This window comes from Rhinoderma darwinii, chromosome 2 (assembly GCF_050947455.1).
Source record: "Rhinoderma darwinii isolate aRhiDar2 chromosome 2, aRhiDar2.hap1, whole genome shotgun sequence".
NCBI classification, from domain to species: domain Eukaryota; kingdom Metazoa; phylum Chordata; class Amphibia; order Anura; family Rhinodermatidae; genus Rhinoderma; species Rhinoderma darwinii.
In genome coordinates, this window is record NC_134688.1 from 412,905,414 (window position 1) to 412,977,502 (window position 72,089).

General features: G+C 41.3%; 1 protein-coding gene and 4 long non-coding RNA genes across 8 annotated transcripts; 2 read left to right on the top strand and 3 right to left on the bottom strand.

The window, feature by feature from the left end:
• Positions 1-3,395: 3,395 nt before the first annotated feature.
• Positions 3,396-6,020, bottom strand: LOC142741441 (uncharacterized). The gene is made up of 4 exons (XR_012881134.1): positions 5,774-6,020; positions 5,278-5,447; positions 3,699-3,839; positions 3,396-3,578 (listed from the first exon to the last, which is right to left on the bottom strand). It is a non-coding gene; the product is annotated as an uncharacterized LOC142741441 (long non-coding RNA).
• Positions 6,021-8,438: 2,418 nt separating this feature from the next.
• Positions 8,439-10,966, bottom strand: LOC142741442 (uncharacterized). The gene is made up of 4 exons (XR_012881135.1): positions 10,817-10,966; positions 10,321-10,490; positions 8,742-8,882; positions 8,439-8,621 (listed from the first exon to the last, which is right to left on the bottom strand). It is a non-coding gene; the product is annotated as an uncharacterized LOC142741442 (long non-coding RNA).
• A 4,358-nt stretch (positions 10,967-15,324) lies between these two features.
• Positions 15,325-17,949, top strand: LOC142741443 (uncharacterized). The gene is made up of 4 exons (XR_012881136.1): positions 15,325-15,571; positions 15,898-16,067; positions 17,506-17,646; positions 17,767-17,949. It is a non-coding gene; the product is annotated as an uncharacterized LOC142741443 (long non-coding RNA).
• Positions 17,950-20,365: 2,416 nt separating this feature from the next.
• LOC142741444 (uncharacterized) lies at positions 20,366-22,916 on the top strand. The gene is made up of 4 exons (XR_012881138.1): positions 20,366-20,612; positions 20,940-21,109; positions 22,548-22,688; positions 22,809-22,916. It is a non-coding gene; the product is annotated as an uncharacterized LOC142741444 (long non-coding RNA).
• Positions 22,917-36,805: 13,889 nt separating this feature from the next.
• On the bottom strand, positions 36,806-48,631 carry LYRM9 (LYR motif containing 9). Of its 4 annotated transcripts, none has more exons than XM_075850820.1 (5): positions 48,548-48,631; positions 46,157-46,304; positions 41,304-41,396; positions 41,106-41,221; positions 36,806-37,144 (listed from the first exon to the last, which is right to left on the bottom strand). In XM_075850820.1, the coding sequence occupies exons 2-4, from the start codon at positions 46,280-46,282 to the stop codon at positions 41,180-41,182; spliced, it is 261 nt and encodes an 86-aa protein (XP_075706935.1). In that variant the 5' UTR covers positions 46,283-46,304; positions 48,548-48,631; the 3' UTR covers positions 36,806-37,144; positions 41,106-41,179. The 4 variants fall into 4 exon arrangements, with proteins under 4 accessions (XP_075706935.1, XP_075706936.1, XP_075706937.1 ...); XM_075850821.1 differs by lacking the exon at positions 48,548-48,631 and adding an exon at positions 48,357-48,444; XM_075850822.1 differs by lacking the exon at positions 48,548-48,631 and adding an exon at positions 48,211-48,346.
• Between the last annotated feature and the right edge of the window lie 23,458 nt (positions 48,632-72,089).

Sequence of the window (72,089 nt, forward strand, 5' to 3'; positions counted from 1 at the left end):
TATGGGAAATGTGAACTAGTAACTATTTGGGTGGTATAACCATCTGTTTTACCAGCAGATGCATTTAAATTCAGAAAATGTTGCAATTTTTCACTAATAAATACCGAATATATCGACCAAATTTTACCACTAACATAAAGCCCAGTGTCTCAGGAGAAAACAATCTCAGAATCACTTGGATAGGTTTAAAGGAACAGTGTCATCACCCAAAAAAAATTTCATATGTTCAAGATGTTAGTGCTTTATTAAAAACGTTTATATTTATTTGTGTGTTTGTGTTTTACTTTTTCTTATTTTTACACTTTTTCTTCCCTATGGGGGCTGCCATTTTTTGTTCCATTTCTGTCTGTGTCGATTAACGACACATACAGACATGGAATACGGCAGCCACAGTCCCATAGGGACTGCGAACGGCTCCCGTCCCATTGACTTCAGTGTACGGCGTCTGTGTGGGAACTGCGCATGCGCCGCTCCCACACAGTCCAATTCGAAATTGGCGCCGTCCGGCGCCATTTTCCTGTGGACCGGAAGTCGCGGCCGGACAGTAATATTACTACTTCCGGTCGCGGCTTCTGGATTTGTGCACTTGGACCAGCGGCAGCAAACGGAGCGGACGGGCCGGAGGGAGCCGCGGCGGCAGGAGCAGGTAAGAGATTTCAATGTATGTTCGTGTTTGTGTGTGTTTACTACTGTATGTAAACCTACTACACTGTGTGTTAGCTCAAAAAATGGCGACACACAGTGTAGGAGGTTACACCGTTCAAACCCCTCGTTTATCCCGGCACTAGCCAGGATAAAGGAGGGGGGGATGCTGAGAGCTCACTAGAGCGAGGGCTTTTAACCCAATGTTGCAATGCTGCAATTTTGGGAATAGCTCCATCTAGTGACCAAAAATGGGTAGTATTATAAATTAGAATTAATTTATAATATTTCCTGACTATTTCCTGACTCGTGAAAAAAATAAAAAAAATTTGAACAATGTTTAATCACCCACACACTAAATGTTTAATTTTTTTAAAAAAAACATGTTTTTCTGGCAACACATTCCCTTTAAGCCTTCCGACGTTATTATCACATAAAGTGAAATATGTCAGATTTGAAAAATGGGCTCTGAGCCTTAAAGGGAATGTGTCGCAAATGAAACCTTTTTTTTTAAGTGTCGTTACTTATTTCTATTATATTTTTTACGTTTTTTGCTGTATTTTTTTTTTTTTCCGTATGGTGGAAAGTATTAAAAATTAAATAATAATTTGACGTTTTCCAATGTTGGCCACCAGGGGGAGCACTTCCCAGAATTACAGCAAAGTGAATAAGGCAAAGCAACCTGACTCACAGCTGCTGTAAATGTGGGGGGAACCTCACCCCCCCTCTCACAAGCCAGGAAAAGGTGTCTTCAAATTGCTAAGCAGTGTCCGGCAGCCATATTGGGTGTGATTCTGCAGCTGTAAGAAGTTATAGGACACACCAAAAGGCTAAGTGTATGTTCACACGCTTACTAAACAAAGGGAAAACAGCTCCTGATTTTCAGCCATTTTTTAATCAAACTCGCGTTTTTTAACGGCCGTTTTTGGAGCTGTTTTTCTATAAAGTCAATGAAAAACGGCTCCAAAAACGTCCCAAGGAGTGATGTGCACTTCATTTTGGTCGGGTGTCTTTTTACGTGCCGTTTTTGGAAAACTACCACGTAAAAAAACGCCCTGTCGGAACTGAACGCCGTATTTCCCATTGAAACCAATGGGCAGATGTTTGTACACTAAATCCTATATACAGGGCATGCATGCTGCATCATCTGGCAAAATATATATATATCCTCCCTTATGACTTGCGACTGTACTCCCAAAATATATTAAACCGAGCAAAGAAAGGACCGAGGAGTCTCTAAGTCAAAAAAATATATATAATCTCTTTATTCAACACATTACACCATCAATACAATACGAGTTTCTAAAATGAATCACAAATAAAAGCATGGCCGCCACATGAGTCAAAATATTATTAATCAGAATATAATCATGTGAGTAGGTATGGCTACAAGTAATATATTTAAACTACTTTACAAGTGGGTGAAAGGGATGTAACTTCCAACCATGCAAAGTGCAATTGAGACAGGACTGATATACCAATCATATAGTGTCCACAAAAGGACTAATGCATGTATGAGTACTGAAATACCCGCATATAAGAACCCAGACAGCACCAGCAGCAATTGGTACAAAGACCGAAGTACTTAACAAAGTACTAACCCATGTAGCTGAGACTCCACAAATGGCGGCCGGCCCCAACGCGTTTCGGCTTCCGCCTTCGTCCGGGGGTGGCATCTACAAATATGACCCTCCTATTTAAACTAAGATGACGACCAATCAGAAAACGATTGGCCAGGTGAAAGTATTATACTATATACTTACCCCAATCAACTGTGGCGTCATGTCCGCGTTTGTCAATAGACAAACATCACATAGTGTGGGCATCATGTGATACGTGATGGGTGCGCCGCGTGATGATGTCACAGCGGCGCCCTTCATCCTGTGCACATTCAGATGCCGACTCACAGTGAGTTGCTAAGGACGCCAGCGCATGCGCACTAGATTGGGGTACGTTAATGATAATTCCACCGGATACAGTATATATATACGTGTAACGAAAGATTACACTCCATACAATGAAAACTAAGTATGCAATATTTCTAAATATGTCAATCCCCTAAGCGATCCATAAAAATATGTAATTTGTGATTTTTTATATATACTTTTAGATAGTTTTTTGAAACAACAAAAGAGTCCTTTTGATATACATCACACAATTTACAAGGGAATGCGCAAATAAATTTAAAAACATCACTTTGTATTACAACATATAAAAATTATTCAATAAACAGTAAATGTGGGGTAAACCATATTCACACAAGGTATACCGTATTTAGAAGGCACACATATAAATATTATATGCATACACATATTTTATGTTAAATGTGACATGATGAAATATTAAAACAAATATAAATAAGTGTAATCATAATACGAAATATAATAGATTTAATAACCTTTAAGTCATTCTAAAATAAGTATTATGCATGTTATGCATGTATAAACAAACGTGCACAAAAGATACATGATAATCTGTTATATACAAAAAGAATATAAAAATAAACATATATTATATGGTGGTAAACAATTATTATCATACTAATACATACATACGTACATAAGGCATATAGCCATATGATCAAGTGAAAAAATATATATATATATATACACATATATTTTTGTGAAATATATAAGGCAATTAATGCTAATATTATGAATACGTAGATATAGAAAAATATATACATATAAGTGACTAAAGTGCAGTAGTGCAGAAATTCATAGAATATAAAATTGTTTATTAAAAATTGCGCATTTCATTACTTTGTTTACACTGTCATATATAGACTATTATAGAAATTGAGAACATATAGATCACAAGTTGCTCGATATATATCTATAAATCATTGTGACACATCGCTTAAGCATGATTTGTTGTCTTTCACTGCAAAGATGATGAATATCGATGGTATTTCATGCACGTATATATCTGATAAACTAGGAAGGAAAGGAACATGTGTGTTAAAATCACAAAAATATTATTACATTACACAAAATAAAAGTTAAAAAATGATGCCACACAAACACATACACAGTGATCAGAGAAACGAAGCATACCCATGCGATTCGTTTAAGCCTCTCGGCTGCATGGTCTTCAAAGTCCAGATCCATTTGCTTTCCAATCTTAACAATTTCTTCATCAAATCTCCACCTCTTATGTTTAGTTCCACATGATCTATTCCTCGTACCTTCAATAACCTGGAATTACAGTTATGATGTTGTTTAAAATGACGTGGAATCGTTTTTAATTTTTCTATTTTATCAACATCATGGACCTCCTTTGCGGATTCAATATCTCGCACATGTTCACGGACTCTAATTCGGAATTCGCGTGTGGTCAATCCTATGTACACTTTGTTACATGGACACATTGCATAGTATACCACCCCGCGTGTAGCACATGTAATGTGCCATACAATTTTAAATGTTTTAATTCTTTCAGAGTCAGTGAACTCTTCTGCGCGTTCGATGTTGGGGCATGAAATGCACCCTCCACAAGGGGAACACCCCCATTTGGGGCCCTTAGTTCCAAAGAATTTCATTCCCTGCGGAACTGGGGTGTAAAAACTTCGGACTAAATGGTCTTTCAGATTTTTAGCACGACGGTAGGTTACAGATGGAAAAGTGGGCAATATTTTATTGAGTATAGGATCGGCTTTCAAGATTGGCCAAAATCTCTTTAAATGGTCTTTCATCTCTTCCCACCGGGAATGGTATGGCGTGATAAACCTCACCTCATTGATTTTATTTACTCGAGTCGATGGTTGTAGGAGTTTATTTCTCTCCATTTCTTGAGCTCTTTTTTTCGCTTTCCTAATGCATCGATTGCTATAGCCCCGATCCATAAACCTATATTCTAAGTCCTTAGCCTGTGTTCTAAAGTCTTCTTCCCTAGAGCACGTACGTTTTAATCTAAGAAATTGGCCTGTGGGGATAGCAGCAATAGTTTGTTTCGGGTGTGCAGAGGTAGCGTGCAGAAGAGAGTTCACAGATGTCTCTTTCCTGAATAGATCAGTTTGGACATCACCATTTTCATCACATTGGATTTTGATGTCCAAAAATTCTACTTGTTTTTTATTACATTTATATGTGAGTTTGATATTCTGATCGTTCAGGTTCAGTTCTGCCATAAATTGTTGCAATTGCTCAAAAGTTCCCTGCCAGATCAAGAAGATATCATCAATGAAGCGGGCCCAAAAAATGACCCGGTTCATTGACGTACCGTGATCTGACAGGAATAAATTTCTCTCCCACAGCCCCAGGAAAAGATTGGCATATGAGGGCGCACAAGATGCCCCCATTGCCGTTCCCTGGAGCTGTAGGTAGAAAGACTCGTTAAACGTAAACACATTGTGTGTCAAAGCAAAATCTAATAATGTACCAAGCAGTTTAATGAGCCCTTCCTCCAAATTACTCATGCTCAGAAAGAAATTGGTAGCTTTAATCCCATCGTGGTGTCTGATGCTGGTATACAGCGATTCAACGTCGCAGGTGACTAACCACATATCGACATCTAGATGGGTGCATTCCAATTTCTGTAGAAGATCTGATGAGTCCCTAATGTAAGAGGGTAAGCATTCCACTAATGGCTTCAGATGATAATCTATAAATCTGCAAATATTTTCTGTAAAGTTACCTTGGCCAGAGATGATCGGTCTTCCTGGTGGAATCTTTATATTTTTGTGGACTTTTGGCAACAGGTACAATGTTGCTACTACAGGTATTGGGACAAGCAGTGCATCATATAAGTTTTTAGTCATAACTCCATCATCCATCGCTTGTTTCAGAATTTTTGCCAATTGTTCACTATATAAGGAAATAGGATTAAATGTTAATTTTTTATAGCATTTTTTATCCCTTAACTGACGATTCGCTTCGTTTTCGTACATTGTCCTCGGCCATACAACAATATTTCCCCCCTTATCGGCGGGTTTATAAATGACATCTCTCAGATTTTTTAATTTACGAAGGCTTTCTCTTTCCTGTTTAGATAGATTATCGTCAACCACCGTTGTCGATATCTTTTCAAATTCTTTGGACACTGTTTTTACGAATGTGTCAATTGCTGGACATAGGAATAAAGGTGGAAATTTTACCGATTTTCTTTTTATACAGTCAGGAATGGCTCTTACCTGTATGTCATCTTGTTCGCCCATAAGTATTTCTAAATCTCTTAGTGTATTCCTTTCCTCAATAGTTTCAAAAATCTGATCCTCTTCCTTGTAGTGCCATCTCTTAAACATCAAGGTTCTGGCAAACAGGTTCAGATCTTTTATTGCTGTAAATGCATCAAATGATGCAGTTGGTGAGAAGGTCAAACCTCTACTTAACACATTTATATCTGTTACAGAAAGTATATGTTCCGACAAATTGATTACCTTAGGGTTCCGATCCAGAGGCTCACCAGGCCTTTTAGCTCTTCTCTTATTGTAGCCACTGTCTTTATAATCAAATTTACGTTTGGATCTAGTTGGCCTTTGGCTAAGTGTGAGAGACTGTTGTGCTTCATTCTCACTCTGAAGTGAAGTAGAGGATATGGATGATGATCTGCTCAAGTTTCCCTGACGTTCTTTTTGTCTCCAACGATATACTCTATGTTGAGATGCATCATTTTGATCTCTTAGAAGTTTTTTGGTTTTAATACCTTGAATCTCCTTTTCCCATATCTCAAACTGTTTATCCAAATCTTGGCTGAACAGTGAGAGATTATCTGGTGTAGTTGTATCTTTCAGTGCAACCTGAAGTGCCTCAATTTCACCATCTAATATTTCTAGTGTTCCTTTATTAAGGCCCATAAGTAGATTCATAAACTTTTTTGAGCATATATTACAGGCTTCTTCCCAATCAGAGATGAAGTTCTCATTATCTATAGGGAAGGAGGGAAATATCTGTATACGCAACCCCCTAGGTATTAACCCTTTCTGTATGTATTGTTCAAGAAAAGCTCTGTTCCACCAGGTTTTTGTTCGTCTGTGGAGTAAATTCTTAAGTTTCTTTTGTATGTCTAGACTGTTTCTCTGATCACTGGTGCTCGTATCTGCGGACTCATTATTAAAAACAGATTCAATTTTGGACTGCCAGGCACGTTCTCTGGCTTTGTAGTCCATCGGGATTGTGATGCCCAATTCTGTAATAAATACAGACGAAAATACAATAAATCCTATATACAGGGCATGCATGCTGCATCATCTGGCAAAATATATATATATCCTCCCTTATGACTTGCGACTGTACTCCCAAAATATATTAAACCGAGCAAAGAAAGGACCGAGGAGTCTCTAAGTCAAAAAAATATATATAATCTCTTTATTCAACACATTACACCATCAATACAATACGAGTTTCTAAAATGAATCACAAATAAAAGCATGGCCGCCACATGAGTCAAAATATTATTAATCAGAATATAATCATGTGAGTAGGTATGGCTACAAGTAATATATTTAAACTACTTTACAAGTGGGTGAAAGGGATGTAACTTCCAACCATGCAAAGTGCAATTGAGACAGGACTGATATACCAATCATATAGTGTCCACAAAAGGACTAATGCATGTATGAGTACTGAAATACCCGCATATAAGAACCCAGACAGCACCAGCAGCAATTGGTACAAAGACCGAAGTACTTAACAAAGTACTAACCCATGTAGCTGAGACTCCACAAATGGCGGCCGGCCCCAACGCGTTTCGGCTTCCGCCTTCGTCCGGGGGTGGCATCTACAAATATGACCCTCCTATTTAAACTAAGATGACGACCAATCAGAAAACGATTGGCCAGGTGAAAGTATTATACTATATACTTACCCCAATCAACTGTGGCGTCATGTCCGCGTTTGTCAATAGACAAACATCACATAGTGTGGGCATCATGTGATACGTGATGGGTGCGCCGCGTGATGATGTCACAGCGGCGCCCTTCATCCTGTGCACATTCAGATGCCGACTCACAGTGAGTTGCTAAGGACGCCAGCGCATGCGCACTAGATTGGGGTACGTTAATGATAATTCCACCGGATACAGTATATATATACGTGTAACGAAAGATTACACTCCATACAATGAAAACTAAGTATGCAATATTTCTAAATATGTCAATCCCCTAAGCGATCCATAAAAATATGTAATTTGTGATTTTTTATATATACTTTTAGATAGTTTTTTGAAACAACAAAAGAGTCCTTTTGATATACATCACACAATTTACAAGGGAATGCGCAAATAAATTTAAAAACATCACTTTGTATTACAACATATAAAAATTATTCAATAAACAGTAAATGTGGGGTAAACCATATTCACACAAGGTATACCGTATTTAGAAGGCACACATATAAATATTATATGCATACACATATTTTATGTTAAATGTGACATGATGAAATATTAAAACAAATATAAATAAGTGTAATCATAATACGAAATATAATAGATTTAATAACCTTTAAGTCATTCTAAAATAAGTATTATGCATGTTATGCATGTATAAACAAACGTGCACAAAAGATACATGATAATCTGTTATATACAAAAAGAATATAAAAATAAACATATATTATATGGTGGTAAACAATTATTATCATACTAATACATACATACGTACATAAGGCATATAGCCATATGATCAAGTGAAAAAATATATATATATATATATACACATATATTTTTGTGAAATATATAAGGCAATTAATGCTAATATTATGAATACGTAGATATAGAAAAATATATACATATAAGTGACTAAAGTGCAGTAGTGCAGAAATTCATAGAATATAAAATTGTTTATTAAAAATTGCGCATTTCATTACTTTGTTTACACTGTCATATATAGACTATTATAGAAATTGAGAACATATAGATCACAAGTTGCTCGATATATATCTATAAATCATTGTGACACATCGCTTAAGCATGATTTGTTGTCTTTCACTGCAAAGATGATGAATATCGATGGTATTTCATGCACGTATATATCTGATAAACTAGGAAGGAAAGGAACATGTGTGTTAAAATCACAAAAATATTATTACATTACACAAAATAAAAGTTAAAAAATGATGCCACACAAACACATACACAGTGATCAGAGAAACGAAGCATACCCATGCGATTCGTTTAAGCCTCTCGGCTGCATGGTCTTCAAAGTCCAGATCCATTTGCTTTCCAATCTTAACAATTTCTTCATCAAATCTCCACCTCTTATGTTTAGTTCCACATGATCTATTCCTCGTACCTTCAATAACCTGGAATTACAGTTATGATGTTGTTTAAAATGACGTGGAATCGTTTTTAATTTTTCTATTTTATCAACATCATGGACCTCCTTTGCGGATTCAATATCTCGCACATGTTCACGGACTCTAATTCGGAATTCGCGTGTGGTCAATCCTATGTACACTTTGTTACATGGACACATTGCATAGTATACCACCCCGCGTGTAGCACATGTAATGTGCCATACAATTTTAAATGTTTTAATTCTTTCAGAGTCAGTGAACTCTTCTGCGCGTTCGATGTTGGGGCATGAAATGCACCCTCCACAAGGGGAACACCCCCATTTGGGGCCCTTAGTTCCAAAGAATTTCATTCCCTGCGGAACTGGGGTGTAAAAACTTCGGACTAAATGGTCTTTCAGATTTTTAGCACGACGGTAGGTTACAGATGGAAAAGTGGGCAATATTTTATTGAGTATAGGATCGGCTTTCAAGATTGGCCAAAATCTCTTTAAATGGTCTTTCATCTCTTCCCACCGGGAATGGTATGGCGTGATAAACCTCACCTCATTGATTTTATTTACTCGAGTCGATGGTTGTAGGAGTTTATTTCTCTCCATTTCTTGAGCTCTTTTTTTCGCTTTCCTAATGCATCGATTGCTATAGCCCCGATCCATAAACCTATATTCTAAGTCCTTAGCCTGTGTTCTAAAGTCTTCTTCCCTAGAGCACGTACGTTTTAATCTAAGAAATTGGCCTGTGGGGATAGCAGCAATAGTTTGTTTCGGGTGTGCAGAGGTAGCGTGCAGAAGAGAGTTCACAGATGTCTCTTTCCTGAATAGATCAGTTTGGACATCACCATTTTCATCACATTGGATTTTGATGTCCAAAAATTCTACTTGTTTTTTATTACATTTATATGTGAGTTTGATATTCTGATCGTTCAGGTTCAGTTCTGCCATAAATTGTTGCAATTGCTCAAAAGTTCCCTGCCAGATCAAGAAGATATCATCAATGAAGCGGGCCCAAAAAATGACCCGGTTCATTGACGTACCGTGATCTGACAGGAATAAATTTCTCTCCCACAGCCCCAGGAAAAGATTGGCATATGAGGGCGCACAAGATGCCCCCATTGCCGTTCCCTGGAGCTGTAGGTAGAAAGACTCGTTAAACGTAAACACATTGTGTGTCAAAGCAAAATCTAATAATGTACCAAGCAGTTTAATGAGCCCTTCCTCCAAATTACTCATGCTCAGAAAGAAATTGGTAGCTTTAATCCCATCGTGGTGTCTGATGCTGGTATACAGCGATTCAACGTCGCAGGTGACTAACCACATATCGACATCTAGATGGGTGCATTCCAATTTCTGTAGAAGATCTGATGAGTCCCTAATGTAAGAGGGTAAGCATTCCACTAATGGCTTCAGATGATAATCTATAAATCTGCAAATATTTTCTGTAAAGTTACCTTGGCCAGAGATGATCGGTCTTCCTGGTGGAATCTTTATATTTTTGTGGACTTTTGGCAACAGGTACAATGTTGCTACTACAGGTATTGGGACAAGCAGTGCATCATATAAGTTTTTAGTCATAACTCCATCATCCATCGCTTGTTTCAGAATTTTTGCCAATTGTTCACTATATAAGGAAATAGGATTAAATGTTAATTTTTTATAGCATTTTTTATCCCTTAACTGACGATTCGCTTCGTTTTCGTACATTGTCCTCGGCCATACAACAATATTTCCCCCCTTATCGGCGGGTTTATAAATGACATCTCTCAGATTTTTTAATTTACGAAGGCTTTCTCTTTCCTGTTTAGATAGATTATCGTCAACCACCGTTGTCGATATCTTTTCAAATTCTTTGGACACTGTTTTTACGAATGTGTCAATTGCTGGACATAGGAATAAAGGTGGAAATTTTACCGATTTTCTTTTTATACAGTCAGGAATGGCTCTTACCTGTATGTCATCTTGTTCGCCCATAAGTATTTCTAAATCTCTTAGTGTATTCCTTTCCTCAATAGTTTCAAAAATCTGATCCTCTTCCTTGTAGTGCCATCTCTTAAACATCAAGGTTCTGGCAAACAGGTTCAGATCTTTTATTGCTGTAAATGCATCAAATGATGCAGTTGGTGAGAAGGTCAAACCTCTACTTAACACATTTATATCTGTTACAGAAAACTCCTACAACCATCGACTCGAGTAAATAAAATCAATGAGGTGAGGTTTATCACGCCATACCATTCCCGGTGGGAAGAGATGAAAGACCATTTAAAGAGATTTTGGCCAATCTTGAAAGCCGATCCTATACTCAATAAAATATTGCCCACTTTTCCATCTGTAACCTACCGTCGTGCTAAAAATCTGAAAGACCATTTAGTCCGAAGTTTTTACACCCCAGTTCCGCAGGGAATGAAATTCTTTGGAACTAAGGGCCCCAAATGGGGGTGTTCCCCTTGTGGAGGGTGCATTTCATGCCCCAACATCGAACGCGCAGAAGAGTTCACTGACTCTGAAAGAATTAAAACATTTAAAATTGTATGGCACATTACATGTGCTACACGCGGGGTGGTATACTATGCAATGTGTCCATGTAACAAAGTGTACATAGGATTGACCACACGCGAATTCCGAATTAGAGTCCGTGAACATGTGCGAGATATTGAATCCGCAAAGGAGGTCCATGATGTTGATAAAATAGAAAAATTAAAAACGATTCCACGTCATTTTAAACAACATCATAACTGTAATTCCAGGTTATTGAAGGTACGAGGAATAGATCATGTGGAACTAAACATAAGAGGTGGAGATTTGATGAAGAAATTGTTAAGATTGGAAAGCAAATGGATCTGGACTTTGAAGACCATGCAGCCGAGAGGCTTAAACGAATCGCATGGGTATGCTTCGTTTCTCTGATCACTGTGTATGTGTTTGTGTGGCATCATTTTTTAACTTTTATTTTGTGTAATGTAATAATATTTTTGTGATTTTAACACACATGTTCCTTTCCTTCCTAGTTTATCAGATATATACGTGCATGAAATACCATCGATATTCATCATCTTTGCAGTGAAAGACAACAAATCATGCTTAAAGGAACAGTGTCATCACAAATATTTTATTTATATGTTAAAGATGTTAGTGCCTTAATATAAACGTTTATTTTCATTTGTGTGTTTGTGTTTTACTGTTTCTTTTTTTCACACTTTTTCTTCCCTATGGGGGCTGCCATTTTTTGTTCCATTTCTGTGTGTGTCGATTAACGACACACACAGACATGGAATACGGCAGCCACAGTCCCATAGGGACTGCGAACGGCTCCCGTCCCATTGACTGCCGTGTACGGCGTCTGTGTGGGAACTGCGCATGCGCCGCTCCCACACAGCCCTATTCGAAATTGGCGCCGTCCGGCGCCATTTTCCTGTGGACCGGAAGTCGCGGCCGGACAGTAATATTACTACTTCCGGTCGCGGCTTCCAAGTGCACATGGAACAGCGGCAGCAAAGGGAGCGGACGGGCCGCGGCGGCAGGAGCAGGTAAGCGATTTCAATGTATGTTAGTGTTTGTGTGTGTTTACTACTGCATGTAAACCTACTACACTGTGGGTTACCTCAAAAAATGGCGACACACAGTGTAGGAGGTTAAACCTTTCAAACCCCTCGTTTATCCCGGCACTAGCCAGGATAAAGGAGGGGGGGGATGCTGAGCGCTCACTAGAGCGATAGCTTTTAACCCAATGTTGCAATGCTGCAATTTTGGGAACTAGCTCCAAACAGCTCCATCTAGTGACCAAAAATGGGTAGTATTATAAATTTGAAAAAATTTATAATATTTCCTGACTCGCGAAAAAAATAAAAAAAATTTGAACAATGTTTTATCACCCACACACTAAATGTTTAAATTTTAAAAAAAAAACATGTTTTTGGGGCGACACCATGCCTTTAAGCGATGTGTCACAATGATTTATAGATATATATCGAGCAACTTGTGATCTATATGTTCTCAATTTCTATAATAGTCTATATATGACAGTGTAAACAAAGTAATGAAATGCGCAATTTTTAATAAACAATTTTATATTCTATGAATTTCTGCACTACTGCACTTTAGTCACTTATATGTATATATTTTTCTATATCTACGTATTCATAATATTAGCATTAATTGCCTTATATATTTCACAAAAATATATGTGTATATATATATATATATTTTTTCACTTGATCATATGGCTATATGCCTTATGTACGTATGTATGTATTAGTATGATAATAATTGTTTACCACCATATAATATATGTTTATTTTTATATTCTTTTTGTATATAACAGATTATCATGTATCTTTTGTGCACGTTTGTTTATACATGCATAACATGCATAATACTTATTTTAGAATGACTTAAAGGTTATTAAATCTATTATATTTCGTATTATGATTACACTTATTTATATTTGTTTTAATATTTCATCATGTCACATTTAACATAAAATATGTGTATGCATATAATATTTATATGTGTGCCTTCTAAATACGGTATACCTTGTGTGAATATGGTTTACCCCACATTTACTGTTTATTGAATAATTTTTATATGTTGTAATACAAAGTGATGTTTTTAAATTTATTTGCGCATTCCCTTGTAAATTGTGTGATGTATATCAAAAGGACTCTTTTGTTGTTTCAAAAAACTATCTAAAAGTATATATAAAAAATCACAAATTACATATTTTTATGGATCGCTTAGGGGATTGACATATTTAGAAATATTGCATACTTAGTTTTCATTGTATGGAGTGTAATCTTTCGTTACACGTATATATATACTGTATCCGGTGGAATTATCATTAACGTACCCCAATCTAGTGCGCATGCGCTGGCGTCCTTAGCAACTCACTGTGAGTCGGCATCTGAATGTGCACAGGATGAAGGGCGCCGCTGTGACATCATCACGCGGCGCACCCATCACGTATCACATGATGCCCACACTATGTGATGTTTGTCTATTGACAAACGCGGACATGACGCCACAGTTGATTGGGGTAAGTATATAGTATAATACTTTCACCTGGCCAATCGTTTTCTGATTGGTCGTCATCTTAGTTTAAATAGGAGGGTCATATTTGTAGATGCCACCCCCGGACGAAGGCGGAAGCCGAAACGCGTTGGGGCCGGCCGCCATTTGTGGAGTCTCAGCTACATGGGTTAGTACTTTGTTAAGTACTTCGGTCTTTGTACCAATTGCTGCTGGTGCTGTCTGGGTTCTTATATGCGGGTATTTCAGTACTCATACATGCATTAGTCCTTTTGTGGACACTATATGATTGGTATATCAGTCCTGTCTCAATTGCACTTTGCATGGTTGGAAGTTACATCCCTTTCACCCACTTGTAAAGTAGTTTAAATATATTACTTGTAGCCATACCTACTCACATGATTATATTCTGATTAATAATATTTTGACTCATGTGGCGGCCATGCTTTTATTTGTGATTCATTTTAGAAACTCGTATTGTATTGATGGTGTAATGTGTTGAATAAAGAGATTATATATATTTTTTTGACTTAGAGACTCCTCGGTCCTTTCTTTGCTCGGTTTAATATATTTTGGGAGTACAGTCGCAAGTCATAAGGGAGGATATATATATATTTTGCCAGATGATGCAGCATGCATGCCCTGTATATAGGATTTATTGTATTTTCGTCTGTATTTATTACAGAATTGGGCATCACAATCCCGATGGACTACAAAGCCAGAGAACGTGCCTGGCAGTCCAAAATTGAATCTGTTTTTAATAATGAGTCCGCAGATACGAGCACCAGTGATCAGAGAAACAGTCTAGACATACAAAAGAAACTTAAGAATTTACTCCACAGACGAACAAAAACCTGGTGGAACAGAGCTTTTCTTGAACAATACATACAGAAAGGGTTAATACCTAGGGGGTTGCGTATACAGATATTTCCCTCCTTCCCTATAGATAATGAGAACTTCATCTCTGATTGGGAAGAAGCCTGTAATATATGCTCAAAAAAGTTTATGAATCTACTTATGGGCCTTAATAAAGGAACACTAGAAATATTAGATGGTGAAATTGAGGCACTTCAGGTTGCACTGAAAGATACAACTACACCAGATAATCTCTCACTGTTCAGCCAAGATTTGGATAAACAGTTTGAGATATGGGAAAAGGAGATTCAAGGTATTAAAACCAAAAAACTTCTAAGAGATCAAAATGATGCATCTCAACATAGAGTATATCGTTGGAGACAAAAAGAACGTCAGGGAAACTTGAGCAGATCATCATCCATATCCTCTACTTCACTTCAGAGTGAGAATGAAGCACAACAGTCTCTCACACTTAGCCAAAGGCCAACTAGATCCAAACGTAAATTTGATTATAAAGACAGTGGCTACAATAAGAGAAGAGCTAAAAGGCCTGGTGAGCCTCTGGATCGGAACCCTAAGGTAATCAATTTGTCGGAACATATACTTTCTGTAACAGATATAAATGTGTTAAGTAGAGGTTTGACCTTCTCACCAACTGCATCATTTGATGCATTTACAGCAATAAAAGATCTGAACCTGTTTGCCAGAACCTTGATGTTTAAGAGATGGCACTACAAGGAAGAGGATCAGATTTTTGAAACTATTGAGGAAAGGAATACACTAAGAGATTTAGAAATACTTATGGGCGAACAAGATGACATACAGGTAAGAGCCATTCCTGACTGTATAAAAAGAAAATCGGTAAAATTTCCACCTTTATTCCTATGTCCAGCAATTGACACATTCGTAAAAACAGTGTCCAAAGAATTTGAAAAGATATCGACAACGGTGGTTGACGATAATCTATCTAAACAGGAAAGAGAAAGCCTTCGTAAATTAAAAAATCTGAGAGATGTCATTTATAAACCCGCCGATAAGGGGGGAAATATTGTTGTATGGCCGAGGACAATGTACGAAAACGAAGCGAATCGTCAGTTAAGGGATAAAAAATGCTATAAAAAATTAACATTTAATCCTATTTCCTTATATAGTGAACAATTGGCAAAAATTCTGAAACAAGCGATGGATGATGGAGTTATGACTAAAAACTTATATGATGCACTGCTTGTCCCAATACCTGTAGTAGCAACATTGTACCTGTTGCCAAAAGTCCACAAAAATATAAAGATTCCACCAGGAAGACCGATCATCTCTGGCCAAGGTAACTTTACAGAAAATATTTGCAGATTTATAGATTATCATCTGAAGCCATTAGTGGAATGCTTACCCTCTTACATTAGGGACTCATCAGATCTTCTACAGAAATTGGAATGCACCCATCTAGATGTCGATATGTGGTTAGTCACCTGCGACGTTGAATCGCTGTATACCAGCATCAGACACCACGATGGGATTAAAGCTACCAATTTCTTTCTGAGCATGAGTAATTTGGAGGAAGGGCTCATTAAACTGCTTGGTACATTATTAGATTTTGCTTTGACACACAATGTGTTTACGTTTAACGAGTCTTTCTACCTACAGCTCCAGGGAACGGCAATGGGGGCATCTTGTGCGCCCTCATATGCCAATCTTTTCCTGGGGCTGTGGGAGAGAAATTTATTCCTGTCAGATCACGGTACGTCAATGAACCGGGTCATTTTTTGGGCCCGCTTCATTGATGATATCTTCTTGATCTGGCAGGGAACTTTTGAGCAATTGCAACAATTTATGGCAGAACTGAACCTGAACGATCAGAATATCAAACTCACATATAAATGTAATAAAAAACAAGTAGAATTTTTGGACATCAAAATCCAATGTGATGAAAATGGTGATGTCCAAACTGATCTATTCAGGAAAGAGACATCTGTGAACTCTCTTCTGCACGCTACCTCTGCACACCCGAAACAAACTATTGCTGCTATCCCCACAGGCCAATTTCTTAGATTAAAACGTACGTGCTCTAGGGAAGAAGACTTTAGAACACAGGCTAAGGACTTAGAATATAGGTTTATGGATCGGGGCTATAGCAATCGATGCATTAGGAAAGCGAAAAAAAGAGCTCAAGAAATGGAGAGAAATAAACTCCTACAACCATCGACTCGAGTAAATAAAATCAATGAGGTGAGGTTTATCACGCCATACCATTCCCGGTGGGAAGAGATGAAAGACCATTTAAAGAGATTTTGGCCAATCTTGAAAGCCGATCCTATACTCAATAAAATATTGCCCACTTTTCCATCTGTAACCTACCGTCGTGCTAAAAATCTGAAAGACCATTTAGTCCGAAGTTTTTACACCCCAGTTCCGCAGGGAATGAAATTCTTTGGAACTAAGGGCCCCAAATGGGGGTGTTCCCCTTGTGGAGGGTGCATTTCATGCCCCAACATCGAACGCGCAGAAGAGTTCACTGACTCTGAAAGAATTAAAACATTTAAAATTGTATGGCACATTACATGTGCTACACGCGGGGTGGTATACTATGCAATGTGTCCATGTAACAAAGTGTACATAGGATTGACCACACGCGAATTCCGAATTAGAGTCCGTGAACATGTGCGAGATATTGAATCCGCAAAGGAGGTCCATGATGTTGATAAAATAGAAAAATTAAAAACGATTCCACGTCATTTTAAACAACATCATAACTGTAATTCCAGGTTATTGAAGGTACGAGGAATAGATCATGTGGAACTAAACATAAGAGGTGGAGATTTGATGAAGAAATTGTTAAGATTGGAAAGCAAATGGATCTGGACTTTGAAGACCATGCAGCCGAGAGGCTTAAACGAATCGCATGGGTATGCTTCGTTTCTCTGATCACTGTGTATGTGTTTGTGTGGCATCATTTTTTAACTTTTATTTTGTGTAATGTAATAATATTTTTGTGATTTTAACACACATGTTCCTTTCCTTCCTAGTTTATCAGATATATACGTGCATGAAATACCATCGATATTCATCATCTTTGCAGTGAAAGACAACAAATCATGCTTAAGCGATGTGTCACAATGATTTATAGATATATATCGAGCAACTTGTGATCTATATGTTCTCAATTTCTATAATAGTCTATATATGACAGTGTAAACAAAGTAATGAAATGCGCAATTTTTAATAAACAATTTTATATTCTATGAATTTCTGCACTACTGCACTTTAGTCACTTATATGTATATATTTTTCTATATCTACGTATTCATAATATTAGCATTAATTGCCTTATATATTTCACAAAAATATATGTGTATATATATATATATATTTTTTCACTTGATCATATGGCTATATGCCTTATGTACGTATGTATGTATTAGTATGATAATAATTGTTTACCACCATATAATATATGTTTATTTTTATATTCTTTTTGTATATAACAGATTATCATGTATCTTTTGTGCACGTTTGTTTATACATGCATAACATGCATAATACTTATTTTAGAATGACTTAAAGGTTATTAAATCTATTATATTTCGTATTATGATTACACTTATTTATATTTGTTTTAATATTTCATCATGTCACATTTAACATAAAATATGTGTATGCATATAATATTTATATGTGTGCCTTCTAAATACGGTATACCTTGTGTGAATATGGTTTACCCCACATTTACTGTTTATTGAATAATTTTTATATGTTGTAATACAAAGTGATGTTTTTAAATTTATTTGCGCATTCCCTTGTAAATTGTGTGATGTATATCAAAAGGACTCTTTTGTTGTTTCAAAAAACTATCTAAAAGTATATATAAAAAATCACAAATTACATATTTTTATGGATCGCTTAGGGGATTGACATATTTAGAAATATTGCATACTTAGTTTTCATTGTATGGAGTGTAATCTTTCGTTACACGTATATATATACTGTATCCGGTGGAATTATCATTAACGTACCCCAATCTAGTGCGCATGCGCTGGCGTCCTTAGCAACTCACTGTGAGTCGGCATCTGAATGTGCACAGGATGAAGGGCGCCGCTGTGACATCATCACGCGGCGCACCCATCACGTATCACATGATGCCCACACTATGTGATGTTTGTCTATTGACAAACGCGGACATGACGCCACAGTTGATTGGGGTAAGTATATAGTATAATACTTTCACCTGGCCAATCGTTTTCTGATTGGTCGTCATCTTAGTTTAAATAGGAGGGTCATATTTGTAGATGCCACCCCCGGACGAAGGCGGAAGCCGAAACGCGTTGGGGCCGGCCGCCATTTGTGGAGTCTCAGCTACATGGGTTAGTACTTTGTTAAGTACTTCGGTCTTTGTACCAATTGCTGCTGGTGCTGTCTGGGTTCTTATATGCGGGTATTTCAGTACTCATACATGCATTAGTCCTTTTGTGGACACTATATGATTGGTATATCAGTCCTGTCTCAATTGCACTTTGCATGGTTGGAAGTTACATCCCTTTCACCCACTTGTAAAGTAGTTTAAATATATTACTTGTAGCCATACCTACTCACATGATTATATTCTGATTAATAATATTTTGACTCATGTGGCGGCCATGCTTTTATTTGTGATTCATTTTAGAAACTCGTATTGTATTGATGGTGTAATGTGTTGAATAAAGAGATTATATATATTTTTTTGACTTAGAGACTCCTCGGTCCTTTCTTTGCTCGGTTTAATATATTTTGGGAGTACAGTCGCAAGTCATAAGGGAGGATATATATATATTTTGCCAGATGATGCAGCATGCATGCCCTGTATATAGGATTTATTGTATTTTCGTCTGTATTTATTACAGAATTGGGCATCACAATCCCGATGGACTACAAAGCCAGAGAACGTGCCTGGCAGTCCAAAATTGAATCTGTTTTTAATAATGAGTCCGCAGATACGAGCACCAGTGATCAGAGAAACAGTCTAGACATACAAAAGAAACTTAAGAATTTACTCCACAGACGAACAAAAACCTGGTGGAACAGAGCTTTTCTTGAACAATACATACAGAAAGGGTTAATACCTAGGGGGTTGCGTATACAGATATTTCCCTCCTTCCCTATAGATAATGAGAACTTCATCTCTGATTGGGAAGAAGCCTGTAATATATGCTCAAAAAAGTTTATGAATCTACTTATGGGCCTTAATAAAGGAACACTAGAAATATTAGATGGTGAAATTGAGGCACTTCAGGTTGCACTGAAAGATACAACTACACCAGATAATCTCTCACTGTTCAGCCAAGATTTGGATAAACAGTTTGAGATATGGGAAAAGGAGATTCAAGGTATTAAAACCAAAAAACTTCTAAGAGATCAAAATGATGCATCTCAACATAGAGTATATCGTTGGAGACAAAAAGAACGTCAGGGAAACTTGAGCAGATCATCATCCATATCCTCTACTTCACTTCAGAGTGAGAATGAAGCACAACAGTCTCTCACACTTAGCCAAAGGCCAACTAGATCCAAACGTAAATTTGATTATAAAGACAGTGGCTACAATAAGAGAAGAGCTAAAAGGCCTGGTGAGCCTCTGGATCGGAACCCTAAGGTAATCAATTTGTCGGAACATATACTTTCTGTAACAGATATAAATGTGTTAAGTAGAGGTTTGACCTTCTCACCAACTGCATCATTTGATGCATTTACAGCAATAAAAGATCTGAACCTGTTTGCCAGAACCTTGATGTTTAAGAGATGGCACTACAAGGAAGAGGATCAGATTTTTGAAACTATTGAGGAAAGGAATACACTAAGAGATTTAGAAATACTTATGGGCGAACAAGATGACATACAGGTAAGAGCCATTCCTGACTGTATAAAAAGAAAAATCGGTAAAATTTCCACCTTTATTCCTATGTCCAGCAATTGACACATTCGTAAAAACAGTGTCCAAAGAATTTGAAAAGATATCGACAACGGTGGTTGACGATAATCTATCTAAACAGGAAAGAGAAAGCCTTCGTAAATTAAAAAATCTGAGAGATGTCATTTATAAACCCGCCGATAAGGGGGGAAATATTGTTGTATGGCCGAGGACAATGTACGAAAACGAAGCGAATCGTCAGTTAAGGGATAAAAAATGCTATAAAAAATTAACATTTAATCCTATTTCCTTATATAGTGAACAATTGGCAAAAATTCTGAAACAAGCGATGGATGATGGAGTTATGACTAAAAACTTATATGATGCACTGCTTGTCCCAATACCTGTAGTAGCAACATTGTACCTGTTGCCAAAAGTCCACAAAAATATAAAGATTCCACCAGGAAGACCGATCATCTCTGGCCAAGGTAACTTTACAGAAAATATTTGCAGATTTATAGATTATCATCTGAAGCCATTAGTGGAATGCTTACCCTCTTACATTAGGGACTCATCAGATCTTCTACAGAAATTGGAATGCACCCATCTAGATGTCGATATGTGGTTAGTCACCTGCGACGTTGAATCGCTGTATACCAGCATCAGACACCACGATGGGATTAAAGCTACCAATTTCTTTCTGAGCATGAGTAATTTGGAGGAAGGGCTCATTAAACTGCTTGGTACATTATTAGATTTTGCTTTGACACACAATGTGTTTACGTTTAACGAGTCTTTCTACCTACAGCTCCAGGGAACGGCAATGGGGGCATCTTGTGCGCCCTCATATGCCAATCTTTTCCTGGGGCTGTGGGAGAGAAATTTATTCCTGTCAGATCACGGTACGTCAATGAACCGGGTCATTTTTTGGGCCCGCTTCATTGATGATATCTTCTTGATCTGGCAGGGAACTTTTGAGCAATTGCAACAATTTATGGCAGAACTGAACCTGAACGATCAGAATATCAAACTCACATATAAATGTAATAAAAAACAAGTAGAATTTTTGGACATCAAAATCCAATGTGATGAAAATGGTGATGTCCAAACTGATCTATTCAGGAAAGAGACATCTGTGAACTCTCTTCTGCACGCTACCTCTGCACACCCGAAACAAACTATTGCTGCTATCCCCACAGGCCAATTTCTTAGATTAAAACGTACGTGCTCTAGGGAAGAAGACTTTAGAACACAGGCTAAGGACTTAGAATATAGGTTTATGGATCGGGGCTATAGCAATCGATGCATTAGGAAAGCGAAAAAAAGAGCTCAAGAAATGGAGAGAAATAAACTCCTACAACCATCGACTCGAGTAAATAAAATCAATGAGGTGAGGTTTATCACGCCATACCATTCCCGGTGGGAAGAGATGAAAGACCATTTAAAGAGATTTTGGCCAATCTTGAAAGCCGATCCTATACTCAATAAAATATTGCCCACTTTTCCATCTGTAACCTACCGTCGTGCTAAAAATCTGAAAGACCATTTAGTCCGAAGTTTTTACACCCCAGTTCCGCAGGGAATGAAATTCTTTGGAACTAAGGGCCCCAAATGGGGGTGTTCCCCTTGTGGAGGGTGCATTTCATGCCCCAACATCGAACGCGCAGAAGAGTTCACTGACTCTGAAAGAATTAAAACATTTAAAATTGTATGGCACATTACATGTGCTACACGCGGGGTGGTATACTATGCAATGTGTCCATGTAACAAAGTGTACATAGGATTGACCACACGCGAATTCCGAATTAGAGTCCGTGAACATGTGCGAGATATTGAATCCGCAAAGGAGGTCCATGATGTTGATAAAATAGAAAAATTAAAAACGATTCCACGTCATTTTAAACAACATCATAACTGTAATTCCAGGTTATTGAAGGTACGAGGAATAGATCATGTGGAACTAAACATAAGAGGTGGAGATTTGATGAAGAAATTGTTAAGATTGGAAAGCAAATGGATCTGGACTTTGAAGACCATGCAGCCGAGAGGCTTAAACGAATCGCATGGGTATGCTTCGTTTCTCTGATCACTGTGTATGTGTTTGTGTGGCATCATTTTTTAACTTTTATTTTGTGTAATGTAATAATATTTTTGTGATTTTAACACACATGTTCCTTTCCTTCCTAGTTTATCAGATATATACGTGCATGAAATACCATCGATATTCATCATCTTTGCAGTGAAAGACAACAAATCATGCTTAAGCGATGTGTCACAATGATTTATAGATATATATCGAGCAACTTGTGATCTATATGTTCTCAATTTCTATAAAAGTCTATATATGACAGTGTAAACAAAGTAATGAAATGCGCAATTTTTAATAAACAATTTTATATTCTATGAATTTCTGCACTACTGCACTTTAGTCACTTATATGTATATATTTTTCTATATCTACGTATTCATAATATTAGCATTAATTGCCTTATATATTTCACAAAAATATATGTGTATATATATATATATATTTTTTCACTTGATCATATGGCTATATGCCTTATGTACGTATGTATGTATTAGTATGATAATAATTGTTTACCACCATATAATATATGTTTATTTTTATATTCTTTTTGTATATAACAGATTATCATGTATCTTTTGTGCACGTTTGTTTATACATGCATAACATGCATAATACTTATTTTAGAATGACTTAAAGGTTATTAAATCTATTATATTTCGTATTATGATTACACTTATTTATATTTGTTTTAATATTTCATCATGTCACATTTAACATAAAATATGTGTATGCATATAATATTTATATGTGTGCCTTCTAAATACGGTATACCTTGTGTGAATATGGTTTACCCCACATTTACTGTTTATTGAATAATTTTTATATGTTGTAATACAAAGTGATGTTTTTAAATTTATTTGCGCATTCCCTTGTAAATTGTGTGATGTATATCAAAAGGACTCTTTTGTTGTTTCAAAAAACTATCTAAAAGTATATATAAAAAATCACAAATTACATATTTTTATGGATCGCTTAGGGGATTGACATATTTAGAAATATTGCATACTTAGTTTTCATTGTATGGAGTGTAATCTTTCGTTACACGTATATATATACTGTATCCGGTGGAATTATCATTAACGTACCCCAATCTAGTGCGCATGCGCTGGCGTCCTTAGCAACTCACTGTGAGTCGGCATCTGAATGTGCACAGGATGAAGGGCGCCGCTGTGACATCATCACGCGGCGCACCCATCACGTATCACATGATGCCCACACTATGTGATGTTTGTCTATTGACAAACGCGGACATGACGCCACAGTTGATTGGGGTAAGTATATAGTATAATACTTTCACCTGGCCAATCGTTTTCTGATTGGTCGTCATCTTAGTTTAAATAGGAGGGTCATATTTGTAGATGCCACCCCCGGACGAAGGCGGAAGCCGAAACGCGTTGGGGCCGGCCGCCATTTGTGGAGTCTCAGCTACATGGGTTAGTACTTTGTTAAGTACTTCGGTCTTTGTACCAATTGCTGCTGGTGCTGTCTGGGTTCTTATATGCGGGTATTTCAGTACTCATACATGCATTAGTCCTTTTGTGGACACTATATGATTGGTATATCAGTCCTGTCTCAATTGCACTTTGCATGGTTGGAAGTTACATCCCTTTCACCCACTTGTAAAGTAGTTTAAATATATTACTTGTAGCCATACCTACTCACATGATTATATTCTGATTAATAATATTTTGACTCATGTGGCGGCCATGCTTTTATTTGTGATTCATTTTAGAAACTCGTATTGTATTGATGGTGTAATGTGTTGAATAAAGAGATTATATATATTTTTTTGACTTAGAGACTCCTCGGTCCTTTCTTTGCTCGGTTTAAGATGTTTGTACACGTTCTGCTTCCGATTTTTCAGCTGAAAACATTGTGTGTGAACATACCCTTAGGGTATGTGCACACGCTAACTGCATTTACGTCTGAAATGACGGAGCTGTTTTCAGGAGAAAACAGCTCCGTCATTTCAGACGTAATTGCTCGTACTCGTGTTTTGCGAGGCGTCAATTACGGCCGTAATTTGGAGCTGTTCTTTATTGAATTCAATGAAAAACGGCTCAAATTACGTCCCAAGAAGTGTCCTGCACTTCTTTGCCGAGGCTGTTATTTTACGCGCCGTCTTTTGACAGCGACGCGTAAAATTACAGGTCGTCGGCACAGAACATCGGCAAACCCATTCAAATGAATGGGCAGATGTTTACCGACGTATTGGAGCCGTCTTTTCAGGCGTAAATCGAGGCGTAAAACGCCTCGTTTACGCCTGAAAATAGGTCGTGTGAACCCAGCCTTAGAATGATGAAAGTGAAGTGAATGACTTTTCATTTGACCGATTCACATGCCGTGTATTTGACATGTTTTTTTTTTGTACATTTTACGTGCAAAAAAACACATAAAAAAACCACTTGATTACACTTGATTTTGCGTGTTTGGGGGATTTCTGTGTGTGGGGGGGGGTGGGGGTGCTCGCCGCTGATTCTTCAAAACAGCTGATAAGCGGCTATGAAGTATCAGCGGCGCCCGTGCACACTCCGCTCTGCCACACACACACACGGGAGAAGTCTTAAAGGGGTCGTCCAGGAAAACATGGCGCCGCACCTGTCCTCAGGTCGTGTGTGGTATTACAGCTCTGTCCTATTCACTTCAATGGAGGTGAACTGCAATACCAGACACAACCTGAGAGCAGGTGTGGCACTGTGTCTCCAATCCGGACACCCCTTCTGTCCTGAGATGACCCGACGGGGGAGGCGGGTGTCAGAGCCACCCACCGCCATCACTGCAGACAGAACCACACAACTACGGCATGAGGGCAGGGCTTGTCCTGAGTGCACTGTCTCTTGTTATGGACAGATTTATAGTCACATGAACCCCGTCTGATGAATCGGTCACCGAGGTCCGATCACATGACAGAGGTGGATCACCAAAAACCCTGTGCACCCTCAGCCCGTCCATCCAGCCCTTTCCTGGTTATATCTGCGTCTGGGAAAGCTGGGTGACCACCATTACCCCTCCTACTGGAGTGTGTTTGGGGATGTGACTAATGAACCTCTCACACTCCAGTAGGAGGGGTAATGGTGGTCACCCAGCTTTCCCAGACCCCTGAACGGTAAATCTCTCTAGTTGTGCTGAGACTGTTTGGGAATGTGACTAATGAACCTCTCAGTCTCAGCACAACTAGAGAGATTTATCGTTCAGGGGTCTGGGAAAGCTGGGTGACCACCATTACTCCTACTGGAGTGTGTTTGGGGAATGTAACTAATGGTGGGAGGGGCAATGGTGGTCACCCAGCTTTCCCAGACCCCTGAACGATAAATCTCTCTAATTGTGCTGAGACTGAGAGGTTCATTAGTCACATCCCCAAACAGTCTCAGCACAACTAGAGAGATTTACCGTTCAGGGCTTTCCCAGTACAGCTGCATCATGTGTCCTTCACACAAGGGGGGGGCCGTTAGGGGGGCGTCGGGGGTCACGAGAGCGGCGGTCTGTGAGATAGAGAGTGGGACATGCAGAGACACAGACCTTACCTGCAGTGCAGCTGGTCTTCAAGATGGCGCCTGCTCTCTCCCTGCAAACAGCTGCTCTGCTCTGTGTGACTCTGACCTGCGTCTGGGCAGTACAGAGCCAGAGAGAAAAGTCAATGGAACGGCTCCCGTTCATTGACTCCTATGCACTGTAGCTGCCGTATTCCATCTCTGTATGTGTCGTTAATCGACACATACAGAGATGAAAAACAAAATGGCAGCCCCCATAGGGAAGAAAAAGTGTAAAAATAAGAAAAAGTAAAACACAAACACACAAATAAATATAAACGTTTTTAATAAAGCACTAACATCTTTAACATATTTAAAAAAAAGTGTAACAAAATGGCAGCCCCCATAGTGAAGTAAAAGATAGAAAAAAGAAAAAAGTAAAACACAAACACACAAATAAATAAAATTTATTTTAATAACATACTAAAAGCAATATTATATAAAAAATAATTTTTTCGCGACACCCGTCCTTTAAGGCCCAAACTAGGCTGGGTCCTTAAGGGGTTAATATGTAGCTGCCAAAGGTAATTGGACAATTATCTCAAAAGCTATTTAATGGGCTATTCCCGCATTAATCAGGTAAAAGGTCTGGAGTTGATTCCAGGTGTGGCATTTGCATTTGGAAGCCGTTGCTGTGAACCCACAACATGAGGTCAAAGGAGCTCTCAATGCAAGGGAAACAGACCATTGTTAGGCTGAAAAAAATGAAGAAATCCATCAGAGAGATAGCACAAATGTTAGGAGTGGCCAAATAAACAGTTTGGTAAATTCTTGAAGAAAAAAAAAGAGTGCACTGGTGATCTCGTGAACTCCAAAAGGCCTGGACCTCCACGGAAGACAACAGTGGTGGATAATCGCAGAATCCTTTCCATGGTGAAGAAAAACCCCTTCACAACACTCTCCTGGAAGTAGGTATATCAGTATGTAAGTCTACCATAAAGAGAAGACTTCTTGAGAGCAAATACAAAGGTTTCACCACAAGGTGCAAACCATTAATCAGCCCCAAAAATAGAAAGGCCAGATTAGACTTTGCCAAACAACATCTAAAGAAGCCAGCCCCGTTCTGGAACAGCATTCTTTGGACAGATGAAACTAAGATCAACCTGTACCAAAGTGATGGGAAGAAGAAAGTATGGAGGCTTGGAACGGCTCATGATCCAAAGCACACCACATCCTCTGTAAAACATGGTGGAGGCAGTGTGATGGCATGGGCATGAATGGCTGCTAAAGGCACTGGGTCACTCGTGTTTATTGATTATTTGACTGAAGACGGAAGCAGCCGGATAAACTCTGAAGTGTTCAGGGATATACTTTCTGCTCAGATTCAACCAAACGCAGCAACGTTGATTGGACGTCGCTTCACAGTACAGACTGACAATGACCCAAAACATACTGCGAAAGCAACCCAGGAGTTTAGGGCAAAGAAGTGGAATATTCTGCAATGGCCAAGTCAATCTCCAGATCTCATCCCAATCGAGCATGCATTTCACTTGCTTAAGACAAAACTTAAGGCAGAAAGACCCACAAACAAGCAACAACTGAAGACGCTGCAGTAAAGGCCTGGCAAAGCACCACAAAGGAGGAAACCCAGCGTTTGGTGATGTCCATGGGTTTCAGACTTCAGGCAGTCATTGCCTGCAAAGGATTCTCTACAAAGTATTAACAAAAAAACATTTTATTTATGTTAATGTTAATTAGTCCAATTACTTTTGAGCCCCTGAAATGAGGAGGTTGTGTAGAAAAATGGTTGCAATTCCTGAACGTTTCACAGGATATTTTTGTTCAACCCCTTGAATTAAACCTGAAAGTCTACATTTCAACAGCATCTCAGTTGTTTCATTTCAAATCCAATGTGGTGGTAGCAGAGCCCAAATAATGAAGATTGTGTCACTGTCCAAATAATTCTGGACCTGATTGTACATCTTAAATTGTTATATGTCACCATTATATAAAACTATTGAAAATACATATGATAAAACATATTCTGTACCTGACATTTCATTATACGTTAATATAATCCTTTACAATAAAAGATTTCTGTACTAAATGTAGCATTGACAAATACAAATTTTATTTGAGTCATGCCTTCCCTTTTCCCATCCCTCTTCCCTTTTCCCATTCCTTGGTTGAACTTGATGGACAGGTGTCTTTTTCAACCGTATTAACTATGTAACTAAGTACCACGTCTGCTGTATGGTGGTTTTAAAAACCTACAGCACTCCTTTAAAATAGCTGTGCATATATTTCATTCACTCACAATAAGAACTAGACACTTTCAGACTAAGGGCCTCTTCACATCAGTGTTGGGCTTCTGTTCATCAGTTCCGTTCGACCATTCCATCGGAGGAACCAATGAACAGAAAGCCGAACGGAAACCATAGCTTCCATTTGCATTACCAATGATTTCAATGGTAATGCTTTCGTTGCAGTCGGTTTCCGTTTGTTTCTGTTCCGTAAAGTTTCTTTCGCAGAAACAATAGCATAGTCGACTAAGCTATTGTTTTTGCGGAAAAAAACGAAAACTTTACGGAAACATTTATAGGACATATTTTTCGTACATTATACATGAAACTAAGGAAATGCACCTCAACAACCCCAAAAACAAAGGAGCATAATTTGATTTTCACAACATCATTTTGGCATGAACAACTTCTATGCCTGCAAAGAATTGAAGCTGGTAGAATGATGTAACACTTTTAGAAGTGACCCCATTTTGAAAACTACACCCCCTTAGGTATTCATCTAGGGGTGTAGCGGGCAGTTTAAGTCAACATTTTGTTGCAGAAAATATTGCAAAGCCAGTGCAATAATTGAATTTAGATTTTTCCACAAACACATCAAATATAGTACATATTTTTCGAACATAGTACAGGAAACTGAGGAAATTTACCCGAACATTTATTATGCTGTTTCTTCTGCATTTAGAAATCCCCCTAACACAGTGGGGCCCAAATCGAAGAAAGAACCATTTTAGCCTGAATTACTCATAGGCCCCACTCCTTGCCTGAAAAGGATTTGAGCTGCTAGAACAATGTACAATACGGTTTTACGCCTTGAATTACGCCTGAAAAGACGGCTCCAATAAATCGGCAAACATCTGCCCATTGCTTGCAATGGGTCTTACGATGTTCTGTGCAGACGAGCTGTCATTTTACGCGTCGCTGTCAAAATACGGGGCGTAAAATGACGACTCGTCAAAAGAAGTGCAGGACACTTCTTGGGACGTTTTTGGAGCCGTTTTCTCATAGACTCTATTGAAAACGGCTCCAAAAACGGCCGTGAAAATCGCTGTGAAATACGCGAGTTGCTCAAAAAACATCTGAAAATCAGGGGTTGTTTTCCCTTGAAAACAGCTCTGTATTTTGAGACTTTTTTGACTCTGCGTGTGAACATACCCTTACCCCTTACACCCACAGAAGTGAACCCTTTTTTTTTTAGTGTGTAATATTCCTTAAGTCTTTACTTTAAATATGGATACAATAACAAGAACATTTCACTTTTTCAGCACAACAAAAAGTATATTGGGCTATATTCACATCTGCGTTGTGCCAGCGTAGTCGACTTTGCTAATGAGTCCGTCAAAACGACGGAACCCTTGCACAATGGAGACAAACGGAAACCACTGACACCGGATCCGTCACCATTGAAATCAACAGTGATGGAAACTGAAACCTATGGTTTCCGTGTGTCAGTCAGGGCTCCGTTCCAACAGAAAGCTCAGACGGAACTTCGGAACAGAGCCCTGACGCAGGTGTGAACGAAGCCTTACTGTAACGTGTTTGTACCCGAGGGCTCATATTCAATAGTGTGTACCTTATTTTCTTTCAGAAACTTCCCCCATTACCACAATAGGATCTGGACCCTCCAGGTATTACATTTTTTATGGCTGTTTACAGACTGGCTCACTCTACCATATCATTCACAGTAGCTTGTTTGACACTATGAATTATATTATACTGTGTATCCTGCCGCCTGTTATACTGATTTTCACTTGTTTATGTCACAGCTTGATAAAGGAACGGCTTGGTCCAAAATGTTGCCTACCCATGTTGATATCACTAGGACCTTCACCAATGACAAAACGTCATTAAAGGAGGCCAGCTGCACAAAAGCCAGCCAATGGGAGCAGGAACGCATTGAGACAGGAGTGCCAGGGGAGATTAGTATGGTCTTTTCTTTATTTCAAAGTGGAAAGTTTTTTTGTTGCGATTTTTGCTGCAGAAATGCGGCTTTTCTGCAGCACAAAATAGTAACATTTGGCATTTGTTGCAGATTTTTACTTACCCATTGAACTCAAGGGGGAAAATCTGCAACAAATGCGGAACCATTATGCAGCATAACTTGATATTCTGCGGTTTTGAAAATCAGCACCATAGGTAAATTCCTAATATGGCACACTGCGTAGAAGAGATTTGTTAAAATTGCCTGAACATATGCCGTGTGAACTTAACCTAAAACAAATGTGCAAAGGAGTTTAAAATGCAGACCAGTATAACAAGTATAACTAGTATAACAAAGCCCAATATATGATTTGAAAAATGAGAAGTAATCCTAATTAAATCTTGTAAAAACATCTTGTATAACATTAATATAGTATGAAATTTAGCACAACACCCAAGCAGGCACATGCATGTCGATTAACTAACAACATTCCACTATCAATAAAGTACCATTCAAAAATTATTTTAGGAAATGTAAATAATGCATGATGCCATCTGATCGTCAGTATATATATATAAAAAAAAACACTTCTGTAATCTTTTTAGGACTGGAGAATATTTGCACTATATGCTCCTGATTTAGCTCCAACATGAATAATTTTTTTATATTGCCTCTGCATTCTGGATCTCATAACTTTTTTTTATTTTTAGATCGCTGTAGTTGCATGGGGACCTTTGAGTTCCGTTGCAGTTTTGTTTTTTTACAGCATACACCCGTCATCATAAATAATGCTCTAAATTTATTGTGCAGGTTTTTGCAGTTGTGACTAAACCAAATGTGTGTATATTATTTTATGTTTTGGGAAATATTTTTAATAAAGTTTATTTATTGAGAAAATAGCATTTTGTGTGTTTTAATGTTTTTTTTTATTTAACAATTTTTTTTAAATTCGGTTCACTTTTTTAATCCAAAAGGGGGATTTTTTTTTTTTTTACTATGATGTACTGGCATATATCTTTATGCAAGTACATTAGCCTGTGTACTTTTAGTAAACAGGCAGTCGTTGGCATACCTAAATATGACCCAACAACAGGAGATATGATCAGATAGCCCTGTCCTCCTTCACCAGACCCTGGGCAGTCTGCCCATACGATGTATGGGCCTCGAACGTGTCACAGGGATTCCCTGTTATACGACAAAAGGGGGGACCGACACTCTTTCCCTTTGAATGCCACAATCAGCAATGTTCAAGGAATTTAAAGTATTAACGGCAGAGATCTGAGGTTTCTCTGATATCTGCCATTAGAGTGGGCCTCAGTTGTGTGTTGTAGCCGTTGCCCAGTCCCTTAACGCTCTGGGACACTTGCTGTGCCCACACGTTTATCAGAACGAGTGTGCTTGTTCTGTTGGTGCAACTTCCTGCCGCTCATGACGAGCATACTCATCATTAGTGCGCGAAAAAACGCAGAAATATAGGACCTGTCGTGAGTTTTACGCAGCGGACTCACGCGGCGCAAAAATCACTGACTGTCTGCACTGCCCCATAGACTTACCCCTGAGGAAGCCACTTTGTGGCGATACGCGTGGGGCTTTCTATCCCCTTTTCCCCTTCATAGCTTGATACACAGGACATGCTGATCTGATGCCTAATTGATGCAACATTTTTTACACACTTTCTCAAGATTATATGCATTGCATGCCTGCTCTGGGGGTCTAGGTGAGTGTAAGGAGGTAGCTATTTGCTAGCCACTTATCATGGTGGTATTCCCCCTTCAGTGATCCTTACATGGCATTTTTTATGCTATTTTAAATGTTTTTAACTTCCATGTAGTGTTTTGTATTCAATAAACATAGATTTTTTTCGTATACTTATATGGCTATTTCTTGATAGATACATCCTTTGCCTTATACATACCCATTGGTTTGGTTAAATTTATAGACTAGCATAGGTCCATGCGACCCGCGTGAAAAGCACGCGCGTTGCACGGACGTATTACACGTTCGTGTAAATCCGCCCTTAGTCTGAAAAATGTGTGCATAGTGCAGATAGACATACGCTGGAAATTCCCTCTGCAGCACTTCAAGTCTTTAAAGTGTAGCTAAACGTTTGACAAACTTCTGACATGTCGAAGTGACATGTCAGAAGTTTGGATTGATTGTGTTAGAAAATTAAACACAGTTAGCAATCCTCTCTTTCCAACTTTTCATTAACCCCTTAACGACCAGGCCTGTTTGGGGCTTAAATAACCAAACCATATATTCATCCTCACATTGCAAAAACCATAACTTTTTTTATTTTTACGTTGATGTAGCTGTGGGAGGGCTGTTCGTTTTTTATTTTTTATTTTTGTCAGACCAGTTGTATTTTTAATGGCCCATTTTGGGGTACATATAATTCATTCAATAAATTTCATTAATTTCTTTTTGAAAGCAAATGCAATAAAACCAGCAGTTCTTACTTTTGGGGGGGGGGGGGGTTGCCGTTTGCCATGCGGAAAAATAACATGTTAACTTCATTCTTCAGGTCAGTACGAAGGCAGCAATACCAAATATGCATTCTCTTTTTTTTTTTTACATTTTCGTACGGTTGCACAACAAAACAGGTTTTATAGAAAAAAAGTTATTTTTGTGTCACCACATTTTGAGATCCATTAAGTTTTTTGTCTGCAGCCGTATGAGGGCTTTTATTTTTATTTTTTGCTGCATGTGATTTAATTGGTTACATTTTGGGGTACATATAATTTGTTGATTAGCTTTTATTTCATGAGAGGAATGCAAAAAAAAACTAAAAACAACAAGTTTTTCAATGCCATGCATAGTGAGGTATAACTAATTTATGCTGGTTCTACAGGTTGATGCGACGGGACCTAATATGTGTTTTTGTTTTTTAAGGTAAACCATTTTTAACCCCTTAAGGATGCAGCCTAGTTTTGGCCTTAAAGAGGCTGTCACCAGATTCTCAAACCCCTATCTCCTATTGCATGCGATCGGCGCTGCAATGTAGATAACAGTAACGTTTTTGTTTTTTTTTTTAAAAACGTTCGGTTTTGGCCAAGTTATGAGCTATTTTATATATATGCAAATGAGCTTTGAAATGGACAACTGGGCGTTTTTTTTCGTTATGTCCAACTGGGCGTGTATTGTGTTTTTAACTGGGCGTGTTTATGTGTATGACGCTGACGAATCAGTGACCAGTCAGCGTCATACACTCCTCAACATCTGCACGCTCCTCTCCTGAAATATTCTGTGCTGCTGTGAACTCTGCTCTTACCATTACGTAGCTCTCAGTCTGTTACCTCTCCTCCACTCCTGTCCTCAATAACACCTTCACATGATTGGCAAGTCACCACCCCGCACAAGATCCTACTGCACGGCTGACAGCCGTCAGCTGTATAGCTAACAGCACGGTTGTGTTGGAAGCGCGCCCTGCTGTGTCTCACTTAGCAGCTGGGTGTGTTCCCCTCATCTAGCTGCTACGTTCTATCCTGACTGCCGGTGAATTCTCTGTGCGGTCTTCGCAGTGCTGCTACCCCGTTTACCTACGGGAGCAGAACGCGGCTCCTGAAATACTCTGTGCTGCCTTAAACTCTGTGGACAGGTCAGGATCCTGTTTTTTTTAAATGCTGCTGGGGAACCCGCTCGATCCACTATATAAGGCTGCGCCTCCATCCTCTTCTGCCCCAGTCACTTATTCCCAAGCACTGTAAACTTTCAGATTGGTTGCGCTGTGAATATTCGGAGAACGTGATTGGTTTATGTGCAGGGTAATGAACATACAGACAAGCAGTAGAAGACTGAATTCAATGAAATGCTCAGCCCTTAGTCAGTCTTCTACTGCTTGTCTGTATGTTCATTACCCTGCACATAAACCAATCACGTTCTCCGAATATTCACAGCGCAACCAATCTGAAAGTTTACAGTCATTTTTTGATCAATGTCCTTTTATAACACAAGGTTTTATCAGAGAAATGCAACTCAATATTTATTGCCCAGATTCTGCAGTTTTGAGAAATATCCCACATGTGGCCCTAGTGTGGTAATGGACTGAAGCAGCGGCCTCTGAAGCAAAGGAGCACCTAGTGCATTTTGCGGCCTCTTTTTTATTAGGCACCATGTCCGGTTTGAAGATGTCTTGTGGTGCCAAATCAGTGGAAACCCCCCAAAAGTGACCCAAATTTGGAAATTAGACCCCTTGAGGAATCCATTGTAGTTTTCTTGGGGTGCATGCGGCTTTTTGATCAGGTTTTTATTCTCTTTTTTAGGTGGCGTGGTGACTAAAAAACAGCAATTCTACTATTGTTTTTTATTCTATTTTTTTTACAGCGTCCACCGTGCGCTATAAATGACATATTCACTTTATTCTGCGGGGCGATACGATAATGGCGATACCATATGTTTATAGTTTTTTATGCCGTTTGCACAATAAAATACGTTTTGTAAAAAAGCATTCACTTTTTGTGTTACCTTATTCTAAGAGCCAGAACTTTTTTATTTTTCCATCAATAAAGCCGTGCGAGGACTTATTTTTTTGCGTAACGAACTGTAGTTTCGATCATTACCATTTTTAGGTGCATGCGACTTTTTGATCTCTTTTTATTCTATTTTTTGGGAGGTGAAGTGACCAAACAATTGTGATTCTGGGACGGTTTATTATTATTTTCTTTTACGGCGTTAATCGTACGGGATAAATAACAAAATAATTTTGTAGATCAGGCCGTTACGGACACGGCGATACCAATTATGTATAGTTTATTTGTTTTATATATTTTTATTAATAATAAAGGACTGATAAGGTAAAAAGGGGGATTTTTACTTTTAAAACTTTTATTTTCTTTTTACACTTTTTTATTTTATTTTTTACTTTATTACTTTGTCCCACCAGGGGACTTGAGGGCAAGAGGCCCTGATCGAAATTCTAATACACTGCACTACATGCGTAGTGCAGTGTATTAGAACTGTCAGCTACTCACTGACAGCAAGCACAGTGGGTCCTGACCCACTAGGCTTCCATCGATGGCATAGCTGGACGCCATTGTTTGGTGTCCAGTTGCCATAGTCACCATCGCCGGCCGCTATCGTGTAGCAGGCCGGCGATGGCAGCTTAACCCCTAAAAAGGCGCGATCTCTATTGAAAGCGGCTTTTAAGGGGTTAATCAGCGGGGACACAGCGATCGGTCCCCGCTGTAGGAGCTGTGACAGCTGCTGTACGAGACAGCAGCTGTCACAGCTCCTGTATGTGTCGGGAGGACGGCCGAAACGGCCGTTACTCCCGAGACGTACTATTAGGTCATGGAGTGCGAACGATACAGCTACCACGACCTAATAGTACGTCCAGGAGCGGGAAGGGGTTAAAAATTGAACACGTTTTTAATGAAAAATATTTATTTTATTTTGGGGGAGGTTCATCATTTTTTATTAAACTCAATTTAAAAAATGTTTTCATCCCCCTAGGGAACTAGAAGCAGCGAATCTTTGATCGCATCAACAGATGTAGCCGTCTTTATCTCGACTTTTAACGCATTAAATACACAGTGGCAGGATCCCTTATCTTGACTATTTCAATGACTTCTTCAATTGCTTTTGTTGTGTGATATCACGCTGCAGTAAGTTAACAGAGTCAAGATAAAGATCGCTACATCCGTATAATGCTTTGGAATACATAGTATTCCAAAACCGTATTGCCTGTCAGTGTTAGACCCAGTTCACACTGTGTTTTTTTGTGCTGATTTTGACGCAGAAACCGTGTCGGAATTAGCGGCAAAAAAATGGCTGAAATCGTCCCCCATTCATTTCAATGAGAGGCAGAGGCGTTTTTCCCGGATGGCTCTTTTCCGGGGGAAAAAAACCCGGACTGTCCTTTGGTGCCGCGGTTCTGCCTCTGACATTCCATTTAAATTATTGGGAGCCAAAAAAAACCTGCGCTGCTTATTTATGAGCTGCTTTTGAAGCGCTTTTTGCCTGCGGTCCACAAGGGCCACGGGCGAAAAATGCTGCGAAGACCGCGGCAAGAAAGCAAAGGCAGTTTGAAATCTTGAGGCACATTTTTCCCGCCTGCAAAAAACACTGTGTGAACTAGACCTTACAGTGTGAGTGCCCCAATAAACACCTGTGAACCTTTGTTAGGCCCTCTGCTGCCATGGTAACCCATTGGCACTCCGCCAAAGAGTCACAGGGACGCCAATAGGCTGACAGAGGGAGGCCCCTACCTCTGTCAAACCCCTTAGATGCTGTGGTTGCTAAGGATAGGTCATCGATATTAAAGTCCCAGAAAACTCTTTTAAATTATAGAACTTTCTGATTGACCTTACATTAGTAAAAAAAACATCCACAAAAAATGTAGATTACAGAAAGCTTTTTGGTTTACCTCTTGTGGAGTCCGATTTCCATTCATGAAATACTCTATGTACAAAAAGAGGACACATAGCCCATACTTTAATATTAACATATCTAACAATTACTATAACATGAAATGTAAAGCATTTCCTTTAGAATTTTCTGTGAACCATCAATTCAGATAAACCATAATGTTAATTTTCAAAATGACGGTAGGCACTGTAGACAAAAAAATATTCCTTGCACATAGTACAGTACATAACTGGGAACAGATTGCTCCTTAAAGAGTAGATGCCATAGAGATGGATTTAGGTTCTTTGGTTGCCATCAAATTATGTAATATATTGCCCATGAGTCACTCTTCAGATGACGTCTTACTTCTTTATATTCTGTTAGCCTTGTTTTTTATACTACATATAAAATAAAAATAAAAATTAATATAAAGTTTCTAAATATCAATTTAAAGACAGAGGTTTATATTTATGTTCATTCATGCTCATAATGCAGTACCCTATGATGGTTTCAAAAATAAAAAACATGTTAAAGTTTTTCCGGCTGAGAGCAGTGGCATAGTAACGAAGCAAAATCAATCAAACCCCCAATAATGTAAGTATTACTGTTACTTAATAACCTTTATACAATGTGTTTCACAATACTACAACCACTGGCAAAAATTCTGGCATCACCACAATTAGAGGATGTTATTTTTGTTTGTTTTTTGTTACTTCATAGCAAATGCACAAATCACAGAATCAACAAAAACAAAATCACAATTAGTACTTTGTTGCGCCTCCTCTGGGTTTTATGACGACCCGAATTCTTAAAGACATGGACTACACTTACGACAAACAATATCGTAGATCAAGATAATTTCAGCTGTCTTGAAGAGCGGATGACAGATCAGCTTTGCACTAAGGGCCAGTTCACACTGAGTTTTTTTTATACTTTTATTGACGTGGTAACCGCGTCGGAAAACGCGCCAAAACACGGCCGAAAATGCCTCTTATTGATTTCAATGGGAAGCAGAGGCGTTGTTTTTCCTACGAGCGGAAAAACTGTCTCGGGGGAAAAAGCAGCGACATGCCCTATCTTCGGGTGTTTACGTCTCTGACCTCCCATTGACATCAATGGGAGGCAGAGAAATCGTATTTCACAGCGTTTTTTGCCTGCTGCGCTCAATGGCTGTGGGTGAAAAACACAGCAAACAGCGTGCAGGCAGATCAAAATCTGCCTCAAAATTCCAAACGGAATGTTGAGGCAGAATTTTCTGCTTGCAAAAAACTCTGTGTGAACATACCCTAAGGATAGCTGTCATGTACCAATTTTTCCACAATAAATTTTCAATTAGAATGAGATCAGACTGTTTGTTGGTCATGTCATTAAATTAATATGCCTTTCCTGAAGAAAAGCTGTAACACTTTTTGCTCTGTGGCAAAATGCATTATCCTAAAAATTACTTGATCACCACCAAACCTTTCTTCTATTGATGGAATGAGAAAATTGTCCAAAATTAATCACTGACTATCACTTTTATCCAATCATCTACACTCCAAGATTCCTTCTTTTTATCCTTGTTTTCTTCTGTTTAGATGTTAGGCCCACATCAGATCACATTTCTGCTTTACATTTAGGGTATGTTCACACGGCCTATTTACGGACGTAAATCGGGCGTTTTTGCCCCGAATTACGCCCGAAAATAGCGCCTCAATAGCGCTGACAAACATCTGCCCATTGGAAGCAATGGGCAGACGTTTGTCTGTTCACACGAGGCGTATATTTACGCGCCGCTGTCAAATGACGGCGCGTAAATAGACGCCCGCATCAAAGAAGTGACCTGTCACTTCTTTGGCCGTAATTGGAGCCGTTATTCATTCACTCCAATGAATAGCAGCGCCAATTACGGCCGTAATTGACGCGGCGTTCAAGCGCCTGCACATGCCGGTACGGCTGAAATTACGGGGATGTTTTCAGGCTGAAACATCCCCGTAATTTCAGCCATAACGGACGCCCTCGTGTGAACATACCCTTATTGTATACATCAGGAAAGCTCCCGACGTAAACACTAAACGTTTCGTAGGCCTCCATTAGACCGAAAGAGGCCAAAAGCGTGTCCTTTTGGCCTCCATCAGACTGGTGTATGTCAAGTAGACTACGCTATTCCATCCTAAAAGATCCCACAAAAAACGTATACCGCTCAGTATGTTTTTTTTAACATGGGAGCCTATGGGTGATGGATGCCAATGTATGGCATTCATCATCAATATATAAGTTAAAAGTACACGTTGGGAAGCTCCAGTGATGTGACTGTCCTCAGGACTCCGGCCCTGGGGAAGCTCCTGACATCAGCTGACCATCTGATGAGTATGGCGGTATCCCAACTCTACCCCGACAGCAGACGTCAGAGAGAGAAGGGTCAGGCATGTTGAATTTCAACATACCTGATCCTTTTGTACGTTTGGAGGTAAACCACCTCCAGAGGTGTCTGGCAGCTTTCTCCTTGAGAACACGAGCAGAGAATGCATGTGTATGGAGAATTTGTTACTAATAGCTGTCGGATGATTGGTCGACCGACAGCTATCTAAAGTGTATGGCCAGCCTAACACATCCAGTCTGGTTACGATCAGCACTAATAAGTCTGCAGCCACGAACAGAAGGTACTCATATAAACCAGGAGCGGTGCAAAGGACTATGGCACCTAGTGAATGGGGAGGGGCTCGTTTTTATTGCAGCTGCTGGAATTTTGGGGAGGGGGATATTGTATCTCTTCCTCTTCTCCAAATCACCAACGTCTTTCCTCCTTGCCATTATTCATCTGTATATTGATCCTAACCGCCCCCACTATCCCATTTGTTTTTATTATAAGACTTGGATTCCGAGCTTCCCCTAGGTATTAATGTTCACTAGCACTGGTGACTGATATTTATTGTAATGTAACTTTGCATTATTAACCATCTCAGCCACCTCTTCTTGAGCCCTTCTTCACATCACGCTTTTTACCTTCCTCGGAGTTATACATCAGAGGGACTCCCGACTTAGGGCGGGTTCACACATGGCGGAATTGCACTTAAATTCCGCTGCGGACACTCCGCAGCGTTAATCCGCAGCGGAGCCGTTTCTACATTGACTTTCACTTTAATTTAGCAGTGTTCGTTTACACGATGCGTACAATTCCGCTGCGGAGCATAGGCTGCGGAGCGGAATTTGGTGTCCGCAGCATGCTCTGTCTGTTGCGGAGCAGTGGCGGACTCATGGCGGAATTTCTCCATTGACTTCAATGGAGATTCAAAGTTCCGCAATGAAGTCCGCAGCTGTCATGCACATGTCATGTGTGCTGCGGATGCGTCTTGCTTTTTTTACTTGACATTTCTTCATTCTGGCTGGACCTATGTATTTCTAGGTCTACAGCCAGACTGAGGAAGTCAATGGGGCTCCCGTAATGACGGGAGCGTTGCTAGGAGACGTCAGTAAATAGTCACTGTCCAGGGTGCTGAAAGAGTTAAGCGATCGGCAGTAACTGTTTCTGCACCCGGGACAGTGACTACCGATCCCAATATACATGTATCTGTAAAAAAAAATGAAGTTCGTACTTACCGAGAACTCCCTGTTTCTGTCTCCAGTCCGGCCTCCCAGGATGACGTTTCAGTGTAAGTGACGGCTGCAGCCAATCACAGGCCAAGCACAGGCTGCAGCGGTCACATGGACTGGCGCGTCATCCAGGGAGGTCGGGCTGGATGCCGAAGGAGGGACGCGTCATAAAGACAACGGGCGGTAAGTATGAATTTCTTTTACTTTCACTAGGGAAAGTGCTGTCCCTTCTCTCTATCCTGCACTGATAGGGAGAAGGGAAGCACTTTTCCCGCAGTCCGCAGCAGCTAGTCCGCATCAATTTTCTGCACATTTTGTGCAGATCCGCAGCCGTAATCCGCAACCCGGATTAGGTGCGGCATTCATGCGGACAGTTGCGGAGGAATTCCGCCATGTGTGGTCATGCCCTTATACCTCCAACGGTAGACTGCAACCTATCCCACTGTATAATCATACTGTGGTATATGTTGCCTTTAAAACCACCTACATCTCCACTCTCCCCCCGCACTAGTGTACTCATTGCATGCACTTTTCGGTTTATTCGTTTTTTTCTTTCAGGTTTAGGAAAGACTAACTGTAGCCTCCAAACTGCTGAATATGGTTATTCAATCTCAGCAATTCCACACCTATTAAATCCCCAGGTATAAGCAAGAGAACAAACCTGAAGAATGGAATACACATAAAAAGATTCATAATCATCTATTGGCTCTCGTCATTTTTAAAAATGTTTATAATTTTCAAAAATGTCAAAATTAATTCTAGATGTAGCCTGTATTTAAAGGTTACCTCCAATGATGATGCCTGCCGCTCTCCTACACAGAAGTTTAAAAGTGATGCCGGGATAGTGTACGTGACTGGCATCATTTAAGAGCTACACTTGAAATGTTCCTAATATTAAATATCTGTGGAATAAGATATTTGCGATGTGATTAATGCGTGACTGCTCAGAAGCTAAGCATGCACTTTGCGTTTTGTCATACTTGCCTTATTCATCACCCAGTCAGCATCTTCTATGGCCCTCTTAATAATCTGTTGTATCCTCTCTGGGTCATCCTCATCAGCATGAACACGAAAGCTCTTTTGGAAAACACATCGTAATAGATCAATATAACTCGACATTTAGTTCAAGGTTTTGTTCACATTGGCATCATGGCAAAAGTGACATACCATAAGAGGCAGACCATGCAGCTGTTAAAGGTGGCCTTGGAGAGAGGTGACCCAACCCTAGATGGTCCCATTCCCTTTGCAGAACCTGTGCAGGACAGCCATCTCAAGAAGAACTGCATTTTTAGCAAGCAATGGTGCAGAGAAATTGGCCCATGCGGGAGGAGGACGAAACAAACACAAGGCTTTTCTGTCCCAGGTAGCAAATCGCAGTACCATAATGGGGGGCACACTTTGATCTCTGCTATGGGTCTATCTCTCTTCTATGTAAGCCACTGTGTCATAGCTTGTGTTAAGGATCTGGTTTCAAAGTGTTCTGCCAAATCCTGATGGACTCCACTGACCTATAATATGCTTTTTATCGTGGTTCCGACATTTTTGATGCCAAGGGTGCAGACTGCACTATTATCACAATCAAAAACACCGGAACAGCAGTCAGAAACCTAACAATTCATATGTGAATAGAGTTTAAAATTAGTCAAATAAAAAGTAATGTTAAAAAATAGTAAATATGTAAAAAAAACAAAAACTCATAGTGCATTCATAAACTTGCACAGACAAAGACAAAAATGGCTAGCATATGTTTTATTATTTATTTACACCTTTCAGCCATAACATTAACCCCTAAAGGACAGAGCCTGTTTGGGCCTTAAGAGCCAAGCCAGATCTAAAAAATCTGGTATGTGTGAACATTTTGGAAGATAACTCCATAATGGTTTTGTGTATCCAAGTGATTCTCTTTTGTGACATATTGTACTATATTTCTGTGATAAAAGCAGGCCAATACGATTTGTTGTTTATTTTTGTTTTTTTTAAACCACAAGAAATAAAGACATTTTTGAAAAAATCATTTATTTCCTATTTTGAACTTTAATATCTCACATATTTATGTACATTCTATACTAATGTGTCATAAAATGTATATTTCCATATGTCTACTTTATTTTGACAGCAATGTATTTTTTACATTTTACATTTTTATATGTATTACAAAGCTTAAACTTCTAAAGGAAACTTTGAAGATTTTGAAGTAAAGTTGGTTTTCATGCACCAAGCAAGTTTGCAGGGGCTCAGAAGTGCTAGAACATAAGCAGCCCCCCATAATGACCCCATTTTAAAAAAAACTACACCCCTCAAGGTATTTAATGGGTGGTGTATTGAGTATTTTGTGCTCAATTTTTTTTATTTTTTTCAAGAATTAATATAAAAAGGTGTTAAAAATTTAAATGTAAAGTTTTTTCAGAAATGCGTCATTTATAGGACACATTTTTTGTACATAGGAGAAACTGGGCAATAAATGCTGAGGTGTGTTTCATGTACCGTGTTCAGAAATACCCCCACTTAGGTCGCAATGTGCTGCCTTGCCACACTGTGGGGCTTTTTAGGACATAATTTTAGCTTGAATGACTTATAGGCCCCACTCCATGCCTGCAAAGGTTTGAGCTCGTGGAACAATGTGGCACCCAAAAAAATTACCCCATTTTCAAAACTACACCCACTAAGTTATTCACCTAGGGACATTGTGAGTAGTTTGAGCCCACGTTATTGTTGGATATAACGCAAAGCCGTAAAAAATGAAATTATTTTTTTTTACAACAAATATAGGACATATTTTTCGTACATAGTACATGAAACTGATAAAACGCACCAACATTTATTGACCAGTTTCCCTTGTGTTCAGAAGTACACCCACTTAGGCCGTAATCTGCTAATCAATCACATGGTGGGGCCCGAATAGAAAGGAGAACCCTGTAGCTTTCAGGGCATAATATAGCTCAATTATAGGCCTTCTACGCCTGTAGAGGATTTGAGCAGGCAGAACGATGTAACAACTCTAGAGCTAACCCCATTTAGAAAACTACACTCAACAAGGTAATTATCTAGGGGTGTAGTAAGCATGTGGACACAAAAGTTTTCAGACTAGTCCCTAGCAATGCATTAGCCGGTACATACGACTATGTTGTGCTAACAGAGCAGCTGACCAACAAATGTGTCAGTACGTAGTCATTAAGAACAGCAACCCAAGGGCAATGTATTTGAAAAATGGAGGAAAAATGTCCAACTATGTTGCAAATTTGAGCATATTCACAGGATGAAAGGACAGCTGCAGGGCTATATAATGTCACTTCTTTTTCTTAGGGACAGGTTGTACAATGTCTCTTCAGCCTTGTCAATCCCTGTATAAAGGTACGAACGTGCCAAGTGACGCCGGCACACCATAAGAGGGACAGTAAAGAACCACTAGTCCCTAAAAAACAAGATTATAATAAAGCCCATAGTGTGTTGATAAGGAAGAGCTCATGTATTAGGTACCCTCCAAATAACAAAAAGAAAATAACAGACACATATCACCAAACAGTAATAGGAATTGATAGAACAGCTTTATATAGCAGGACATAGTCATAACAAACGGCAAACGTAACAGGGTTTAGAAGGGAAGATGCAGCACATTTTGTGGCCAAATTTGTACTCATCATTTTGAGGATCTGCTTTGTGTTTGCAAGGTTAGGGGTGTAATGAGAATTTCTAGTTTTGTTTAGGGGTTTTACTAAATTTGACAATTAAAATGCTAGAAATATGGTAATAGGTAAAAATGGGAATTAAATGATTGAATAAAGTAATTTTCTATTTTACCATGCTTGTAATAAAAAGAATTTCAGGAGGTATTTGAGAAAATGAGAGAAGGGAGGGCAGGTTAGTGAAAGTCAACTGAGGTGTGGTAAATTTGAAAACTGTTTTTTATGCAAAGACCAGGCTTTGAGGGGTAGGTCTCACAATGGTGTGTAGTGTCCCGCCTATTTCCATTCTTGGAGCATACCCGACACCTTTTTTGTGGACTCCTTCTTGCCTCTGTCGAGAGGAACTTCTCTTGGGAAATGCTGCCCTGGAATTATTTTGCCCTCGTTCCTGAGGCCCCGCTTCACTCTCCTTCCTGTTCTCCAAATATAAAGGCCTCTATTATTTTTTCCTGAAATTGTAGTAATCTCCCCGTTTCCTACATTTTTGTAGATCACAAAAGAATTATAAAGGGCTATTTGGGTAAGGTAAAGGGCTATTTGGGTAAGGTGAAGTGCCAGTTTTTTTTATACCTCACCCAAGTCTTGCGAAGGGTGCTGTATGTTTGCAGCACATGGTCTGACAGATCAACCCCCCCCCCCCCCACCCCATAAACTTATTATAGCGCTGGATACACACAGCTTTGGGGACCGGCTGTCTGTTTCCACGGACTGAGACGAGGCTGAATCTGTCAGAATGTATGGTGGTCAGTACAAGGACCTCACACCGCTTGCCCTTGTACTTGGCAAGCATCATGTTGTCAGTGCACACCGCCTTATTTTCCTCCGTTCTCATCCTTTGCTCTATCAAACTTTTAGGCAACTCTTTTTGGTTTTGTCTGATAGTTCCGCAGGCAACAGTACCTCTGGAAAACAGTCATTTCAGTAGCGGGACACTTATATAGGAGTTGTCTAGATACAAATTGTACCTTTGATCTAGAAGGGGGTGGAGCAGATCCCATACTATTTTTCCAGTTATTTTAAGGTTAGGGGGTGCAGTCTGGGGGCTCTATTTTGGAGTCCTTTCCCTTGTAGACTCTGAACTTATGTGTGTAGCCAGATGTGCGATCACATAATTTGTAAAGTTTTACGCCATACCTGGCCCGTTTATTGGCGAAAATGTAATCTGCCCTTGAAGTGCACTAGGGATTCATCTAGGTCTACATGTTTCTGCGATTTGTATGTCTGGGAAAATGTAAGACTATAGTGGTCTATAATGGGCCAAATTTGAAATAAGCGATCATATGCAGGGTAATTAGGGAGTGGGCAATGTGAATTTTTATTATAATGCAGAAATTTCAGCAACACTTGAAATCCAACCCTGGGCATGACGTTACGGTGGAGTGTGATCTAAAAGGTCAGTACTCCAATATGACCTTATTGAGGTCTTTTTTTATTATTCCCATATTGAGGAGTAGACCCCCAAATTTTTCCATCTCCACTGAGTTGGTGGGAGTCCACTGACAGGGCCTTGTATAATATGAGTTGGGGTTGGAAGCTAAATACTGCTAAATAATGCTGGGCATAAATATAAGTTTGCTACACTATCATTTCTATTAAACCTTCTGAAAAAAAAAAAAGGCAAAATAAATCCAGTTCCTTGAACCCTGCAGTTCCTTGAACCCTGACAGTCCGCAGCCGGCCGACCCGAAAATCAGGCAGCCGGCCGACCCGAAAAGTGTGCATGAGGCCTAATTAGCTGGAATGTGCTGTTCAAACTTTTGTAGGTCTAGTCCCAGTTCTGGGTGTATGAGCAGCGTTAGGGACCCACCTTATAGAGGGCGCCTTGTCGTGGCAGGTGGGCTCACACAATTTGATCAAAATGTGCGCCAAAAACCTCACTATTGTAAGTAGATTCAGCAGTAATGCATATTTATTTATATTTAGAGGCTTAGGGGGCATTAGTGTTCGGAGAGTGCTGGCGCCATTTTCTTGTGTGCTGTATAAATTTGCAGTCACAGGCGTTCTTGCATCTGTGCATACGTTCTGTCTCATTTTTCTGGAATATGCTGTTCAAACACATATATATATATATATATATATATGATTTTTATAATCCCACTTTACATAATTAGCAATTTTGGATTAGAAATGTAGATGGGGGGGGCGACATCTCACCTGTCGTACTGCGTGCTTATAATGATGTTGAAGATTCTCATTTGGAAGTCGCTTGCAACAAAGAAGAAGATACCGATACAGCTGTAAAGGCTTGTGTATGAATTCTGCACCAGGTAAAGGGACCATTATCTGATAAACGTACCGGGAGCTGTATAATGTAAAACATGTTTATAACAACCACATACATAAAAACAAAGTAGAATGCAATTTATAGTTTAACAGGACAAAGTCCACAAGAGCTAACATCCTATAAGGATTAAATACAATAAAATATGTGGATACATACAAGTATACAGAAATACAATTTGTGATATTGAGCTAGCAGAGGTACATCATGAATTTCAACATGCCTGATCCTTTTGTTCATTTGGAGTCTGGCAGCAGCTTTCTCCCTGAGAACACATTCAAGTTTGGCCGAGCCAAGAGTGAATGTGCATGGAGGAGTCGTTAGGAATAGCTGTCGGACAAACGATCACTCGTCCCAACAGGTATCTAAAGTGTATGGCCATCCTTACTCGGCTGTATGAAAACAATAAAAATCAGCCCTGACTAGGTTTTGCTCCCTGCACTTCATGCATTTGGCAGCTGGGTACATCCAACCAGTGGCGCATGTATAACGGCATACAGTTCCAGTCTTATTCACTAAAGCACATATCTGTAAATAAAACTTTGCTATTCACACGTGCAGATACTACTCGTTAGTATAGCGGCCGCCATGATATGTAAGGATCTGTTCACATATAAATATGGCTAATAGAAGTCTATAGACATAAACATCAGGAGAATGTAGTGCACAACCACAATGTGAACAGGGTCTTACACAACAGCTGTAAAGGGGAAGTCACATGTTTAGCGTTTTGTCATCCACAGAAGTAAAGGCCCTTTACACCAGCCAACAATAGGCCGGTGTAGGAAGCTCCGACCACCAAGACATCGTTGATCGGCGCTTGTTTGCTCCTGTCACGCGGAGCAACGGATGGAGACGAGCGGTCGTTACTCTGATCGCTCATCCACATACATTATTATCATGTCAGCAGCGCGTCTCCCTAGTTACACAGGGAAATGTGCTGCCGACACCGATAATCTTTTACTTTTTTAAAACAATATGACCAGCAGATGAACGAGTTTGCTTGTTCATCTGCTGATCGTTCCCCGGTTTACACAGGGAAATTATGTGAACGTTTGTCTGTCCGATAATCGTCCACTGCAAAACCCCCTTGAGACAGTAGGAGCAGTACTACATCACCATGGACATAAGCGCTGGCCATCAAGGAGTCCGTATTGTAATATATCTCAACATCTTCCCAGCAAATTTCTACATGTCCCTTTTAATGCTGGTTCCAAATGTGCTCAGTAAAATGAGTACCTGCCACAAAGTACCACATTAAAGTGTGTACACATTTATGGCAAATCCCGTGTCTAAGGGTCATTTTACACTGACCAATATTGGCTGTAAAAGAGCGCCGACCAACTAGACAGTTTGCTGATCGGCGCTTGTTTGCTCCTTTCACACGGAGCTTTGATCAGTAACGTACAGGGATGAGCGGTCGTTACTGCGATCACTCGTCCCATGCATTTCCATCATGTCGGTAGCACGTCTCCCTGTTTACACAAGATGTGCTGCCAACGATGATAATTTATTTTCTGCTGCATAAACGATACAAATCAACCAATGAACGAGTATTTGCTCGTTCATCGGCTGATCGTTGGCGTTTACACGTTGGCAATGATCGGGAAAAAGCGTTCATATGAACACTTGTTTGCCCGAACATTGACCTGTGTAAAAGGGCCTTTAGTTAGGGATACCCCTTTGAGCCCCTTTTACATAGAAGAACCAGTAGTTTGAAAAATTGTTTGAGAATCTGATAAACATTATTAGGGTTGGGCAATTAATCGAAAAAAAACTAAACAAAACCAAAATTCAACGCAGATAACCAACGTCATCTTGTGCATTTCAGTTTTTTCTTTTTCCGGTTTCAACTGATCTCCGTCCTCGAGATGCAAGGTGTGAAAATTCTTACAGCTCTAAATAGTTCCCAAAAACTGGACATTACCTTTTTTATGCAGCAAAAAATGTTTCATTTTATATTAATTTAAAAGTACTGAAAACTATAAAACACACTAATAAATAACCATTCCTCGGATAAACGTGAATTAACTGCCTTATATTAGACATATCAATCAGGCCCTACACACTGACCAGAGCCCGCCGCGCTCCGTGACGTCAGAGAGGCCGCAGACACGCGCACAAGACGGAGCAAGCTTGGTCACGTGATTACAGAGGTCGTAGACCGCACAGCGCTGAAGCAGTAGAGGAGGGCGCTAATTAGTAGTCATGCTATAATTACAAGACTATACCGTGCACTTCCTTATAATCACAGTCATACAGACCTCTTACAACGAATGGATGACTCGTTCCCGTGGGGAGGACGCCGATATTTCCTCCTTCCGCTTGTTTTGTTCGCTATTTGTGATTCCTTTGCGTAAATGTGAAGGAGACGCCACCTAGTGGTAGGCTGTGGTAATTACAACGGGTGGGGGAAACCTATTCCGCTAGTGTTGCACTCTGTTGACACTGTTTTTCTTCATTGTTTCACTTTATATCAGTTTTTGTCTTTTTAGGGTATGTGCCCAGATATATATAGAGAGGAAGCTAATGATTTTGTTGACTTCTAAGTTTTTGGACATAATACATTATTAGTCACACCTTTTTTAATTTTTTTTCAACACAAAAATATCATTTAGGCCTCATTTACACGAGCGTAATATAAGCGCGTGCGACGCATGTGCTTTTCACGCGTGTCGTACGCACCTATATTACTCTATGGGGCAGTGCAGACGATGCGTGAATTTTGCGCAGCGCGAGTGCGTTGCGTAAAACTCACGACATGTTCTATAATCGTGCGTTTTTCGCGCATCACGCACCCATTGAAGTCAATGGGTGCGTGAAAACCACGAAGGTCGCACGGAAGCACTTCCGTGCGAACTGCGTGATTCGCGCAAGAGCTGTCAAACTCTGAATGTAAACAGAAAAGCACCACGTGCTTTTCTGTTTACAAACATCCAAAAGGAGTGTCTTAGAGATGAGCGAACCGAACTTCACCGGGTTCGGCCGAACTCGTTTTGGCCGAACCCGGCAAAAAATGTTGCGGGACGCGACGTCAGGAGACAGTCACTGTCCAGGGTGCTGAAATAGTTAACCTGTTTCAGCACCCTGCACAGTGACTTCCGATCCCAATAAACGTGAACGTGTAAAAAAAAAAAAAAAGTTCTGACTTACCGATAAAACTCCCGGCTTCTTCCTCCAGTCTGACCTCCCGGGATGACAATTCAGTCCAAGTGACAGCTGCAGCCAATCACAAGCCAAGCACAGGCTGCAGCGGTCACATGGACTGCCGCGTCATCCAGGGAGGTGGGGCCAGATGTCAAGAGAGGCGCGTCACCAAGGACGCGTCACCAAGGCAACGGCCGGGAAGTTCTCGGTAAGTACGAACCTCTTTTTTTTTTAAACAGGTTACTCGATATTGTGATCGGAATTCACTGTCGAGGGTGCTGAAAGAGTTACTGCCGATCAGTTAACTCTTTCAGCACCATGGACAGTGACTGACGTCGGCTAGCCTCATCTCTATGATGGCGGCTGCGCGAAAATCACGCAGCCGCGCATCATACACGGATGACACACGGAACTGTCAAGTGCCTTTTGCGCACGCAAAACGCTGCGTTTTTTACGCGCGCAAAACGCACACGCTCGTGTAAATGAGGCCTTATGTTGCAAAAAGGGACGGCTGGCTTGATAAATATGCTGTTTGTGACTTTTTTTTTCTTCTAAAAATAGTCCATCACCAATCCCTTCCCCAGCAGCTTGTCCGGTATTGCGGAAAGCATTGCCCACATACTTTTTATTACATATCTTGGTTCTTGCAAAACGGTCAAAATCAACTCTGCCTCCATGCGCCGTATGTGCGTGGAGTCCTCCATACCCAGAAGTGTCCTCCGCTTTTTTTTCTAACACCTCCTTGTTCATCCCTGGCTGAAGCAGCGGATGACGCAACAGCTTGACAGAGACGTATAGAGAGTAGGAAACGGGGAGATGTTAGGGTAAGTTCATGCGCAGCGTAAATACTGCTGATTTTCCGCAATGAGTTTAGTTGCGGAAAATTCACAGCATTAGGCCCCATGCGCGCGACCGTAGATTTCGTCCGTAATTTCGGACTAATTACAGTCCGCAATTACGGATCCATTCACTTCTATTGTCCACGGACACCTTCCCATATATTTACGGGAAGGTGTCGGGACCATAGAAACCTGTCCTATTTTTTTTATTTTATGGACCGTGCTACCAAACTTTATAATGGAAGCACGGTCCGTGGACGACTGTACGTGGCTGGCCTTGCCCGTAATCACGGACCGTGATTACGGGCACAGTCGTGTGCATGGAGCCTAATACAGTAGAAGCAGAGTGGATGGGATTTGAACAAATATCCAAACGCTGCGTAAATGATGAGCGGAAAAAACTCTAAAATTGACCTGTGGTGCGTTTTTTTTAATCCGCAGCATGTCAATTGTATTTGCGTAATCGCTGCTTTTTGTTGAGAGTTATCCCCATTGAATTCAAGGTAAAATCCGCAACAAATAGCAAATGTGCTCTTTTGGTGGAAAAGCAGCGATTCCATCGCAAAACACGCAATTCAGAGAAAAAAAATCTTATACTTACCAAGAATTCTGTGTTACTGTGCGGTTTTTCGAACGGAATTCCCTGTGGCACACAGGGCGGATACGCTGTGTGCTTTTATGCAGCACATCCGCCTTGTGTGAACATAGCCTTAGAAAGAAAAGTGTAGGGCACTTCCTGGTATGAAGGACGGCAATAACGTTTACTCTTGCCTTTTTAGAGCCAAGAGATGCTTTTCACAATACCAGACCATACTTGCCAACTGTCCCAAATTGTCCGGGACTGTCCCTAATTTACAGAGACCATCCCGGCAAGTTACTGTCCCGGGACTTTTTCCGGAAACTGCTACATTCAATTGTATTTGTGTCCTCAGGAGACAGATACAATTGAATACTATGGCAGAGCAGGAAACTTTCAGCTTCCTGCTCTGCCATTCATTCCTCCTGGAGCGAAATCCCAGGCCAAAGCGTTGCCGACGCCCTGCCGGGGATTCCACTGCAGAAGGCGCCACTGACGTCACTGCCCTTATATGGACAGTGAAGTCAGGGCTCTCTCTATGAGTAGAATTCCCGGCAGGGCGTCAGCAACGCTTTGGCCAGGGATTCTGGGGCTCCAGGAATAGCCCATGATTTCACTGTCCACATAGGGGCAGTGACGTCAGGGGTGCCTCCTGCAGCGAAATCACCGGCCAGAGCATTACTGATGCCTGGCCGGGGATTCTGCTGCAGGATGGCACGTGTCACTGACGTCACTGCCCTTATGGACAGTGAAGTTAGGGCTCTATGAGCGGAATTCCCGGCCAGGGCGTCAGCAATACTTTGGCTGGGTATTCCGGCGCCCCAGGAGTAGCCCATGACTTCACTGTCCATATAAGGGCAGTGATGTCAGGGGCACCTCCTGCAGTGGAATCACCGGCCAGAGCATTGCCGACGCCTAGCCGAGGGATTCCGCTCATCGAGGGAGGCACTGACGACGCCACTGTCCATATATGGACAATGAAGTCAGAGGCTCTGCCTGGAGCACCGGAATTCCGTTCATAGAGTGAGCACATGACTTTACTATCCATATAAGGGCAGCGACGTCAGGGGCACCTCCTGCAGCAGAATCCACAGCCAGAGCATTGTCGACGTCTGGCTGGGGATTCCGCTCATAGAGGGAGCCACAATGGCTCTATCTGGGGGGAGAGTATGTGGCACTATCTACAGGGAGGTGTGTGGCACTATATACAGAGGGGCTGTGTGTGGCGTCATCTACAGGGGGTTGTGTGGCATCATCTACAGGAGGGCAGTGTGGCATCATCTACAGTGAGTGTGTGTGACATCATCTACAGGGGCTCTCTGTGGCATCTACAGGGGACTGCGTGGCACTATCTACAGAGGGCATTGCGGTATTTACAGGGGGCACTATGGCATCATCTACAGGGAGCAGTGTGTGGCACTTTCTACAGGGAGCATGCTTGAGAAAGGCTCACACTGAGCTGAAATGTCTCGTGTGGAATAAACAGGATAATTTTTTCACTTATTTGGCAGTGCTGACTCAAATTCCTTTTTCCCCTACAAGAGGCACTGAGTGTGGCACTATCTACGCTGGTTTTTAAGCTACCAGAAGTGGTCAGCACATATAGCCTAGCCCTAGTGCTAAAGTGAGACATCACCTGCCTGTAAAAAAAACAGATAACCAGAGACCTACTGGCCACCATAGTAGTTGTCAGCCAAACTAGTGCAGAAATTTTGTTATTTTGTTTGTATGCAGAAATTCTGGAAAGCCACGCCCCACTAGACGCACCCACCCACCAAAGACGCCACACCCTAAGGCCTCATGCACACGACCGTAGCCATGTGCACGGCCGTGATTTTTGGGTCGGTCGGCCACAGAGTGTCAGCCGCGAGCCGCCCGCAAATCGCGGGCCATGCCATTATTTTCAATGAGCCTGGACCGCAGAACACGGCCGTAATAAAGCTTGCCCGTTCTTTCTGCGGTCCAGGCTCCGGGCCATGCACGCACCGTGGAAACCACGGTCATGTGCATGGCCCCATAGGAATGAATGGGGCCGCAATTCTCCCATGGATTTTCGGGGGAATTGCGGCCGCAAAAGCACGTTCGTGTGCATGGGGCCTTAGTGTCCCTTTCCCTGGAAAAAAATTCAAATGTGCAAATATGCCAAACAAGCGGTGTAAGCGGCTTGGGCAGAGAGGGCTGGTAACAGACTCACTTTAAGGCCCAGCTCACACTGAGTTTTTTTGACGCGGGAACCACGTTGGAATCAGCGCCAAAAAACTTCTGAAACCACCCCCCATTGATTTCAATGGGAGGTGTTTCTTTTCCAGGATGTTTTTTGCCCACGCCCATCTCAATGGCCGCGGGCGAAAAACGTGGCAAGGAAGTGCAGGCAGGTCAAAAACTGCCTCAAAATTCCTGAAGTAATTTTGAGGCAGATTTTTTCTGTCTGCAAATTCCTCTGTGTGGACTAGGCCTAAGGCCTAATTCACACGGAAGTGTCGTTTTGCGCGCGCAACAGGTCCGTGTGGCATCAGTATATGGTGCGCGGCTGCGTGATTCATTTATTTTACTGCTGTTGCGCGAATCACGCGCGGCACCCGGAAGTGCTTCCGTGTGCCGTGCAGGATTTGCACGCACCCATTGACTTCAATGGGTGCGTGCAGCGCGAAACACGGGCAAATATAGGACATGTCATGAGTTTCACGCAGCACACATACGCTGCGTGAAATTCACTGACAGTCTGAACGGCCCCATTCATTAACATAGGTTCGGGCGACACGCGTGAAAATCATGCGCGTAGCACGGACATATAACACGTTCGTGTGAATAAGGCCTTACAGTTATTCCAGAAAACTGGATGTAATTTTCAATAGGCATTTTTGGGAAAATGTTTCTAAGGCCAGGATCACTCACAGTTTTTGGTGAAGTTCTTGGCTCCTTTTTTTTAAAAAACAAAGTCAGAAGTGTATCCAAAGAAAGGTATAAGGGTATGTTCACACGCAAACTCAAAAACGTCTGAAAATACGGAGCTGTTTTCAAGGGAAAACATTTCCTGATATTTAGACGTTTTTTGAGCAACTTGTGTTTTTCGCTGCGTTGGCCGTTTTTGGAGCTGTTTCCAATAGAGTCTATGAGAAAACGGCTCCAAAAACGTCCCAAGAAGTGTCCTGCACCTCTTTTGACGAGCCGTCATTTTACGCTCCGTATTTTGGCAGCGACGCGTAACATGACAGCTCGTCTGCACAGAACATCGTGAGATCCATTGCAAGCAATGGGCAGATGTTTGCCGACGTATTGGAGCCGTCTTTTCATGCGTAATTCGAGGCGTAAAACGCCTCCATTACGTCTGAAAAGAAGTCATGTGCACATACCCTAAAGAAAAAAACTAAAGTATTTCCTTTTTCTTGTGTCCACCCAAACTGCACCAAAACCTACATCAAAACTGCATGCGTGGTCCTGGCCTTAGGGTAGGGCCACACGCAGCGTCCCTGAGACGGTCGCAACGCGGCTAACAACCACGCCGGAACCATGTTCGGTGCGGCTGTCAAACAGCCTGTTAGTGGACGCATGTTAACGCGGGTAAACCGTCCCTTTATCTGCAAAATCGTACGGCCATGAATTAATACACCCTTTATGACCGCACGATTTTGCAAATTACAACAACTTACCCCCTATTCATTCTCTATGGCAGTGCCGGAAAAAGCCGAACACTGCACTCGGCTATCTCCGGTGCTCCCAGAATGAATGGGCAGTGTGCATGCGCATGTAACTGGTATACCACTTAACGAGGTATTTGACAGCCGCTCCTACATAGTGCCAGCGCGGTTGTTGGCCGAGTTGCGACAGTGTCAGGGCCACTCCGTGTGGCCGTACCCTTAGGTCTCCTTCACACATTGTTGTTTATTCCGTACATACCTAAAAATAGGCCATAGCAGTTTAATGTTCCGTTTTGGTTAAATTTGAGATACACAGGTGGACAACGCCTCTGAAAAACGCCACACCTGCTAAAGCGTACTCCTTTTAAGTTAAAACAAAATTTTAACAGCACCAAAATGTTTCCGCATCTGAATTAACCTGCAGTGCGTATTTTAAAATCTGCAGCTTGTCAATTTATCTTGCTTTTCCGTCTCAGAATTGTATCTGACAAGTTTATAAAAATAAAACACCAAACCCTGCAACATAAAATCCTGACCTAAAATGCATAAAAAAACACAATATTACGTGCAGATTTTACCTACGTTTATCTGCAGTTTTGATGCAGATTTTCCACATCAAATTCCGCAACTTGTGCATGTAGTCTTAGGCCTTATGCACACGACCGTAGCCATGTGCACGGCCGTGATTTTCGGGTCGGCCAGCAGCGGACTGTCAGCCTCGAGCCGCCCGCAAATCGCGGGCCATGCACATGGCTGCGGCCATTATTTTCTATGAGCCTGGACTGCAGAACACGGCTGTAATAAGACTTGCCCGTTCCTTCTGCTGTCCAGGCTCCATGTCCTGGGCCATGCACGGACCGTGAAAATCACTGTCGTGTGCATGGCCCCATAGGAATGAATGGGGCCGCAATTCTCCCGTGGATTTTCGGGGGAATTGCGGCTGCAAAAGCACGTTCGTGTGCATGAGGCCTTAGGGTATGTTCACACGCTTTACAAAAAAAACGTCTGAATATACCGAGCTGTTTTCAGAGAAAACAGCCTCTGATTTTCAGGCGTTTTTGAAGGGTTAAATGACTTTGGGCAATTCATTTCGCAGTGCCAACATACAAAGAAGAATGTCCCACATCAAAATCAGTTAAGATCAGCCTGGCCCGAACAGTTTCTGGGCATGATAGCTGGCATCAAAGTGGGTAGACAGACACTTTTTCCGGATTTGAATAAGTAACTGGTATTTTTAAAGGGTTAAAAAACTTTTCCCTTTTAGGGTATGTTTACTTTCTAAAGTAAAAACGGCTGTAAAATACAGAGCTGTTTTCAAGGGAAAACAGCCTTTGATTTTCAGATGTTTTTAAAGCATCAAATGTTTTTTCAGGCGTTTTTTCTTCTGTGTTTTTGGAGCTGTTTCTCGATTGACACAATGAAAAACGGCTCCAAAAACATCTCAAGAAGTGACATGCGCTTCTTTTTACGGGCCGTTTTTTACGCGCCGTTTTTTCAAACGGCCGCGTAAAAAACTCCCCATCTGAGCGAAACACAGTTTTTCCCAATGAAATCAATGGGCAGATGTTTGGAGACGTTCAGCTTTCGTTTTTTAAGGCATTTTTCGAGGCGTTTACCCCCCGAAAAATGTCTGAAAACACTGCGTGTGAACATACCCTAATATGTTCATAAAAAACAAAAATACTGAAAATGCAAATAAGAAACTGCTGAATAAGAAACCAACTTCATCCCTGAATAAGAAACTGGACAATTATGAAACTAACTTCAATATCGTCATCTAGCGGTAGTGGATGAGAGCATGTTAGAACAAGACACAGACAGATATGTAGGGTCAGTGCACATGGTTGTCTGTATCTTGCGTACCATCATTGTACTGCATTCTCATAATGCTGCAATATTTTTTCGCTGGATGTAAACCGGGCAAGTGTCCGGTTCACTCTATTTTTTATTACTCATGTCATCAGGGCTGCAGTTCAGTCTTCCATTCAAAGTGAGTGAGAAGCCACCACCTGCCCTCTTGTATTATTTATGAGAGTAGTATAATTGTTTATTTATTGATTAAAAGTTGTTACTCATTATTGATTTATGGTTATTTGAGCTTCCGTCTAACAAATTTGCTAGTGTTAGCATAGCAAGCAGGGGCGTAGCTAAAGGTTCATGGGTGTAAGAACTCAGCTTGGGCCCCCCTACCCCACTCCAACACCACCCGACCCCTGCGCGCACCTATCCCCAGCTGCCTTTCCCAACAGTCGCCATAGATGCTTCCACAGTATAATGCCCCCACACAGTGTAATGCCCCCCATAGCTACCCACCCACAGTATAATGCCCCTCATATATGCCCCCACACAGTATAATGCTCCCCTTAGATGCCCCCACACAGTAAAATGGCCCCCATAGCTGCCCCACACAGTATAATGCCCCCCATAGCAGACCACCACAGTATAATACCCCCCATAGCTGCACCCAAACAATATAATGCCCCCGATAGCTACCCCCACACAGTATAATGCCCCCCATTGCATCACAGGAATATTTTAAACGTATAGCTTTCCCAAGCCTGGAGTCCATAAGAAGACCATTGAGTAGCACTCAGCACAGGGATTCCGGCCCTGGAGAAGCTCCTGACGTCACTGTCTATATATGGAGCTTCCCTAGGGTCGGAGTCCCCAGCCAGAGGGCTTCCGATGCTCTGGCTGGGGTATACAGTGTTGTAAACCTCCTGACATCATTGCATATGCAGGTGCGCACCTGCCATGAAGCGAGGTGAGCCTACCGGCGCATGCGGCGCCACCTAGCTGAAAGGGGGAAGCAGCATTTTGGGCCATGAAGGGAGCCATTGCACGGGCATGCTGGGAAGTGGTCATGCGCCACGGCCATGATATACCTTTAAGAGTCTGACTTATTTTACCTAGCTGACGTGCGGCACAATAGGCACGTCTGTAGGAACACGCCACTCTAACACTGCACGCACCACCATAGAGGAGCAGCACAGAGGAAGATGGAGAGTTTCCCAAGTCTACACAGAAGAAGGGCAGTGAGGTGAGCTGTGAAGAGGGGTGGGTCTGAGCATCTAACTGACTGCTGAGTGCTCTATGGGGGGATTATTCCCCCCCTTCCTGACATCTGCCATATATATATACGGCGCAGGTCGGATGGGGGAGTATGGACTGGGTTCATGGGCTGAGCCCGCTCCATAGAATGAGTGTGTCGGCTGTGTGTAATAGCCGACACTTCAGTGTAACGAGCGGGAACCCGCTTGTTTAACCCCTTAGATGCTGCGGTCAAAAGCGACTGCAACATCTCAAGGGTTAGTAACGAGGGTGGTCCATTGTAACGTTGCAACGCCGCCCCCCACTAGGAGATCACCAATGGTTGGCATGGCAGCAGGAGAGCCTGATATCTTTGTACTGCTATGAAGCCCTGCTTCCGGCAGCGCTTTGAAGGAGACTGACAGTATTACGATATACTGAAATCAGGGCCGGACTGGGACGTAAAATAAGCACTGGGATTTTTAAGCACACAGGCCCACCGCAGGCCATACGCAGCTGACAGTGTTGGGCTGGAATACATGCGACCAGATTTCAGCTATACAAGACATGGGGAGATTTATTAAAAAAGGTAATAGATCCTGATAGCCCCAACGAATCCACTGCTCTTCCACGAGAATAATGAAGATGCTCATTATTCTAGAAGATTTTATTTTTGCTGTAACCAAATAGTATGATTTAAATTCTATATTCAGCCATAGACATACACCCTCACATGCTGGACACATGACACACAGATGCAACACACAAGCTGGACACATGCTGCATTCGTGACACTCACAACTAGGACACATACGCATGCACACGACTCACACCTATGACACATTGGCACAAACTCCACTCACACCTAGGACGCATACGCACGCCGGATACTACTCACACTTGTGACTCATGCGCATGCACACCAGTCACCAGTGGCGTAAATACCGCTATAGCAGCCGTAGCGGCTGCTACGGGTCCCGCGGCATGAGGGGGCCCGTGTCGCCCGCCGACACGGGCCCCCACCATGGCCGGAGGCTCCGCTAGCAGCCGCTATGGCTGCTACAGCGCGACGCCACTGAACACTACGGCAGAGCAGGGAGGTATCTCCCCGCTCTGCCATTAAAGGGGTTGTTCCTACATAAGACATGTATCCCCTATCCACAGAATATCCACAGGATAGGGGATACATGTGTCAGAGGCGTAGCTAGGTTCTCCAGCACCCGGGGCAAAGATTCAGTTTGGCGCCCCCCCCCCCCCCAACCTCTTTCCCGACATCTCCTTCCCCCTCGCCGTGTTTGTTTTCTCTACCAATCGACGTGTCATTTCTTTTTATGTAACGCGAGCATAAAATTATTTGTACATTTCACAAGCAATATGGTTCTATACACAACACCAGAACCAAGCTCGGTACATATATACAGCCCCAGAACAAATACAGCTCAATTTAGTGCAACCCCTGCCGTATAGGTTTGTACGGCGTAAAACTACAGCTCCCAGCATATCCCGAACAATGGTAAGGATATGCTGGGAGATGCCGTTTCACAAAAAATAAATCCTATCATAATCATACCACCCATCATTTCGCTGCAGATCATACAGTGACTACATTACTGATTAGAGGCAGAGTGAACATTTACATTAAGTGACTCACCGGTGACGTCTCAGATTCTAGTTCTTTTTCTCCATTTGGTCCAGACCTCTATGATGACTTCTCCCGGTCCAATTCTGCAGTTTGCCGCTCACATGTCTTCAGCTTCTCACTTTACCAACATTTCTGCACCTATAAATAAATATAAAGTTATCATTATACCACACACTACGCCCCTAAATATAATAGTGCCATACACTGCACCTCTAATTATAATAGCACCATACACCGTGTCCCACACACACACTGTGCCCCCTGTAGATAGTGCCTGCCATAGAGCCCCCTGTAGATAGTGCCTGCCATAGAGCCCCTGTAGATAGTGCCCCCATATAGACCACCCCTGTATATAGTGTCCCACAAATAACTCCCCCTATAGTGCTCTACAGATAGCCCACTCCTGTATATAGCCCCCTGTAGATATAGCCCACCCCTGTATATAGAGCTCTACAGATAGCCCAACCATGTATGAAGCCCCCCTGTAGATATAGCCCACCCCTGTATATAGTGCTCCACATATAGTCCACCCCTGTATATAGTGTTTCACAGATAGCCCACCCCTGTATATAGCCCCCCCCTTGTACATATAGTCCACCCCTGTATATAGTGCTCCACAGATAGCACACCCCTGTATATACTATATACAAGGGTGGGCTATCTGTGGAGCACTATATACAGGGGTGGACTATATGTACAAGGGGGCTATATACAGGGGTGGGCTTTCTGTGGAGCACTATAGGGGGGAGCTATTTGTGGGATACTATATACAGGGGTGGGCTATATCTACAGGGGGACTATATACAGGGGTGGGCTATATCTACAGGGGGAATATATCTACAGGGGGACTATATACAGGGGTGGGCTATCTACAGGGGGACCATATCTACAGGGGGACCATATCTACAGGGGGACCATATCTACAGGGGGACCATATCTACAGGGCTGGGCTATATCTACAGGGCTGGGATACACACAGGGGGGCTATATACACAGGGGGGCTATATCTACAGAGGGGGGCTATATCTACAGGGGTGGGCTATATACAGGGGTGGGCTATATACAGGGGGAATATATCTACAGGGGGCTATATCTACAGGGCTGGGCTATATACAGGGCGACTATATCTACAGGGGGGCTATATACTGGGATGGGCTATCTATGGAGCACCATATACAGGGGTGGGCTATATCTACAGGGGGCTATATACTATATAGCTCACCCCTGTATATGGTGCTCTATAGACAGCCCACTCCAGTATATAGCCCCCCTGTAGATATAGTCCCCCTGTATATAGCCCCCCTGTAGATATAGTCCCCCTGTATATAGCCCCCTATAGATATAGTCCCCCTGTAGATATAGTCCCCCTGTATATAGCCCAGCCCTGTAGATATAGTCCCCCTGTATATAGCCCCCCTGTAGATATAGTCCCCCTGTATATAGCCCAGCAGATATAGTCCCCCTGTATATAGCCCAGCCCTGTAGATATAGTCCCCCTGTATATAGCCCAGCCCTGTAGATATAGTCCCCCTGTAGATAGATACCCCCCGTAGATAAAGTCCCCCGTGTAGACAAAGTCCCCCCCGCAGATACAGCCACACTTCTATTACAATTTTTAAAAAAAATAAAATAATGTCAAACTCACCTTATTCCCGCTCCCACGCCGTCCGGCAGCCATGGAGACCTGCTCTCTTCTGCGCAGGTCTCCAGGGGGTTGAACACAGCGTCTATGAAAGGCGCTGATTGGCTGGGCAGGATGACTTTCCCTGTCAGTCAGTCAGCGCCTTTCATCGACGGAAGCGTCACTAGTACAAAAGGTACCAGTCGCTTCATTCGTGGAAAGGCGCTGAATGGCCGGGCACGGAACGTGCCCGGTCATTCATTGCTTCTAATTGTACCTGTGTCCTTGCAACACAGGTACAATTATAGTGCAGGAGGAGGGGGCGCTGGCGCCCCCCTCTGAACTGCGCCCGGGGCACATGCCCCGCTTGCCCCCCCCTAGCTATGCCCCTGCATGTGTGATCGCTGGCAGCGATAGGGAGAACGGGGGACTGAAAGTGTCCTTAGGTGTGCGTGGTGTAAACATGCACAAGTCATAATAGTGACTGGCAGGGGCGTAACTAGGAAAGACTGGGCCCCATAGCAAACTTTTGACTGGGGCCTCCCCTCCCCTGGGTGTCACACAACCCCTCCCTTGTAGATAGTGCCTTTTTTACAGCCCCCCCCCTGTAGATAACGCCATACAACCCCCCCTGTAGATAACGCCATACAACCCCCCCTGTAGATAACGCCATACAACCCCCCCTGTAGATAACGGCATACATTCCCCTCTGTAGATAACGCCATACAGCCCGCACTATAGGTAACGCCATACAGCCCCCCTGTAGGGAACGCCATACAGCCCCCCTGTAGATAACGCCATACAGCCCCCCTGTAGATAACGCAATACAGCCCCCTCTGTAGATAACGCTATACAGCCCCCCTGTAGATAACGCCATACAGTTCCCCTGTAGATAACGCCATACAGCCCCCCTGTAGATAACGCCATACAGCCCCCCTGTAGATAACGCCATACAGCCCCCCCCCCCTGTAGATAACGCCATACAGCCCCCTCTGTAGATAACGCCATACAGCTGTCTACAAAGGGGGCTGTATGACGTTATCTACAGGGGGATGTATGGCATTACCTACAGGGGGGCTGTATGGCGTTATCTACACGGGGGGCTGTATGGCGTTATCTACACGGGGGGCTGTATGGCGTTATCTACAGGGGGACTGTATGGCGTTATCTACAGGGGGGCTGTATGGCGTTATCTACAGTGGGGGCTGTATGGCGTTATCTAGAGGGGGGATGTATGGCGTTACCTACAGGGGGGCTGTATGGCGTTATCTACAGGGGGGCTGTATGGCGTTACCTACAGGGGGGCTGTATGGCGTTACCTACAGTGCGGGCTGTATGGCGTTACCTATAGTGCGGGCTGTATGGCGTTATCTACAGAGGGGGATGTATGCCGTTATCTACAGGGGGGGTTGTATGGCGTTATCTACAGGGGGGGTTGTATGGCGTTATCTACAGGGGGGGTTGTATGGCGTTATCTACAGGGGGGGTTGTATGGCGTTATCTACAGGGGGGGTTGTATGGCGTTATCTACAGGGGGGGCTGTAAAAAAGGCACTATCTACAAGGGAGGGGTTGTGTGACACCCAGGGGAGGGGAGGCCCCAGTCAAAAGTTTGCTATGGGGCCCAGTCTTTCCTAGGTAAGCCCCTGCCAGTCACACTTATGACTTGTGCATGTTTACACCACGCACACCTAAGGACACATGCGCACGCACACCACTTACACCTAGAACACATCCCGCACTCACACCTAGGACATATGCCGCACATGCACCTCTCACACCTAGTAAACATGTGCACGCACACCACTCATACCTAGAATAAATCCTTCATTCTCGCCACTCAAACTAGACACATGCCACTCACACACTAGACATGTACCACAACCTAGACACATACCGCACACACTACTTACACTAGACACATACCGCACACACCACACAAATGCTAAACACATACTTCACATAACACTTACACACTAGACCTATACCACACATACCACTCACACTCACATTGAAATCAACACGCACACAAATGCCACTAATACATTAGAAGACACAAAACTCACACAAATTGCATATTTCACTCATACAATTGTCATACACTCTTAACACTACATCAACCAGTCACACTACAAAAATCAATCCTACACTTCACTCACATTGCTATATTTACCTGCTTTCTTTTGTAGACTGCTGGTTATTGGGCACTGGCATGCAGCATGCTGGCAGTACATAGGCATCTATACCTGAGATGCCCCCTCCTCCACTAAGCCCCGCCCATGTGCTCATGAAGCCCCGCCCCTTTTACAAAGCTCCCCCATCTGTGGTTCAAATTAACCATTACCTGATGCTCACCCTTTTAACCCTATAGCTTCCCCTATCTACAGTATCTTGACCCCCTCCCCCTCCCACAAGCAGGTTGCTTGCTGATACTGGGTGCATCACCCATGTCGTTTACATTCACTTATGCCCCCCTACCACTCTCATTGTAGAAGGCTGCTTGCAGCTTACATGAAGCTGGAGCAGATAAAGAAATACACCTGCTGGCACTGCAGCCATCAGCAAAATACCTGGCAGGGGCTGGAGTCTCCTTCTCCTCGGTAGCTAGACTGAAGCTGTGCTCAGGGGGCAGTAGAAAGAGCAAACCCATCACTGATTGGCTGATGCTCAGCCAACCAGCGTTAGGTTTGATTTTTACATGCAGACCGGAAAGGTACTGATTCTCCTTTTCCTCTGCGGCGCCAGAGATGTGCGCTAATGAGCGCGGCATCAGTTCAGAAAACAGGTCTAGAGCTGAATTAGCTGTGGCTCGGCCAACAAGCACTATACTTTATTTCTGCAGTGCTCCTTCCCTTCATTTCAGAGTACTCAGCAATAAAGATGCGGTTTTAAACACCAGGAGGCAGCAGTTATTGTAATGTTGGTGCTTTTCTGCTGCCTGAGGAGAAAATTGAAATGGCGCCCCCCAGATTTTGATTGATATCCCCATGGCTTTTCTACATCACTAGAAGCCTCCTCCAACTCTTGACTCGTACTGGCATGCGCGGTGCAGCCGGGCAGATTACACCTCGCTGCATGGACGGTGTGTGCCCAAGTAGTACAAGGCAATGGCGCATCTGAGAAAGTTGGAGGAGACTGGTAGTGATGTATAACAGCCAGGGGGATGTCAATCAAGCATGGAAAGGTGGGTTTGGAGGCAGGAATATGTGACGCTTCAGGATCGCGGCACCGCCTATGACCCTTTAATGAGTAATTAGCATATAGTGTGCGCTATTTTAAAAGTTGATTTTAGAGATTTTTCTGAATCTGAAAACAACATATAGGGGAATGTTTGGAAATATTGTCAGGTCATGTATTACCGCATTAAACCAAAAAAGAAAAATCTTGATATAATATTGTTTTATCAAAATATTTTGTTTATTATAATCAGTAGTTTATTACACATAAATACAACAATGAAGATACAAAAAATAACCCCCCTCCCAAGTATATACTATAGACAATTAAAATATCATAAAATATATGCCAGGTGTGATCAATGAGTATTCAAAAAAGATGGTACATATGATAATATCAACAAGAGGTCCTCATACAGAAAAACATGTACCCTAAAAGTGAATAGGAAAACAATATATGTATATACATGCAATAGCAGCATCAGAACGCCAGGGGACTGATATGAATAACACTGCAATGACAGGTCACTCCAGTCACACAAAAGCAATGATGTGGATAAAGCATGGAGTATAGAGTCAGTAGAAGAAAATCAACTACAAGGATTATCAAATAAGACTATACCTGCAGAAGACATAGTGAAGACAAATGTACACCTGGACACCGAGCACTTCGACGCGCGTTTCGCAACCTTCGTCAGGAGGTGTGATAGACCATTAAAATATCATAAAATATATGCCAGGTGTGATCAATGAGTATTCAAAAAAGATGGTACATATGATAATATCAACAAGAGGTCCTCATACAGAAAAACATGTACCCTAAAAGTGAATAGGAAAACAATATATGTATATACATGCAATAGCAGCATCAGAACGCCAGGGGACTGATATGAATAACACTGCAATGACAGGTCACTCCAGTCACACAAAAGCAATGATGTGGATAAAGCATGGAGTATAGAGTCAGTAGAAGAAAATCAACTACAAGGATTATCAAATAAGACTATACCTGCAGAAGACATAGTGAAGACAAATGTACACCTGGACACCGAGCACCTCGACGCGCGTTTCGCAACCTTCGTCAGGAGGTGTATTACCGCATGATGGCAGTTCAAGGGGTTAAAACTACCAGACAGGTTCCCATTAAATATACAATGAATTGAACACGATTCCATCTGCCCTGTAATTTTGTTATTATTAATATATATTTTTTTGTGGGTATGTAGACCCACTAGGACGCACCGCCGTAGCGGGGAGGCAGCTGGCCAAACAACAGAGTACCCCAGCAATACAAAGTCCTGCACTAGGGTACTTGAATAGTCCAGACAGTGGCCGAGGCTTTGGCACGGATGGAAGTGGGTTCAGGAGGTTACACCAGACATGGCAGATGACAGCAGGTGCAGCACGTTGCGCCAGAAGTGGCGGATCACACTGGATGTGGAAGATGGCACTGGACGTGGCAGATGGCACAGGACGTGGCAGATGACACAGGACGTGGCAGATGACACAGGATGTGGCGAACGACAGCAGGTGCAGTAGACACGACTCCAACACTAGTAGGTATAGGAAGAAGAACACAGAACGGGAAACAGGAACCGGTAACAGGGCACGGGTAACAACTGGAACTCGAACCTTTGATGACAATTATTATATCCAACTTCAGGGCACGGCAATGGGGTCCAATATGGCCCCTACCTATGCCAATCTCTTTATGGATATGGTTGAGGAGATGTTCGTCTATGTGTCCCACCACTTCAGACATGTTTTGGGGTGGTGTAGATACATAGACGACATCTTCCTCATCTGGACAGATAATGAGGCTTCTCTTCAGTCCTTTCATCAATTCCTTAATCAGATTGATGACAATTTACAGTTCACAATGACTTATTCAGTTGAGAAAATACAATTTCTAGATGTTTGTGTAAAATTGGTTGATAATTTGCTAATTACTGGGCTATATACCAAGGATACGGATCGAAACACACTCTTAAGATTTGAGAGTAGCCATCCCAAAAATATGATAAGATCATTACCATATAGTCAGATGGTTAGACTTAAACGTATTATTGATGACCCTACTGAATTAGATTCATTCTTGGATCGTTTGGTATCTAATTTTGTAGAAAGAGGATATCCTAAACGGTTACTATATGCTCATAATTCATAAAACAAGAGTTGATGATATCCCTAGGGATAAATTAATAAAAACTACTAAAAAAGTGGATAAACATCGAATACCATTTATTTCCACCTACAATGATTTGAGCGGGGACATTTAAAAAATTCTGAATAAACATTGGCAAATTATTAGTAACAGCTATGAACATATTGGTGAGCTTAACAGCCCACCTCTTATGTAATTTAGGAGACCTCGAAGTCTACGTGACAAACTGGTTAAATCCAAGACAAGTAAGATATCCAGCAGTGGTAAACAGACCTTATTGAGATTGTTAAAACCAGGGAATGTTCCCTTCTACAAATGTATCAATTGTCCACTCATGTGTAGGGGCAATGTATTTGAGCACCCTCAAACACACAAAGTACAACATTAGACAGCACTTTACGTGCGATTCTGATTGGATAGTTTACGTGTTATGGTGCCCTTGCCAGTTATTATATGTTGGTGAAACCACCTGCGACTTTAAAACTAGGTTGAATAACCATCGGTATTCCATTAGGAAACATGAACGATATTTGCCTGTAGCGAAACCTTTTTGTGAACTAGGACATGCCGAAAGAGATTTGAGATTTACGATTTTGGAACATATTCCACTTCTCCAGAGTGGGGGTGATAGGAATGTATTACTACATAAATGTGAATTAAAGTGGATTTTCCTCTTGGAAACATTGAGATCGAAAGGTCTCAATGTTGAATTTAATGTCGCTAGGGTCACTCTCTGAGACTAATCTCCGACATCTGCATTCGTCCTCTAGCAATGTTCTTCTTTTGTTTATTTTTTTGGTTTTGTGTTCTCTTTATATGAGATGTATATATATATATATATATACCTTGATCTTTGACACTTTATCTTTCTATTTTAGATCATAAGGTGAATGTAGACCACTTCATGATACAAAATTGACCAGGAATAAATGGAAGATGGAAATTGGATATTCAAGTCTTGATGTCTTGTGACTAGTTATCATGTATTAATGTTTTGGAAAATATTTCTTTAAATGTATGTGAAAGGGGCGCAGCAATAACTTTAATATTAGTGTATAAACTGACTCTGGTCTAATAAACTACTGTGGAGTCCTCATGGGTTCGATACATGATTGCTGGTTATTGTGGTTCGACTTGGCACACGAGAGTGTGATACTGTCGCTCCGCTAACCTTGGTGTAGGTTTTCATGGAGCACATAACTATGACCCTGATCCCTGCCCTTTTGTTTGAATCCTTTATCCGCAGTTTAATATACCTTATAACTGGCATCGATTATATGGAATTTTTATTACATTTTTATGAATGGATTTATTTGCTACACTTCGCTTTTGTTGCTGCTTCCCTTTCATACATATACATTTGTATATATAGTTTTTTTTTACCTTTTCTTGATACTGATCCTGGACATCTTCGGACATATATATGTTCTGAATATTTATAAATTCTGTCATTCCGTGGTTCGATGTATTTTGTGTCTATATGCATTCGTGGAAAATTTTGCATGATAAGCTGTTTACAATAATATTGATTGTTACCTGTCACTTGGCAACGGGTTCCGGAACTCCTTTCCAGTTCTCGTTAGTTTAATGTGTGCATAATGGCTTCAGGAGTTTGTTGATTACCTGTAACCAGGCAACTTACTATAGACGTCACTTCCGGGTGCTGTCAGCCTGACGCATGCGTACTTGCTAATAACAAATGCCATATAGGGAGGACGTGAGTCAAACACATACGAGCACTTTGAATAAATTAAATATCAGTCTTTTGATTGGTCAGTGGTCTGACAGCCGTAATTTGATACACATCTTGTTGAATATTTGAATAAATCGTAATTAGGTGTATATTAGTTCGTTCTGATATATACAGTGAAGGAAATAAGTATTTGATCCCTTGCTGATTTTGTAAGTTTGCCCACTGTCAAAGACATGAACAGTCTAGAATTTTTAGGCTAGGTTAATTTTACCAGTGAGAGATAGATTATATTTAAAAAAAACAGAAAATCACATTGTCAAAATTATATATATTTATTTGCATTGTGCACAGAGAAATAAGTATTTGATCCCCTACCAACCATTAAGAGTTCAGCCTCCTCCAGACCAGTTACACGCTCCAAATCAACTTGGTGCCTGCATTAAAGACAGCTGTCTTAAATGGTCACCTGTATAAAAGACTCCTGTCCACAGACTCAATTAATCAGTCTGACTCTAACCTCTACAACATGGGCTACACCAAAGAGCTTTCTAAGGATGTCAGGGACAAGATCATAGAACTGCACAAGGCTGGAATGGGCTACAAAACCATAATTAAGACGCTGGGTGAGAAGGAGACAACTGTTGGTGCAATAGTAAGAAAATGGAAGACATACAAAATGACTGTCAATCGACATCGATCTGGGGCTCCATGCAAAATCTCACCTCGTGGGTTATCCTTGATCCTGAGGAAGGTGAGAGCTCAGCCGAAAACTACACGGGGGGAACTTGTTAATGATCTCAAGGCAGCTGGGACCACAGTCACCAAGAAAACCATTGGTAACACATTACGCCGTAATGGATTAAAATCCTGCAGTGCCCGCAAGGTCCCCCTGCTCAAGAAGGCACATGTACAGGCCCGTCTGAAGTTTGCAAATGAACATCTGGATGATTCTGAGAGTGATTGGGAGAAGGTGCTGTGGTCAGATGAGACTAAAATTGAGTTCTTTGGCATTAACTCAACTCGCCGTGTTTGGAGGAAGAGAAATGCTGCCTATGACCCACAGAACACCGTCCCCACTGTCAAGCATGGAGGTGGAAACATTATGTTTTGGGGGTGTTTCTCTGCTAAGGGCACAGGACTACTTCACTGCATCAATGGGAGAATGGATGGAGCCATGTACCGTCAAATCCTTATTTCCTTCACTGTAGATGTTTTTAGATGTTTTTTAATATGTCACTTTCTGTATCAATATTTTATTTTTTGATACCGTAACTTTTGTTTTACACGTAACTAAATGCTGTTTGTATTTTTGATACTATTCTAATGAGCTTGATTGCTTATATCTGTTACACACTATATAAACCATGACTGTTGTACACACCATTATGCTTGAAAAAAGTCCTAATGTTGGACTGAAATGTCGCACCGCTGTATGTTGGCTTGAATAAATCCCAGTTTTTTCATTCATCCTGTTGGAGTGCTGCAAGATTTATTTCTCCTGTATTTATATATATATATATATATATATATATATATATATATATATATATATATATATATATATATATATATACATACACACACTACCATTCAAAAGTTTAGGGTCACTTAGAAATTTCCTTATTTTTGAAAGAAAAGCACAGCTCTTTTCAATGAAGATAACATTAAATTAATCAGAAATACACTCTATACATTGTTAATGTGCTAAATTCTATTCTAGCTGCAAACGTCTGGTTTTTAATGCAATATCTATAATAGGTGTATAGAGGCCCATTTCCAGCAATCATCACTCCAGTGTTCTAATGGTACATTGTGTTTGCTAACTGTATTAGAAGGCTAATGAATGATTAGAAAACACTTGAAAACCCTTGTGCAATTATGTTAGCACCGCTGTAAACAGTTTTGCTGTTTAGAGGAGCTATAAAACTGACCTTCCTTTGAGCTAGTTGAGAATCTGGAGCATTACATTTGTGGGTTAGATTAAACTCTCAAAATGGCTAGAAAAAGAGAGCTTTCATGTGAAACTCGACAGTCTATTCTTGTTCTTAGAAATGAAGGCTATTCCATGCGAGAAATTGCCAAGAAACTGAAGATTTCCGACAACGGTGTGTACTACTCCCTTCAGAGGACAGCACAAACAGGCTCTAACCAGAGTAGAAAGAACTGAGCAACAAGACAAGTACATTAGAGTCTCTAGTTTGAGAAATAGACGCCTCACAGGTCCTCAACTGGCAGCTTCATTAAATAGAAAAAACACAGAAAAAGGCCATACTTACAAATGGACACAGCCAGGTCAGAAACGCTGATGAAGGCGAGTGAGCAGGTGCTTTAAATAATAATAGCCACTCCCACTAGTCTTGAGGGGAGTGGTATGTGGTGCATGGGATGTGTAGTAAGAAATAATAAATGAATAGTGTATGTGTAAGTGTAATAATGTAAGTGAAATATAGGGGGCAGTAATGAGTAAAGTGCCTAAAAAATAAATGAATAATGGGATGCAAGTGTGTGAAACATGGAGGGATAGTGTGTAAGTCATGAGGCGCAACGTGACTAGCCAGGTAGAAGCCTATTTGTGACGCCTTGATAATTCATAGAGCAGGCTACCCTGCTTGCTAGGCCAAACAACAACACACCATGCTCTCCCAGCATCAAAGACCTGGCTGTGTCCAAAAGAAGCGAATATAAGTAATAATGAAAAATACCTGGGGTATTAGTGATCATTTTGGCCAAAAGGACGCAAGCTCGCAATCCACGACAAGGATCCCCAGACTTGCGAGTCCCTAACTGGAGCGAAAAGCTCCTGATGTACAGACAAAACAGATAAAAACAAGGACATTTATGCAAAAACACCGAAAAAGGCCATACTTACAAATGGACACAGCCAGGTCAGAAACGCTGATGAAGGCGAGTGAGCAGGTGCTTTAAATAATAATAGCCACTCCCACTAGTCTTGAGGGGAGTGGTATGTGGTGCATGGGATGTGTAGTAAGAAATAATAAATGAATAGTGTATGTGCAAGTGTAATAATGTAAGTGAAATATAGGGGGCAGTAATGAGTAAAGTGCCTAAAAAATAAATGAATAATGGGATGCAAGTGTGTGAAACATGGAGGGATAGTGTGTAAGTCATGAGGCGCAACGTGACGTAAATAGAAACCGCAAACCGCCAGTGTCAACGTCTACAGTGAAGAGGCGACTCCGGGATGCTGGCCTTCAGGGCAGAGTGGCAAAGAAAAAGCCATATCTGAGACTGGCTAATAAAAGGAAAAGATTAATATGGGCAAAAGCACACAGACATTGGACAGAGGAAGATTTGAAAAAAGTGTTATGGACAGACGAATCGAAGTTTGAGGTGTTTGGATCACACAGAAGAACATTTGTGAGACGCAGAACAACTGAAAAGATGCTGGAAGAGTGCCTGACGCCATCTGTCAAGCATGGTGGAAGTAATGTGATGGTCTGGGGTTGCTTTGGTGCTGGTAAAGTGGGAGATTTGTACAAGGTAAAAGGAAGGCTATCACTCCATTTTGCAACGCCATGCCATACCCTGTGGACAGCGCTTGATTGGAGACAATTTCATCCTACAACAGGACAATGACCCAAAGCACACCTCCAAATTATGGAAGAACTATTTAGGGAAGAAGCAGGCAGCTGGTATTCTATCTGTAATGGAGTGGCCAGCGCAGTCACCAGATCTCAACCCCATAGAGCTGTAGTGGGAGCAGCTTGACCGTATGGTAAGCAAGAAGTGCCCATCAAGCCAATCCAACTTGTGGGAGGGGCTTCTGGAAGCATGGGGTGAAATTTCTCCCGATTACCTCAGCAAATTAACAGCTAGAATGCCAAAGGTCTGCAATGCTGTAATTGCTGCAAATGGAGCATTCTTTGACGAAAGCAAAGTTTGAAGGAGAAAATTATTATTTCAAATAAAAATCATTATTTCTAACCTTGTCAATGTCTTGACTATATTTTCTAGTCATTTTGCAACTCATTTGATAAATATAAGTGTGAGTTTTCATGGAAAACACAAAATTGTCTGGGTGACCCCAAACTTTTGAACGGTAGTGTGTGTGTGTGTATATATATATATATACATATATATATATATATATATATATATATATATATATATATACAAAGGAAGGCAGTACTCCACAGCTAGAAGTTTCAAGTGAAAAATTGCATTTTATTCACCCATTGACAGTGCAACATTTCAGCCCCAGCATGGGCCTTTCTCAAGCAGTTCCAACAATGCATGGGGTTTAAATATCGTGTGGCATA

What these genes read in the sequence shown, in the direction of transcription:
- LYRM9 (XM_075850820.1), bottom strand. Translation starts at nt 46,282, where the DNA reads ATGGTCCCTTTACCTGGTGCAGAATTCATACACAAGCCTTTACAGCTG. An exon ending in ATAAGCACGCAGTACGACAG is followed by an intron (nt 41,397 to 46,156) that starts GTGAGATGTCGC and finishes GTTTTCCAAAAG; the next exon opens with AGCTTTCGTGTTCATGCTGA. An exon ending in CTGACTGGGTGATGAATAAG is followed by an intron (nt 41,222 to 41,303) that starts GCAAGTATGACA and finishes CTTATTCCACAG; the next exon opens with ATATTTAATATTAGGAACAT.